Consider the following 71,811-nt stretch of genomic DNA (forward strand, 5'->3'; position numbering starts at 1 on the left):
TCCCAACCTTCGCCACTTTGCAACCACGTCTCTGTAATGGCTCTTCGATCAAACCTATTAATTTCTATCTGCGCCATTAATTTATCTATTTTATGGTGAATGCTTCGTGCATTCAGATGTAGTGCCTTTAGCTTTGACTTATTTATATTCTTCCCTGATGTCACCTTAGTCACTGATGCCGTATTACCGTTGTTACTTTCTCTGACTCTTCTTGACCCACTCTGCTTATTTTTACCCAAAACTCGACTCTGCTCCAGTGCCTTGACATTTCTCTTGCTGCTTTTAAATTTACTCTTTCCTGAAACCTCCCACCCACCCTTCATTAGTTTAACGCCCAATTCGAAAAATAATGGAGGTTTGAGAAATATTTCTATATTCAAGGACTTTCTATCTCCTGAGCACCATTTATATCAAGGCAAGATCTTTCTTTAAAGGATGTTGATGTTTGAGTCTAAGGCCCTTCCCCAGATGTTGCAGCAGCTGTGTCAGAGGCCTGGGAGGGAGTTACAAGCCCACCCTCACATCCAGTCAATGTTGGGCAGTGAGAGGGAGGGAAAAGGAAGATGGAATGGTTGTAACAATGAAGGAGGAAGAAGGGAGAAGTTTACAAATAAACATCAATACTGATAAAAAGGTCACTGGAAAGTGAATACAAAGAAACCCAAATATTTTCCACAGGCTCTCCCTGTCCCGTGTGCCCGGGCCTGAGATTTATATTTCAGCTGACTTCAGTCAGAAATAAGAAACACATCTTTGAATTATTGATCTTTTCGACCTGTTTATTTCAACTTCTTTTAACTCTCATTCGACATCCTGTCAAAAGAGGCAGTAAATATTTCATTGAGGAAGTCTGTTGGTATCATTGTCTGCTCAGGTTTCTGTCTGACAGTCGATGAGAAACAGGTTCGGAGAAATTTCAGAGATTTTTAAAGGAAAGTTGAACTTTAGGTATGAGCTGTGGTTCAGTGGGCAGCATTTTGCCTCTGAGTCAGAAGGTCATGGGTTCAAGTTGGCCCCTAAAGTCTTGAGCCCATAATCCAGGCAGATACTCTCAGTGCAGTACCGAAGGAGTGATGTCATCTCATCTATGCACTGTTAGAGGGGCAGTACTGAGGGAGTGCTGCTCTGTCAGAGGAGCAGTACTGAGGGAGGGCTGCACTTTCAGAGGGGCAGTACTGAGGGAGTGCTGCACTGTCAGAGGGGCAGTACTGAGGGAGGGCTGTACTGAGGAAGTGTTGCACTGTCAGAGGGGCTGCACTGCGGAACTGCTGCACTGTCAGAGGGGCTGTACTGAGGAAGTGCTGCACTGTCAGAGGGGCAGTACTGAGGGAGTGCTGCACTGTTGGAGGCGCAGTACTGAGGTAGTGCCGCACTGTCGGAGGTGCAGTACTGAGGGAGCGCCGCACTTTTGGAGGGGCAGTCCTGAGGGAGCGCCGCACTGTCGGAGGGGCAGTACTGAGGGAGTGTTGCACTGTCAAATAGAGTGAGGAAGGGAGGGAGTGGATGGACTGAGAGTGATAGCGTGTAACTGTTATATGTGCAGACTATAGATATACTCTCTGTGTAGTCACTGTATAGTTGCATAAGATGGAGACTTGTTACCTGATGTACTGTCAATAAGGTTTACACTGTGTATATATTATGCTGGCACCACTAGAGGGTGCAACTGGTGGAGACCGGGGTTTCCTGCCCCTGTGGCAGAGGATGTCCACCAGAGGGCACTGCGGTGGGAGACCTGAGGATCACCTGCATAGATCTGCAGGGCCCAGTATAAAAGACTGCCCACCAAGCTTGTGCCTGACTCTGGAGTTATGAATAAAGGAACAAGGTCACTACAGTTTGAGTACAACACATTGCCTCATGAAGTCATTCATAAGTGCATTACAGACATAACAGTAACAAGTGTGAGTGAGTGAGTGCTGCACTATCGGAGGTACCATCTTTCGGATGAGACATTAAACCGAGGCTCCGTCTGCCCGCTCAGGTGGGTGTAAAATATCCCATTTCACTATTTGGAAGAAGAGTGGGGGAGTTATCCCCAGTGTCCTGGCCAATATTTATCCCTTGACCAACATCAGTAAAACAGATTGTCTGGTCATTATCACATTGCTGTTTGTTGAGAAAGTCCTTCATTGTCTGTGAGGCGCTTTGGGCCGTCCTGAGGGGGTGAAAGGCGATGTAGAAATGCAAGTCCTTTCTTTCTTTCTTTGTCCCAAAGCTGGACATGGGCCGAGCGGCTAGCGATTACAGAATGAATATTAGCAGCTGCCTGGGCCCCGCGGGGAGTCCGAGAGTCCAGTCCCCACTGACTGCCCATTCCGTCCGGCCTCTCACGTCCAGTCGGGCTGGGTGGGCTCCGGCCTCGGTTCCACTTTGCCTTTCCCAGGGTTGGGGGCGGGGGAGGGGAGCGTGTTTTACCGGCGACGCAGTAAACGCTGGATACTCCTACGCTCTTCGCACCTTCCCGTGAGCGGCCATGGCGCTGGAAGCCGGTCAGAGCGGCGGGCGGCCATTAGCGGTGGTTAGCAGCGCAGTCAGCGACAGCAGCACCCGGTGTAAGGTGGGGTCCCGCGGGGATTGGGAGACACACCCTCCCACTTCCTCCCTACACTGGCCTTTCTCACACAGGAGCCCGGTGTAGGGAGCGGGGCACACACACCTCCCATTGTCCTCACACACTCCTCCGTTCTCACACCGCGTCAGAAAGTTATCGCACACGCCCGCTGCAAGAGGTCAGAGAAAAGAAAGGTCAGGTCATAGAAACTCTCCCACGTTACAGATTGTTCCAACTCTCTCTCACTTTTACAACAACTTGCATTTATATAGCGTCTTAAACGTAATAAAACGTCCCAAGGTGCTTCACAGGTTATCAGACAAAATTTAACACCGAGACACAAAAGGAGATATTAGGACAGGGGACCAAAAGCTTGGCCCAAAAAGTCGGGTTTAAGGATGGTCTTATAGGAGGAGCGAGAGGTGGAGAGGTTCAGGGAGTGAAATCCAGAGCTTCGGGCCCAGGCAGCTGAAGACACGGCCGCCAATGGTTGAGCGATTAGAGTCGGGAATATGCAAGAGGACAGAACTGGAAGAGCACAGAGTTTGTGGAGGGTTATTTGGCTGGAGGGGTTTACAGAGATAGGGAGGGTTATGAGGCTGGATGAGGTTACAGAGATAGGGAGGGGTGTAGGGCTGAAGCAGATTACAGAGATAGGGAGGGGTGTCGAGCTGCAGTAGGTTATAGGGAGGGATGTAGGGCTGGAGGGATTACAGAGATAGGGAGGGGTGTAGGGCTGGAGGAGGTTACAGAAATAGGGATGGATGTAGGGCTGGAGGGGATTACAGAGATAGGGAGGGGCGTAGGGCTGGAGGGGGTTACAGAGATAGGGAGGGGTTTAATGCTGGAGGGGGTTCCAGAGATAGGAAGGAGTGTAGGGCTGGAGGGGGTTACAGAGATAGCGAGGGGTGTAGGGCTGGAGGTGGGTACAGAGATAGGGAGGGGTGTAGGGCTGGAGAGGGTTGCAGAGATAGGGAGGGGTGTAGGGTGGGAGGAGGTTACAGAGATAGGGAGAAGTGTCGGGTGGAGGAGATTACAGAGATAGGGAGGGGTGTCGGGTGGAGGGGATTACAGAGATAGGGAGGGGTGTCGGGTGGAGGGGATTACAGAGATAGGGAGGTATGAGGCCATGGAGGGATTTGAACACAAACATGAGAATTTTAAATTCGAGGCATTGCCAGACTGGGAGCCAATGAGGATCAGCGAGCACAGGTGGGATGGGTGAACGGGACTTGGTGCAAGTTAGGATGGGATTAAATATTGAGGCAGAAACTGAGGATTAAATTCTGTGTCCAATTATTCTGTCTCATTCTGGGCACATTAGGAAGGATGTCAAGGCCTTGGAGACGGAGCAGAGAAGATTTACAGGAATGATACTGGGAATGTGGGACTTCAGTTATGAGGGAGACTGGAAAAGCTGGGATTCTTCTCCTTCGAGCAGAGAAGGTTAAAGGGAGATTTAATAGTGGTGTTCACAATTATGAAAGGTTTTTGATCGAGTAAATAAGTAGAAGCTGTTTCCAGGGGCAGGAGGGTCAGGGACCAGAGGTCACAGGTTGAAGGTAATTGGCAAAGGACCAGAGGGGAGATAGGGAGAATTTATTTACGCAGCGAGTTGTTGTGATCTGGAATGCGCTGCCTGAAAGGGCGGTGGGAGCAGATTCAATCGTAACTTTCAAAAGGGAATTGGTTAAATATTTGAAAAGGAAAGATGTGCAGGTCTATTGGGAAAGAGCAGGGAGTGGGAGTAATTGGATCGCTCTTTCAAAGAGCCAACACAGGCCCGATGGGCCGAATGGCCTCCTTCTGTGCTGTCTGATTCTATGACCCGCCCTCACTGAACTCCAGGCCTCCCTTTGCGAGGAGCTGTGCCACTAATTGTGTGGCAGGTGATGGGAGAGTCCAGGGGGATTCACTCACTAAAAGCCTCTGTGTTTCCCCCCACGGTACCTCTGCTATCGGATACTCTGCTGACCCTGATACCCAGAAGCCGGGGCGGAGTGAGGGGAGGGGCTGGTGCTGGAACGGTTACTTACCTCGACAGCCCCTGTGCCAGTAATATCTGGGCAGGCACCTATCACACTTGGGCCCGGTCGCCCCCTCCTTACAGTCACAATATCCCGTGGCATTACAGCGATGGTGGAGCGAGCCATCAGGGTGACACTCACAGTCTGCAGAAACAAGACAACACACACACTGCACACGGCTGTTCCCAATAAATACAGCGACACAATCTCAGCGACAGGAATGAGTGCGAGCCAGGACAAGGGAGCCTCAGACTGTGGGGGTGAAACAAGTCTCCAACACTTTACAAACAGCTTCAATCCTCCACACACTGACTGCACACGGCCCGTGTTCCACTCCCTGGGGCGACTGCATAGAATTAACGCAGGTTAACAAGGCCAGAAAAAACAAACCAGGTTCATCAATAGAGGATAGAATGCACAAGCACAGAAGTGATGTTAAACTTGTATCGAACCTTGGTTAGACCGCACTTGGAGCACTGGGCACAGTTCTGGTCTCCGTATTATAAAAAGGACATAGAGGCACTGGAGAAGGTACAAAGTAGATTTACAAGGATGATACCAGAACTGAGACATTGTACCTATCAGGAAAGGCTGACCAGGCTGGGGCTCTTTGCTGGGAAAGAGAAGACTGAGGGGTGACCTGATCGAGGTCTTTAAAATTGTGAAGAGGTTTGATAGGGTGGACGTAGAGAAGATGATTCCACTTGTGGGGAGTCAAAAACTAGGGTCAAAAATATAAGATCGTCACTAATAAATCCAATAGGGTATGGAGGAGAAACTTCTTTATCCAGAGAATGGAACTCACTACCACAGGGAGTGATTGAGGCGAATAGTATCGATGTATTTAAGGGGAAGCGAGATAAACACATGAGGGCGAAAGGAATAGAAGGATATGCTGATAGGGTGAGATGAAGAGGGGTGGGAGGAGGCTCGTGTGGAGCATAAACACCGGCATGGAGCGGTTGGGCCGAATGGCCTGTTTCAGTGCTGCACATTCTGTGTAATTGTGTGTGTGGAGAATGGGAGGAGATGAGGAAATGGAGAGAGAGGATTGTTGGTGGACACTGGGGGGGAGGGGTAACATTGAGCAGAGGAAAGCAACGCTGCTACGATGCAGGATGGTCGTTTAACGAGAATACAAACTGTCATGTATTCAACTGTCATTGTAACCCATGTATTAGCTGACCTAAGTTGTACATCTTGAGAACACTGACCACAGGGGGCGAACTTGTGGGAGACACTCCTAACCTGGACTCTCCGGTACAAAAGGGGAAGTTCCACCCACCGTCTGTCTCTTGAGGTCTTGGTAATAAAGGTAACTGGTCACAGAGTGACCTTCTCTCAAATATGGGCCTCGTGTGCATTTATACTGTGTAGTAAGGACATATTACAAACAACATACAAATTCCTGAAAAACAATGGAGACAGGGAGGCAACGATTATATCGTCAAAACACAGAGCTTTCAATTTACCTCAACACAGTAAAAATGCACACGAGGCCCATACTTGAGAGAAGGTCACTCTGTAAGTTCCCAGATGCATGCAGAGCGGAGATGCTGTGAGACTTTTTTGTTGAGGGCATCGGGCATGCTGGGGTTTTCAGGAAACTGATTGAGACCAAAGACTTGACCTTGGAAGTGGCGGCTCTGATAGCCCAGACAATTATCTCGGGGGAGGAAGAGACTAGAATGATTTTTGGCAAAAATCTTGGCTCAAATGCGTCAAATGACCAGGGAGTCAACATTGTTAACGCGGCACACAGTTCTCGAGGCAGACATGGGCAATCAGACATGCCCCAGCATGCAGTCGAACCCAAAGGGGGAATTCAACAGAGACAATGGCTAGCTGAACGGCGATTCAGGCCATCGCAATGGACAATGTGTGGCCAATAATGGGTTCATCAATATCTGTTAATGGTGCGCATAAGGACAGTTACAGCGATAGTCAGAGACGATCGACTGGTAAGGGATCTTTTGTTTCCAACAATGGAGCCTCCAGCTCATGCTGCAGGTGTGGAAGCAAACACCCAGCCAGAGCTTGCAGGTATCAGCAATATACCTGCAGAAACTGCAACATCAGCGGTCACTTGGCGCGTATGTGCAGGAATCCTGCAGCCAGGTTGATGTACGAGGAGGACGGGCCCGATGTAAGCCCTACGAAGCCAAATGAATACTGGGGGAAATCACTGGAAGCTGAAGTTCAGCGAGTTCAGGTGGAGCACATATACAGTTCATACACCAGGATGCCACCGATAATGATGAAAGTGCTCCTCAATGGCATCCCAGTATTAATGGAGCTAGACACGGGGGCCAGCCAGTTCCTGATGAGTATCAAACAGTTCGAAAGGTTGTGGGTGTCCAAGGCCAGGAGGCCAAAATTATTGCCGATTGACGCACTGCTACAGACATATACAAAGGAGATCATTCCGGTGCTAGGTAGCACCACGGTAGCCATGGCCCACAAAGATTCGGAGAACAGGTTGCCACTCTGGATTTTCCCGGGGGACGGTCCCGCACTACTGGGGAGGAGTTGGCTTGCTGTCATGAACTGGAAATGGGCGATGTCAATGCAATTTCTTCTGTGGAGCGAGTATCATTCTCACAGGTCCTGGACAAATTTGACTCAATATTTCAACCCAGCATCGGCACTTTCATGGGGACCAAGGTAGTGATTCACATAAACCCGGACGCCAGGCCAGTACACCACAAGGCCAGAGCGGTGCCGTACGTGATGCGGGAAAAGATAGAATGCGAATTGGACCGCCTGCTGAGGGAAGGCATCATCTCGCCAGTCGAATTCAGTGACTGGGCGAGCCCAATCGTGCCGATGCTCAAGGTGGATGGGTCGGTCAGGATATGTGGCGATTACAAGGCCACCATCAATCGGGTATCACTCCAAGATCAGTACCCGCTACCGAGAGTGGAGGACCTCTTTGCGACGCTATCCGGTGGCAAACTTTTTTCAAAATTGGACCTGACCTCAGCTTACATGACCCAGGAGCTGGCGAGTGAGTCAAAGAAGCTGACCACCATCACGACACACAAGGGGTTGTTTGAGTATAACAGATGTCCGTTCGGGATTCATTCGACCGCCGCGATCTTTCAGCGAAATATGGAAAGCCTCCTCAAGTCGATTCCAAGGACAGTGGTCTTTCAAGACAACATGCTCATCACGGGTCACGATATTGAAGAACACCTCCACTACTTGGAGGAGGTGCTATGCAGACTGGACCAGGTAGGGTTGCGACTGAAAAAGGCGAAGTGCGCCTTCTTAGCTCCAAAGGTCGAATTCCTCGGGAGGAGGGTAGCAGCAGACTGAATCAGACCTACTGCGTCCAAAACGGAAACGATCCAGAGAGCCATAACACGACAGAGCTGCGTTTGCTCCTGGGGCTCCTGAACTATTTTGGTAACTTTCTTCCCAAATTGAGCATGCTGTTAGAGCCGCTACACGTGCTCCTACGCAAAGGTCGTGATTGGGTCTGGGGGGACAGCCAGGAAAGGGCTTTTGATGGAGCACGCAATTTGTTGTGCTCTAACAAACTGTTAACGTTATATGACCCGTGTAAGAAACTAATTTTAACAGATGATGCGTCATCCTATGGGGTCGGGTGTGTGTTGCAGCATATGAATGCCAATGGTCAGTTACAGCCGGTAGCTTATGCCTCCATAAGTCTGTCCCAGGCAGAAAGGGGCTACGGGATGGTAGAAAAGGAAGCGCTAGCATGTGTATATGCAGTAAAAAAAATGCATCAGTATCTGTTTGGCAGGAAATTTGAGCTGGAGACAGATCACAAACCAATAACATCCCTTTTGGCCGACAACAAGGCCATAAATGCGAGTACATCGGCCCGCATACGGAGGTGGGCACTCACCTTAGCTGCCTATGACTACACAATTTGACACAGACCGGGCACTGAAAACTGCGCCGATGCACTCAGCAGGATCCAACTAGCCACCACTGAGGGGGCAGCTGAGCATGATGCTGAGATGGTCATGGCTGTTGAAGCTTTCGAAAGCGAAGGCTCACCTGTGACAGCCCATCAGATTAAGGTCTGGACAAATAAAGACCCGCTGCTGTCTTTAGTTAAGAAATGTGTCCTGAATGGGGACTGGGCAGCCATGTACGGGGCATGCCCTGAGGAGTTTAAACCGTTTCATAGGCGCAAGGATGAACTCTCGATTCAGGCTGATTGCCTACTGTGGGGAAACCGAGTAGACATGCACCGAAGGGCAGAGAGGTGTTTATCAGAGAACTTCACAATGAGCACCCGGGCATTGTCATGATGAAGGCAATTGCCAGGTCACATGTTTGGTAGCAAGGGATAGATGCAGACCTGGAACTTTGTGTTCGCAGATGCAACACATGTGCTCAGCTGGGCAACGCAGCCAGGGAAGCCCCCCATAGCCCTGGTCCTGGCCCGCCAAGCCATGTGGACTACGCAGGTCCTTTCATGGGAAAAATGCTTTTGGTTGTTGTAGACGCTTAATCCAAATGGATTGAGTGTGCCATTTGAAATTGAAGCACATCCTCTGCCACGGTAGAAAGTCTATGGGCAATATTTGCCGCCCATGGTCTACCGAACGTCTTGGTCAGCGACAATGGCCTGTACTTCACAAGTACTGAATTCCAGGACTTCATGGCAGGCAATGGAATCAACCATGTCAGAATGGCATCGTTCAAGCCGGCCTCAAATGGCGGAACGAGCAGTGCAGATAATCAAACAGGGGATGCTCAGAATCCAAGGGGGTTCCCTACAAAGCTGCTTGTCACGTCTCCTGTTGGCCAATAGATCCCGACCACACTCGCTCACAGGGGTTCCACCTGCAGAGCTGCTAATGAAAAGGACGCTCAAAACCAGGTTATCCTTATACACCCTACTACGAAATAAATTGTTGAGAGCAGGCGTCAGTCACAATGTGACTACCATGACAGGAATGCGAGGGCAAGGTGTATTGATGTCAATGACCCTGTTTTTGTCCTTAATTACGCTGCAGGGCCCAAATGGCTTGCAGGCACTGTGATTGCCAAAGAGGGAAATAGGGTTTTGGTAGTTAAACTTACCAATGAACAAATCTGCCGCAAACACGTGCATCAAACTAAAAGGAGGTTCAGCAACCCCATAGAAGAAGCAGAGGAAGAACACTACGTAGAGTTTACTCCACCACAGGTGACCGAACACCAGAACCAAGTGGAGGAGAGCCCAGTCACTGTGGGCAGTCCGGACACGCCTGAGGCACTGCAAACAGCAGACACTCAGGCCAGCGCCCAACAACCGGAGCCCCAACTCAGGCACTTTACAAGGGAACATCAACCACCAGAGAGACTTAACCTGTGATCCCAATAAGACTTTGGGGGGGTGGTGATGTATTCAACTGTCATTGTGACCCATGTTTAAGCTAACCTAAGTTGTACACCTTGAGAACACTGACCACAGGGGGCGAACTTGTGGGAGACACTCCTAACCTGGACTTCCTGGTACAAAAGGGGAAGCTCCACCCACCGTCTGTCTCTTGAGGTCTTGGCAATAAAGGTAACTGGTCACAGAGTGACCTTCTCCCAAATGTGGGCCTCGTGTGCATTTATACTGTATAGTAAGGACATATTACAAACAACATACAAATTCCTAAAAAACAATGGAGACAGGGAGGCAATGATTATATCGTCAAAACACAGAGCTTTCAATTTATCTCAACACAGCCTGGGCCAGGCCTCATCGCCAGAGAAAGGGTGGACCCAGGTCTCATCGCTAGGGAAAGCCTGGGCCAGGCCTCATCGCTAGGTAAAGCCTGGGCCAGGCCTCATCGCTGGGGAAAGCCTGGGCCAGGCCTCATCACTAGGGAAAGACTGGTTGGGGCAAACTCACTGGGGAAAGGTTGGGTCGGGGTTTAGTCACTGGAGAAAGGTTGGGTCGGAGTCTAGTCACTGGGGAAAGGTTGGGTCGGGGCCTAGTCACTGGGGAAAGGTTGGGTCGGGGCCTAGTTACTGGGGAAAGGTTGGGTCGGGGCCTAGTCACTGGGGAAAGGTTGGGTCGGGGCCCAGTCACTGGGGAAAGGTTGAGTCGGGGACCTGGTCACTGGGGAAAGGTTGGGTCGGGGCCTAGTCACTGGGGAAAGTTGGGTCGGGGCCTAGTTACTGGGGAAAGGTTGGGTCAGGGCCTAGTCACTGGGGAAAGGTTGGGTCGGGGCCTAGTCACTGGGGAAAGGTTGGGTCGGGGCCTAGTCACTGGGGAAAGGTTGGGTCGGGGCCTAGTCACTGGGGAAAGGTTGGGTCAGGGCCTAGTCACTGGGGAAAGGTTGGGTCGGGGCCTAGTCACTGGGGAAAGGTTGGGTCAGGGCCTAGTTACTGGGGAAAGGTTGGGTCGGGGCCTAGTCACTGGGGAAAGGTTGGGTCAGGGCCTAGTCACTGGGGAAAGGTTGGGTCGGGGTCTAGTCACTGGGGAAAGGTTGGGTCAGGGCCGAGTCACTGGGGAAAGGTTGAGTCGGGGTCTAGTCACTGGGGAAAGGTTGAGTCGGGGCCTAGTCACTGGGGAAAGGTTGGGTAGGGGTCTAGTCACTGGGGAAAGGTTGAGCCGGGGCCTAGTCACTGGGGAAAGGTTGGGTCAGGGCCTAGTCACTGGGGAAATGTTGAGTCGGGGTCTAGTCATTGGGGAAAGGTTGGGTCGATGTCTAGTCACTGGGGAAAGGTTGGGTTGGGGTCTAGTCACTGGGGAAAGGTTGAGTCGGGGCCTAGTCACTGGGGAAAGGTTGAGTCGGGGCCTAGTCATTGGGGAAAGGTTGGGTCGGGGCCTAGTCACTGGGGAAAGGTTGGGTTGGGGTCTAGTCACTGGGGAAAGGTTGGGTCAGGGTCTAGTCACTGGGGAAAGGTTAGGTCGGGGTCTAGTCACTGGGGAAAGGTTTGGTCGGGGTCTAGTCACTGGGGAAAGGTTGGGTCGGGGTCTAGTCACTGGGGAAAGGTTGGGTCGGGGTCTAGTCACTGGGGAAAGGTTGGGTCGGGGTCTAGTCACTGGGGAAAGGTTGGGTCGGGGTCTAGTCACTGGGGAAAGGTTGGGTCGGGGTCTAGTCACTGGGGAAAGGTTGGGTCGGGGTCTAGTCACTGGGGAAAGGTTGGGTCGGGGTCTAGTCACTGGGGAAAGGTTGGGTCGGGGTCTAGTCACTGGGGAAAGGTTGGGTCGGGGTCTAGTCACTGGGGAAAGGTTGGGTCGGGGTCTAGTCACTGGGGAAAGGTTGGGTCGGGGTCTAGTCACAGGAGAAAGGTTGGGTCGGGGTCTAGTCACTGGGGAAAGGTTGGGTCGGGGTCTAGTCACTGGAGAAAGGTTGGGTCGGGGTCTAGTCACTGGGGAAAGGTTGGGTCGGGGTCTAGTCACTGGGGAAAGGTTGGGTCGGGGTCTAGTCACTGGGGAAAGGTTGGGTCGGGGTCTAGTCACTGGAGAAAGGTTGGGTCGGGGTCTAGTCACTGGAGAAAGGTTGGGTCGGGGTCTAGTCACTGGGGAAAGGTTGGGTCGGGGTCGAGTCACTGGGGAAAGGTTGGGTCGGGGCCTAGTCACTGGGGAAAGGTTGGGTCGGGGTCTAGTTACTGGGGAAAGGTTGGGTCGAGGTCTAGTCACAGGAGAAAGGTTGGGTCGGGGTCTAGTCACTGGGGAAAGGTTGGGTCGGGGTCCAGTCACTGGGGAAAGGTTGGGTCGGGGCCTAGTCACTGGGGAAAGGTTGGGTCGGGGTCTAGTCACTGGGGAAAGGTTGTGTCGGGGTCTAGTCACTGGGGAAATGTTGGGTCGGGGGTCTAGTCACTGGGGAAAGGTTGGGTCGGGGTCTAGTCACTGGGGAAAGGTTGTGTCGGGGCCTAGTCACTGGGGAAAGGTTGGGTCAGGGCCTAGTCACTGGGGAAATGTTGAGTCGGGGTCTAGTCATTGGGGAAAGGTTGGGTCGATGTCTAGTCACTGGGGAAAGGTTGGGTTGGGGTCTAGTCACTGGGGAAAGGTTGAGTCGGGGCCTAGTCATTGGGGAAAGGTTGGGTCGGGGCCTAGTCACTGGGGAAAGGTTGGGTTGGGGTCTAGTCACTGGGGAAAGGTTGGGTCAGGGTCTAGTCACTGGGGAAAGGTTAGGTCGGGGTCTAGTCACTGGGGAAAGGTTTGGTCGGGGTCTAGTCACTGGGGAAAGGTTGGGTCGGGGTCTAGTCACTGGGGAAAGGTTGGGTCGGGGTCTAGTCACTGGGGAAAGGTTGGGTCGGGGTCTAGTCACTGGGGAAAGGTTGGGTCGGGGTCTAGTCACTGGGGAAAGGTTGGGTCGGGGTCTAGTCACTGGGGAAAGGTTGGGTCGGGGTCTAGTCACTGGGGAAAGGTTGGGTCGGGGTCTAGTCACTGGGGAAAGGTTGGGTCGGGGTCTAGTCACTGGGGAAAGGTTGGGTCGGGGTCTAGTCACTGGGGAAAGGTTGGGTCGGGGTCTAGTCACAGGAGAAAGGTTGGGTCGGGGTCTAGTCACTGGGGAAAGGTTGGGTCGGGGTCTAGTCACTGGAGAAAGGTTGGGTCGGGGTCTAGTCACTGGGGAAAGGTTGGGTCGGGGTCTAGTCACTGGGGAAAGGTTGGGTCGGGGTCTAGTCACTGGGGAAAGGTTGGGTCGGGGTCTAGTCACTGGAGAAAGGTTGGGTCGGGGTCTAGTCACTGGAGAAAGGTTGGGTCGGGGTCTAGTCACTGGGGAAAGGTTGGGTCGGGGTCGAGTCACTGGGGAAAGGTTGGGTTGGGGCCTAGTCACTGGGGAAAGGTTGGGTCGGGGTCTAGTTACTGGGGAAAGGTTGGGTCGAGGTCTAGTCACAGGAGAAAGGTTGGGTCGGGGTCTAGTCACTGGGGAAAGGTTGGGTCGGGGTCCAGTCACTGGGGAAAGGTTGGGTCGGGGCCTAGTCACTGGGGAAAGGTTGGGTCGGGGTCTAGTCACTGGGGAAAGGTTGGATTGAGGTCTGGTCACAGGGGAAAGGTTGGGTCGGGGTCTAGTCACTGGGAAAAGGTTGGGTCGGGGTCTAGTCACTGGGGAAAGGTTGGGTCGGGGTCTAGTCACTGGGGAAAGGTTGGGTCGGGGTCTAGTCACTGGGGAAAGGTTGGATTGAGGTCTGGTCACAGGGGAAAGGTTGGGTCGGGGTCTAGTCACTGGGGAAAGGTTGGATCGGGGTCTGGTCACAGGGGAAAGGTTGGGTCGGGGTCCAGTCACTGAGGAAAGGTTGGGTCGGGGTCTAGTCACTGGGGAAAGGTTGGGTCGGGGTCTAGTCACTGGGGAAAGGTTGGGTCGGGGTCTAGTCACTGGGGAAATGTTGGGTCGGGGTCTAGTCACTGGGGAAAGGTTGGATCGGGGTCTAGTCACTGGGGAAAGGTTGAGTCGAGGTCCAGTCACTGGGGAAAGGTTGGGTCGGGGTCTCGTCACTGGGGAAAGGTTGGGTCGGGGTCTAGTCACTGGGGAAAGGTTGGGTCATGGTCTAGTCACTGGGGAAAGGTTGGGTTGAGGCTGGTCACTGGGGAAAGAGGGGCTGATTTCCGACGTGCTTTGCTCAGCCCTATTGAAGGTATTTTCTTTGTTTCTTTATCTTGTTTTGGGCTGAAAGCAGAAGGGTGAAAGAAGGAGAGAGCAGAGATTGTAACAGGAACTGACCTAGGCAAACGTTGTGGTGGTCCAGCTGTGCTGAAGGGTTTCGGTGGTAGCCCAGCCGACATAACTGGCAGTGTCGGCCTCTAGTGTTGTGCTTACAGCTCACGCAAATGGCGGTGGTGAGCAGCTCGAGGTAACTGCACCGGTTCGAATGGCCGAAGCATTCGCAGGCTTGCAGGGAAAAGACAGAGAGTGTAGATGGGACACAGACAGTTTGCAGACTGTGAGAGGGTCACATGCTGCAGGAATGAGAGGTGGGGAGGAAATGGCTGGAATGGGAGGGAGGGAGGGAACACTGAGGCTTTTAGCAGTGAGGGGAAAACATCAGACTCCTGGCTAGTTACGGTTTGCATTGAATCAGGCAGATGGCAATGGATGGTCCCAATCCCAGGTTATAGATTCTGTGCCGGGTTTTACACAGCACTGCCAAGTTAGGGGCCTTTCAACTGTGGCTCAGTGGGCAGCACGTTCGCCTCGGAGTCAGAAGGTCATCGGTTCAAGTCCCATTCCAGAGATTTGAGCCCATAATCCAGACTGACGCTCCCAGTGCAGTACTGAGGGAGTGGTGCACTGTCGGAAGGGCGGTTCTGAGGGAGCACTGTGCTGTCGGAGGGACAGTACTGAGGGAGTGCTGCACTGTCGGAGGGGTAGTACTGAGAGAGCGCTGCACTGTCAGATGGACAGTACTGAGGGATTGCTGCATTGATGGAGGGGCAGTACTGAGGGAGTGCTGCACTGTGTGAGGGGGAGTACTGAGGGAGTGCTGCACTGTGTGATGGGGAGTACTGAGGGATTGCTTCACTGATGGAGGGGCAGTACTGAGGGAGTGCTGCACTGTGTGAGTGGCATTACTGAGGGATTGCTGCACTGCCGGAGTGGTCGTACTGAAAGACTGCTGCACTGCCAGAGGGACAGTACTGAGGGAGTGCGGCACTGTCGGAGGGACAGTACTGAGGGAACACTGCACTGTTTGAGGGGCAGTACTGAGGGATTGCTGCCCTGCCGGAGGGGCAGTCCTGAGGGAACAATATATAAATGCAAATCCTTGCTTTCTCATGTGCTCTGAGCCAGTCGCGGTGTTTGAGAGTTCCTACCTTGCTCTGGGGTCGTGACCGCTAGTGATGAGATTCTTGGCCGTGTGCGACCGAGCATTGGGTCAGCTGCATGTGTCAGGAGAAATCAGCAATTATTAATCCCAGCTGGAGAACAACGCGTTCTGAACAGAACATCAGTACTGTACGCACACACATCGAGTGGACACTGTCCGGGATGGCAGGAGTATCCGAGAGACAAGTAAACGGACATTTCCATCTCCGCTACACCGCCAATCAGACAGAAACTCACACCGAGACTCGGGAGGAGATATTAGGACAGGTGACGAAAAGCTCGGTCAAAGTGATAGGTTTTAAGGAAATTCTTAAAGGAGCAGAGCGAGGTGGTATGGAGAGGTTTAGGGAGGGAATTCCAAAGCTTTGGACCCAGGCAGCTGGAGGCTTGGGAAGGCGGTAGGAATGGAGAAGGTTACAGAGATAGGGAGGGTTGTAGGGTGGGAGGGGATTATAGAGATAGGGAGGGGTGTAGGGTGGGAGGGGTTATAGAGATAGGGAGGGCTGTAGGGTGTGAGGCTTTATTGATAGGGAGAGGTGGGGCCACGGAGGGATTTGAACGCGAGGATGAGAATTATAAATTGGAGGCGTTGCTGGACCGGGAACCAATGTCGGATCAATCAATCACTTCCCCGGGTCTACTCACTGCCCGGGCTGTCGCTCGAAGCGGATCGATGGATAATTAGTGGGAATCTGGTCCGCGGAGCGATGATTAAATGGGGTGAGGCCGTGACAGGCTGTTATTGTGGGATTACGGGGGTACATTCGAGTGGGTTGAGAGTTTGAAAGGCAAACTGTGTAATGCCAGATGTGACGGAGTCTCCCTGTTATTATTCAGTGTGACTGAATACAGCAACAACTCACTCAGTAATTCAGCAGAAAATGGAGATTCTTCGCCAGATATTAGAACTAGTTTGTCTTTCGTTCAGTTTGTGTCGGTGATGAAGGTTTTGAGTATCAGTTCTGGCTGTACCTGGGCAAGAAAGGAGCAGGTTTGGGGTCAAAGTGTAACGTTTCATTGACCCCCAGTCTCGGTCAGTGTGGTGGGTTATGGTCACTCCTGGTCAGTGTGGGGAGTTTTGGTCACTCCTGGTCAGTGTGGAGAGTTATGGTCGCTCCCGGTCAGTGTGGGGAGTTATGGTCACTCCCGGTCAGTGTGGGGAGTTATGGTCACTCCTGCTCAGTGTGGAGAGTTGAGGACACTCCCGGTCAGTGTGGGGAGTTATGGTCACTCCTGGTCAGTGTGGGAAGTTATGGTCACTCCTGGTCAGTGTGGAGAGTTGAGGACACTCCCGGTCAGTGTGGGGAGTTATGGTCACTCCTGGTCAGTGTGGGAAGTTGAGGACACTCCCGGTCAGTGTGGGGAGTTATGGTCGCTCCTGGTCAGTGTGGGGAGTTGAGGACACTCCCGGTCAGTGTGGAAAGTTATAGTCACTCCCGGTCAGTATGGGGAATTATGGTCACTCCTGGTCAGTGTGGGGAGTTATGGTCACTCCCGGTCGGTATGGGGAGTTATGGTCACTCCTGGTCAGTGTGAGAAATTATGGTCACTCTGCTCCTGGTCAGTCTGGGTGTTGGTTCAGGGTTGCGATATGGCGGATGGTTTGGAATGACATGGACAGCATGCGAAGGGTTAAATAAACGGGAACAAGTTGATGTAAGATCCAGGAACAAAGGGGAACAGATTGAGGCCGAGACACTCACCCAGTTCCCATTCCTGCATCTGGGATAACAACAGGTCCCCATTGATCTCGGCCTCAACCACCATATGGATTTCTACAAATCTTCCCTCCACTTCCCACTGAACGTTCTCACTGAGACACAGTTAAGAAGCATTTTCGTCTCAGCTAAGATGTGCGTCGTATATATTACATCTTCCCTGCTTTATATCTGCTGCACTGCTCGAGGAGATTATACTTTACTGCATAGATACACGGGCAAGCAGACTCCTGATCCCAGCCCTGTTCATACCTAATCTGCCTCACACCTTCATCTGTTCACAATCAGCCCCTGCTCACACTCAATCCCTGCTCACACCTACACCTGTTCCTCGCTCACTGAGCGACAAGGGAGGTTTGAGGGAAGCAGATCATTCCCGATACAGAAATGAGCTCTGGGTCAGCAAGTCACAGGTCAGAGAGCATACTTACGGCCACTCGCCACGGAGGGGTGAGGGAGGCCTGGAGAGGGAAACGGAAACAGAGTTAGAGAGACATCTGATTAACAATCTTTATCGATAAACACATTACCACAACCCATCACACGGAGTGTTCATCAGATCGACGTCACTCAAACTCACGAACAAGGAACTGATGGGGGATTGGCGTGCTGCATCCTCTGAGCGCTCACACCAGCCCTGTGTGAGACCAGGTAGAGTTGCTAAAGTGCTCCCGTAAGGTGAGTGTGAGAGTAATACGTGGGGACGCTCCCACTACGTGCGATTAGTGTGTAAGTACGCAGGGTTAATACGTAAGGGCATCAGTGGTCACACACACCCCTCCCCCACTGCCCAGTCAGCTCACTATCTGGATATTGATCTCTGGACATTCCACACACAGCAGGCCACAGATGTCCCTCACAACCTTCACTTCCTGATCTGCTTCAGATATTGATTACACAGAGGCTTATTCTCCTCTCACCCTCCCCAGCTGTTCCCCAGATGTTCATCCAGCTGTGAACATTCCATTCTCACATCAGTCTGCACCTCACTGCTGGCTCTGTATGTGTGGGTGTCCGGAGTGAGGTTTCAGCAAATTCAACCCCTGCGGCTATGACAACCTCACCCTCTACATAATGCCAGCGATCCCCCTCGCTCACTGACCCCGACATTATATTGACAGAGGGCTTCAAAATGAGGAAGGGTTTTGACGGAGTGAATAAGGAGAAACTGTTTGCAGGGGCAGGAGGGTGGGTAACCCAAGGACACAGATTGAAGGTGATTGGCCAAAGACCCAGAGGGAGATGAGGATTATTTTTACGCAGCGAGTTGTTGTGATCTGGAATGCGCTGCCTGAAAGGGCGGTGGGAGCAGATTCAATCGTAACTTTCAAAAGGGAGTAGGATAAATACTTGAAAAGGCAACATTTGCAGGTCCATGGGGAAAGAGCGGGGAGTGGGACTAATTGGATAATCTTTCTTTCATTTTTATTTCCTTTTCCAGATCTCTTCCATTCTCTTTCTCAATTTCCTTTTCTCTCTCTTTTCTTCTCCCTTACTTTCCATCTCTCATTCTCAGTTACTTACTCTGCTTCTCTCTCTCCCTCTTTCTCACATTCTCTATTTCACTGTTTCCCACTTTCTGTTTGTTCTCTTTCATTCTTTACTTCTCTCTTTCTCTCTCTACACACCCCTCTCTCTCTCCCTCCATCTCTCTTTCTCTCCCCCCTTTTTCGCTCCCTCCCTCTGCCCTTCTCTCTCTCTCCCCGCCCGCCCCTCTCAGTGTGGAGCTATGGACACGGACCCTATTTCTGTCCCTGGCTCTGTCCAATCTCCCTCACATTCCCTCTCTTCCTCACCCCCCTTTCCCTCTCCCCCGCCCCCCCCACACTCCCTCTCTCTCTCCCTCCCACTCCCCCTCTCTCTCTCCACCCCCCTCCCCCTATTCCCCCCCCACTCCGTCCCGCCTCCCTCAGCATGGAGCTGTGGGCACGGACCCTATCTCTGTCCCTGGCTCTGTCCAATTTCCCGCTGTGAGTCTCTGTTCCCACATGAACACAATGACAAAGATGGGTGGGTTGTATTTTGGAGTTGGCACGTTGCGGGAGTTGGGCTGAGAATGAAATGTGAAGGGAATCTGGTGCCGGCACTGGGCCGGGCCGGAGCAGCTCTGGTTACTCACAGACATTGGCCGTCCCTTTGGGGATTGGGAGGTACGAGCCTGCTCTCCACGCTCGGCCTTGAAAGCCTTTCTTGCATCTCCCGCAGTCCGGCCCCGTCGTGTTGTGCTCACACTCACAACTCAGCTTCCCCTTCTCCCAGATACAGTTGTTGGCGTGAAGGTTGCACTTACACCTGGCAAAAAACAACAGCAAGCTGGTTTAAAATAAGCTGAGCAGCCGGGTTAGACTGGGGACTGGCCGTTCCGCGAGTCCGCTCTCCCTTTCCCAGCTTCGCTCTGGAAACAGCAACATTTTTCTCCCACTTACTGCCTTTCAACCCAGGCGGCGGGTCAGTTTCTGGGTGTGTTTCCGCTGATTGACGATCAGATTCTGGGCAGCAATAAGAACACGTTAGGAGAGAGTTTCTGATCAGCTCCGGCCTTCCAGGCCCCTCAAAGGAAGAGCTTGCATTTATAGAGCGCCTCTCACAAGTTATTTCTTTACAACAACAACAACAACATCTACAACTGCAACAATAACTTGCATTTATATAGCGCCTATAGCTAGTAAAACGTACCAAGGTGCTTCACAGGAGCATAAATCAGATAAACTGACGCCGAGCCACATAAGGAGATATTAGGTCAGGTGACCAAAAGCTTAGTCTAAGAGGTCAGTTTTAAAGAGCGTCTTAAAGGAGAAAGAGGTGGAGAGGCGGCGATGTTTAGGGAGGGAATTCCAGAGCTTAGGGCCCAGGCAGCTGAAGGCACGGCCGCCAATGGTGGGGCGAAGGGAGTGGGGGATGGACAAGAGGCCTGTGTTGGAGGAGAGCAGAGATCTCGGAGGGCTGTTCCTGGTGCTGAAGGAGAGCAGCGATCTCGGAGGGCTGTTCCTGGTGTTGGAGGAGAGCAGAGATCTCGGAGGGCTGTAGGGTGGGAGGATGTTACACAGATAGGGAGTGGGAGAGGCCAAGGAGGGATTTTTAGACAAGGATGAGAAATTGTTGTTGTTGTTGCGATTTGGAAAGGCCCAAAGTGCTGTGACGGTCTCTGTGCCGTGAAGCGTGAGAACGCTGGTCTCGGTGACTCTGTGCTAACAGCATCGAGCCGCAGTTTAACTCACTGCGAGGGTGAAGCTTCACAATCCGCAGATTGTACGTTGCACATTCAGCAAATTGTCAGTTCTGGGCACTGTTTGCTGAACTAAGCAGATACCCAGACAGTTCCTTGGAGTCACATTAACGGCAGCGTAAACATTTTACTGCTCCTGTTCTCTAATTAGTGTCTGAAGATTGTCCTCGGCTAAAAGCTGGAACGAGCCTCCCAGAAGCTGAGTGTGGAATAATGAGGGAATGGCTCCGAGCCCCGGAGATTGTGTGATGGGAGAATGGGAACTCGCTGACCCAGACTGAATATAGATCCAACACGAAGGAAGCCTTCAGTCACAATCATTCCTCAAATCAGGGAGGGCTTGGAGCGAGTAAATAGGGAGCAACTGTTTCCAGTGGCAGGAGGGTCGGGGACCAGAGGTCACAGGTTGAAGGTAATTGGTAAAAGACCCAGAGGGGAGATGAGGAGAGTTTATTTACGCAGCGAGTTGTTGTGATCTGGAATGCGCTGCCTGAAAGGGCGGTGGGAGCAGATTAATTCGTAACTTTCAGAAGGGAATTGGATAAATACTTCAAGGGAAAGATTTGCAGGGCTATGGCGAAAGAGCGGGGAGTGGGACTAATTGGGTATCTCTTTCAAAGACCGGCACAGGCCCGATGGTCTGAATGGCCTCCCCCTGTGTTGTGTGATCCTCTCACTCTCTGAATCCTGATCAGACTGGAGCTCGGCAGTGTTGAGAGTAAAGGGACAGACTCTGCTCGCTCCGTGCTGCTCGATTGGTTGAACACTGAGCAGGAACTCGCTGACTCATCGCCAGTCAGCCAGCAGGACTGTGAAAGCTCGCTAATGGGCCCATCGACAGGGGCAGGGGGAGCTGGCACAGTGCTGGTCTGTGCCCACTGTCGCAGGGCCATTCAGGAAAGCTCAAACACCCGACACAGGGGCAGCTGGCGGTGCCCAGTGGGCCAGGGGAGAGATCCCCATCTATCGCTGTCAAACCTCCCCAGTTACCCAGCGTTCACACAGGAACAGGAGGAGGCCACTCAGCCCCTCGAGCCTGCTCCACCATTCAATGAGATCATGGCTGATCTGTGACCTAACTCCATTCACCCACCTTTGCCCCATACCATTGGCTAATAAAATCTATTAATCGCAGATTTAAGATTAACAATTGGTACAGCATCAACTGCCGTTTGTGGAAGAGAGTTCCAAACTTCTACCACCCTTTGTGTGTAGAAGTGTTTCCGAATTTGACACCTGAAAGGTCTGGCTCTAATTTTTAGACTATGCCCCTACTCCCAGAATCCCCAACCAGGGAAATAGTTTCTCTGTATCTACCCTTTCAGTTCCCCTTAATATCTTGAACACTTCAATCAAATCACCTTCTAAATTCTCGGGAACACAACCCTAGTTTGTGTAATCCCTCCTCGTAATTAGATGTTGGCCCTGATAGACTGCCCTTCAGATGTTCATTGAAATTGTGTGTCAGATGTTTATTCCGATATAGTGCCCTCCAGATGATAACTGATAGAGTGCCATGCCAGATGTTATCCCTGATAGAGTATCCCAGATGTTAGCTCTGATAGGGAACACCAGCTATTTGCCCTGATGGAGTATCACCAAGTTGATAGACTGAGAGTATCCCCCAGATGTTGGCCCTGATAGAGTTCCCCAGATGTTGCCTTGATACAGTGTCCCAGATTTCTCCTTGATAGTGCCCCCAGATGTTGGCCCCGTGGGTGCCCCCAGATGTGCACCCAGAAAGCGTGCTCCCGATGTTGGCCCCGATAGCGTGCCGCCAGATGTTGCCCTGTGAGTTCCCATCGGATGGTGACATTGGGTGCCCCAGATGTTGACCCTAAGCCCCGCCAGATGTTGACCCTGTGAATGCCCTCCCAGATGTTGGCCTGTGAGCCCCCAGATGTTGACCCTGAGTGTCCCAGATGTTAGCCCTGTGAGTGCCCCCCAGATGTTGTTCCTGTGAGTTAACCACAATGTTGTCCCTGTTACCACCAGATGTTGTCCCTATGAGTTACCCCTAGATGTTGCCCCTGTGAGTTACCACCAGATGTTGCCCCTGTGAGTTACCCCCAGATGTTGGCCCTGTGAGTGCCCCCAGATGTTGACCCTGAGTGCCCCAGATATTGACCCTGTGAGTTCCCCCCCAGGTGTCCCTGTGAATTACCCCCAGATGTTGGTCCTGTGAGTGCCCCAGAACGTGGCCGTGTGAGTGCCCCATATGTTGGCATGAGACACGACGCCTCCTGCGTGTGAAGTGTGGGGTCAGCGACTCTGGCCAGAAGGGGCGAGGAGCTCTCACCGGCCACGAATGTCCAGGTTGGAGATGGCGTAGAAGTATTTGGAGAGGTTGTGCTGGTCAACACTGGTGGCCCCAGTGGCCGGCCGGAGCAGCCTGACCCGCAGGTCGGTCAGGGTGAAGAAGTCCCTCAGGTCCTTGGTGGTGTCCAGCTGGCCGTACAGCGAGGCCATGTCCTGGAGACGGGGCCCCCCGAACAGGGCAAAACGCTCCTGGATCTCGAAGCGGACCATCTTGTCCACCTTCCACACGTAGCCCCTGGAGTACTGCTCCGTGCAGATGATATCCAGCACCGAGGCCGGGCTCAGATCCCGGGCGCTTCTCGGCTCCATCCCGAAGGAGGTGAGGCAGTCGGCCGCGTAGAACTGGTAGGGTTGCCACGTCCGGCCATGGTCCAGAGACTTCTCCAGGACCATCTGCTCCGGCCGGCCCGACTCAAAGGTGATGACTATGTCCTCGGTCAGCTCGATGGTCTTGCCCCAGGACAGAGTGATATTGATCAGGAGGGGCTCGGGGAAACTCCTCCAGGAGATGCTTTGCCAAAAGGTGTTGGGAATCCGCCCCTCATCATCCAGCATCAGCTCGGGCGGGTGTGCGAGCTCGGGCATGTGAGCATCACACTCGTTGTTGCACATGTACGGGTTCTCCTGGAAACAGAGACGGAACAACACGGGTTAGATACAGAGTGAAGCTCCCTCTACACTGTCCCATCAAACACTCCCAGGGCAGGTACAGCACGGGTTAGATACAGAACAAAGCTCCCTCTCACTGTCCCATGAAGCACTCCCAGGGCAGATACAGCACGGGTTAGATATAGAGTGAAGCTCCCTGTACACTGTCCCATCAAACACTCCCAGGGCAGGTACAGCATGGGTTAGATACAGAGTAATGCTCCATCTGTACTGTCCCATCAAACACTCCCAGGGCAGATACAGCACGGGTTAGATACAGAGTAAAACTCCCTCTACACTGTGCCATCAAACACTCCCATGGCAGGTACAGCTCGGGTTAGATACAGAGTAAAGCTCCCTCTATACTGTCCCTTGAAGCACTCCCAGGGCAGGTACAGCATGGGTTAGATACAGAGTAAAGCTCCCTCTAAGCTGTCCCATCAAACACTCCTAGGACTGGTACAGGACAGGTTAGATACAGAGTAAAGCTCGTTCTACACTGTCCCATCAAACACGCCCAGGGCAGGTACAGCACGGGTTAAATATAACCCCAGGTCTGGACGGAACACTTCTGTGCTTTAGAATTGAACCTGGGGAAAAAATAGCAGAGGCACATATTTAATAATTAGTTATAAAAAGGTGTCGTACCTGAGGATGGGAAGATAGGGAACGTAATATTTATATTTAAGAAGGGAGATAGAGCATGTCCAGGGAACTGAAAACCGGTCAACTTAATATCGGTGTTGAAGAAATAATGGCATCCTTACTAAAGGAGAATATAGAAGAACATTTAGAAAGCAAAAGTATAATAATGAATAGTCAGCATGGACTTCATAAGAACATAAGAATTAGGAACAGGAGTAGGCCGTCTAGCACCTCGAGCCTGCTCCGCCATTCAACAAGATCATGGCTGATCTGGCCGTGGACTCAGCTCCACTTACCCGCCCGCTCCCCATAACCCTTAATTCCCTTATTGGTTAAAAATCTATCTATTGTGATTTGAATACATTCAATGAGCTCGCCTCAACTGCTTTCTTGGGCATAGAATTCCACAGATTCACAACCCTCTGGGAAAAGAAATTCCTTCTCAACTCGGTTTTAAATTGGCTCCCCCATATTTTGTGGCTCTGCCCCCTAGTTCTAGTCTCCCCGACCAGTGGAAACAACCTCTCTGCCTCTATCTTGTCTCTCCCTTTCATTATTTTAAATGTTTCGAAAAGATCACCACTCATCCTTCTGAACTCCAATGAGTAAAGATCCAGTCTACTCAATCTATCATCATAAGGTAACCCCCTCATCTCCGGAATCAGCCTAGTGAATTGTCTCTGTACGCCCTCCAAGGCTAGTATATCCTTCCTTAAGTAAGGTGACCAAAACTGCATGCAGTACTCCAGGTGCGGCCTCACCAATACCCTGTACAGTTGCAGCATGACCTCCCTGCTTTTGTACTCCATCCCTCGCGCAATGAAGGCCAACACTCCATTCGCCTTCCTGATTACCTTCTGCACCTGCAAACTAACTTGCCATCTGCGTGGAGCCTTTCCTGCGCCTCTTGCGGACGAGGTTGACGGGATTGGCTCTGCAAGGGCCGGGCGTGGAGGTCGTCCTCTCGGCTTACGCCGATGACGTGCTCCTCGCGGTAGAGGATCCCGCTGACCTGCGGAGGATGCGTGAGTGCCAAGAGATTTACTCGGCCGCATCCTCCACCAGAATCAACTGGGAGAAATGTTCCGGACTCCTGGTGGGTCAGTGGCGGGTGGACTCCCTGCCGGAGGAGCTCAGGCCTTTTGCCTGGAGCATGACCCATCTCCTCTATCTGGGAGTCTACCTTAGCCCCGACGAGGGAGCCTGGCCGGCGAACTGGCAGGAGCTGGAGGCCAAGGTCGTCGCTCGCCTAGGGCGCTGGACAGGACTGCTCCGAGTGCTGTCCTTCAGGGGTCGAGCGCTAGTCATAAACCAGCTGGTGGCCGCAATGTTGTGGTACCGGCTGGTCACTTTGACCCCTCCCCCTGCGTTTGTCGCCAAAATACAGAAGAAGCTGGTGGACTTCTTCTGGAACAACAGGAAGCACTGGGTCTCTGCTGCGGTCTTGAGTCTCCCGCTTGAGGAAGGCGGTCAGTCGTTGGTGTGCGTCAGCGCCCAGCTCGCGACTTTCCGTCTTCAGACCCTGCAGAGATACCTTTACGTCGAGCCCCCTCCTAGGTGGTGCGCTCTGGCGACGTATTTCTTCCGCCAGCAGCGCGACCTCAACTACGACATGCAGCTCCTGTTTGTGAACTTGGGGGGTGTCAGGACCACCCTCCGGGACCTCATCAGGGTCTGGAACAAAGTCTCCACCAAGCGCAGCTCTCCGCCGGCTGGAGTGGCGGCTGTCCTGCAGGAGCCGCTGCTCGGGAATCCGTACCTCCACGAACGAGGTTTTATGTGGCGGTCGGAAGAGAGGGCTGTGGCTGGTGAGGTGACCAGGGTCAGGGACCTGCTCAATGGCGGAGGAGCGGGCTGGATGGCGCCTAAATTCAGCCGACGTCCACCACGCAGCCGAAGCCATCGAGTTGCTAAAAACAGCTTTGGGCCCTGACTCTGTTAGGTGCATCGAGGAGGCTCGAGCATGTGTGGAGATCCCGTCGGAACTGACCCCCGTCCGGACGGAATTCCTCATTGGCGCCAAATCCCGGAACCTCCCTCGGGGGCCGGCGCCTCACAACTTGAGCCGCCTCGGGGAAATCCCCTCCGTGCCTTTCAGTTCCGCGCGGAGGGGTTTCCTGTACGGGCTGCTCCTGTACACTCTCAACTTTGCCATCCTCGCCGACTGTCCGGACACGCCATGGCGTACCATCTTGCCGTCCGGAGGAGGCGGGGGTCCCCGATGGAGGGCACTCTATGCGGGAGTCCTCCCACTATTCATCGGGGACTTGGCCTGGAGGGTGGTGCATGGAGCAGTGCCGTGCAACAAATTTTTAAGCCGGTTCACGGACTCCCAGGCTGCCTGCAATTTCTGTGGTCTGGAAGAGTCCGTGTTCCATGTTTTTATGGAATGCACGAGGTTGCAGCCCCTGTTTTATTATTTGAAGGGGCTGCTCCTGAAATTCTGGCTGCACTTCAGTCCCACTCTCCTGATCTTTGGGCACCCTGTGCGGAGGGGAGCGGGTAGGTCCGAAGGCCTCCTCGTAGGACTGCTCCTGGGCATGGCCAAGGGTGCCATCAGCCGGTCCAGGCAGCGGGCGGTCGAGGGGGTCATTCAACCTGACTGCCTGCCTCTCTTACATCCGGTCCAGGGTGTCCTTGGAGATGGAGCACGCGGTGTCCACCGGTACGCTCGCGGCCTTCCGCGAGAGGTGGGCACCGGAGGGACTGGAGTGCATCATCACGTCCGGCAACCAAATTTTTATTTGATTTTACGTTTTAAAGTTTAATTTGTTTTAATTGCCGGTGCTTTTAGTGTCCCCCTCCCCTTTTATAGGGGGCACTGGAAAAAATGTGATTTTAGCGCCCAAAAAAAAACCAAAAAAAAAGAAAAAAAAAAGGGGCCTTGTAAATGTCTGCTGTGTCATCCACGGCAGGTGGCACGGTTTAATGTTTTTTGTTTTGCAGATAAACTCCAAAAAGAGTTTCATGCACAAGGACCTCCAGGTCCCTCTGCACTGCAGCATGTTGCACTTTCTCCCCATTCAAATAATATTCCCTTTTACTGATTTTTTTTCCAAGGTGGATGACCTCACATTTTCCAACATTGTATTCCATCTGCCAAACCTTAGCCCATTCGCTTAACCTATCTAAATCTCTTTGCAGCCTCTCTGTGTCCTCTACACAACCCGCTTTCCCACTAATCTTTGTGTCATCTGCAAATTTTGTTACAATACACTCTGTTCCCTCTTCCAGGTCATCTATGTATATTGTAAACAGTTGTGGTCCCAGCACCGATCCCTGTGGGACCCCACTAACCACCGATTTCCAACCAAAAAAGGACCCATTTATCCTGACTCTGCTTTCTGTTAGCCAGCCAATTCTCGATCCATGCTAATACATTTCCTCTGACTCCGCGTACCTTTATCTTCTGCAGTAACCTTCGTGTGGCACCTGATCGAATGCCTTTTGGAAATCTAAATACACCACATCCACCATGCTCGTTATATCCTCAAAGAATTCCAGTAAATTAGTTAAACATGATTTCCCCTTTATGAATCCATGTTGCGTCTGCTTGATTGTACTATTCCTATCTAGATGTCCCGCTATTTCTTCCTTAATGACAGCTTCAAGCATTTTCCCCACGACAGATGTTAAACAAACTGGCCTATAGTTACCTGCCTTTTGTCTGCCACCAGAGTCCAGAGAATTTTGGTAGATTATAACGAATGCATCTGCTATAACTTCCGCCATCTTTTTAATAACCTGGTATGCATTTCAAAAGGGAAAGTCTTGCTTGACCAACCTCATTGCATTCTCTGAAGAGGTAACAGAGAGAGCAGACAAGGGTAATACATTAGATATAATTTATCCAGATTTCCAAAAGAACTTCGATAAGGGACCACATAATAGACTAATGAATAAGGTCAGAGAATGCAGAGTCAGGGAGCCAGTAGCAGAATGGATAGCTAGCTGGCTTCAGGACATAAAGCAGAGAGTCGGGGTAAAGGGCAGCTATTCAGAGTGTCAGAAGGCAGAAAGTGGGGTCTCCTCATCTCCCCTCTGTACTTTCACCAATCACCTTCAATCTGTGCCCTCTGGTTACCGACCCTCCTGCCACTGGAAACAGTGTCTCCTTATTTACTCAATCAAAATCCCTTCATGATTTTGAACACCTGTATTAAATCTCCCCTTAACCTTCTCTGCTCTGAGGAGAAAATCCCAGCTTCTCCAGAGTCTCCACATAACTGAAGTCCCTCATCCCTGGGACCATTCCAGTAAATCTCGTCTGCTCCCTCTCCAAGGCCTTGACATCCTTCCTAAAGTGTGGTGCCCAGAATTCGACACAATTCTCCCGCTGGGCTCTGCCTCCACCACCCTTTCAGGCAGTGCATTCCAGATCCTAACCACTCACTGCGCAAAAACAATTTTCCTCATGTCGCCTTTGGTTCTTTTGTCAATCACCTTAAATATGTGTCCTCTGGTTCTCGAGCCTTCCGTCAATAGGAACAGTTTCTCTCTATCTACTCTGTCTAAACCCCTCATGACCATGAACACCTGTATTAAATCTCCCCTTAACCTTCTCTGCTGTAAGGAAAACAATCCCAGCTTCTCCAGTCTCTCTTTGTAACTGATGTCCCACATCCCTGGGATCAGGAACGAGCCCCAGCCTGTTCAGCCTTTCCCCATAGTTAGATCCTCTCAGTTCCCCAATTATCCTTGGGAATCGTTTTGAGCAAAATAAAATGGATTGTAAAGAGACCAGGGAGCTGATATTTGGACAGATTTCTGACATGACGACATTTTGGACGTTTTCTTTGTTGAGATTTTCCAAAGTTCATGTTCAGTGAAAGAATCTTCGACCTCTGACCTCTGGAGATAGGAAAATGAGTCTCACTGCAGCTGACTGTTTGGGTTAGAGAGAGAGAGAAAGGGCAAGAGTTTTGTGGGCGGAATGATTAACGGGAACTTGTCTTTTTATCGTCTGTTGTGAAAACAGTCCCTTATTTGTGCTCAAGCCATATCCCTGGGTCTGTGGGCCGAATGATGCTTCACCTCAGGCTGGTTTGTGAGGGAGCAGTCAGAGGTGGCAGGGCTCCCTCGTGGTCACTTCAGGTCATTGACCTTCCGCGGTAAAGCAGCGATGGACACAGCGGCAGCTCCACATGTTGTGATCTGGAATGCGCTGCCTGAAAGGGCGGTGGCAGCAGATTCAATCGGGAATTGGAGAAATACTTGAAGGGGAAAGATTTGCAGGGCTCCGGGAAAGAGCGGGGAGTGGGGTTAATTGGGTAACACTTTCAAAGAGCCAGCACAGGCACAATGGGCCGAATGGACTCCTTCTGTGCTGTATCATTCTATGATGCTGTGATTCTAAGTCGGGACACTGTGTGACTCGAGGGGAACTTGGAGGTGATGGTGTTCCCAGGCACCTGCTGCCCTCGTCCTTCTAGGTGCTGGAGGTGGCGGGTTTGGGAGGTGCTGCTGAAGAAGCCTTGGCGAGTTGCTGCAGTGCATCCTGTGGATCGGACACACTGGGACTCTGCCTGACATCGGCAACACAGAATCAGCCCGACATCCTTTTCCAAATGATCAGACAGCTCACCTGTAACATCCTCATCCCCAGCAAGTGGCTGTTGCAGCAATCAATAAAACTAATGTGTGTGATAAAGATGGAGAGCGCGGCAATATACAGAGATCATAGAGATTAATGAATCTACAATCGTCACAGCATCGACTAAAGGCAGTGACTAAAGCCGCATATTGGATTGGTTATTTTTAATACTCAATGTAGAAGGAATGGAGTAACATTAGTACCAGAATCCTAAAGCTGTGTAAAGTATGAATGAATAATGGAACGGTGCAGATGTGACGTGCTCCTGAAATGCCGTGTCCTCGGGACATAATTAACAGCACCATGCCCCAGCGCTACAACTGACCTCCGACTGCTCCATCACTGTGTGTCCCAGGCCGTGGTCTTTGTTGGTGAAGGCACCATAAATGTTCAGACTCAGGTCACCAGCCATGCCCGGCCCATCCAAACCTCGCTCACCTTCTGGTTCCCTACTCAGCCTCACCCCTCCTCACACTACCCTTTCTCAAGACTTCAGCCTCAACCCTAATCTGAGGCCCTTCTCACCTCATCCCACCGTTCACACATGCACTGTGAGCAGCCACGCAGATTCAAATGCACGTTTGCACACATCCACACAGCAGCAGCTATTCAACTATGGAAGACACATGTGGCACACGATGAGCTGCACACTCACTCACACCTTCTTGTGCTTCTTACTGCAGGTGAAACTAGCTCACAACAGGAGAGAGCAGCAGTGCACCGGTGGAGGGGAGCCTGACATACAAGCCCTCAGTGACGTGAAGGAGCGAGTGTCCATCCCCATGGGCACACCAGTTGGTGCGGTAGTGGCCGGAGAAGCAGCGCCCCCTGTGGACCGTGACGGTATGTGTATGCCCTTTGGCATTTCTGTGAGATCCTTGACCCTTGACAGCAAGCGCCGTGCACTTCGACTGACGGGGAAGATGATGAGGAAGGTGAGGAATGTGTGGTGTCTGTGTGGGACCCTCCATCAGTTGCATCGAGTGGGGTCACCACCTTGGTGGAAGAGCCAACATTCCTGGGCTTTGAAGAGCCTGAGGCTCCTGAATCCAGTGGCATGCAGCAGCGCCCAGAGCGAGGGGAAGCTCGGGGGCCATCGCCCCGGCGAGTGAGTCGGCCTATCAGTCCTGCTCAGAGACAGTCAGACGTGGACCTGGACTTGGAGGCTATGTTCAGAGAGTCCACGCAAATGCACCGCGAGCCAATGGGTGCATTGGAGAAGGTCCCGCAGAGCATGGATACACTTGCACTGAGGTTGGGGGAGACCGCCTCAAGCATTGTCCCTGCCTCTCAGCAGTTCAATGAACCCATCCTTGCCCATTTACAGAGGGAGATGGACTCAACCAGCGACAGTGGAGTCGCAGAGGGGAGAGCGCGTGCCATGGTTGATGTGGCAGCAGCTATCGCATCACAGACCCAAGCCACGCAAGGTCTTTGTGATGTGATACTGTCAATGATTGTGGCAACAACTCTCAGAACGCTGCGTTTGAGACTCAGGCTGTCCTGAGTCAGTCACAGAGTGATGCCATGCAAACACTGACTGCTGCCATCCTCTCTGTTCCCCACAGTCCAACGGGGAGGTAACGGTGCCGAAGCAGGCCAGTAATCCGCGCTCCCACATATTGCTCCGGATATTTGAGGCTCCGCCCTGGGGGAGGTGGCAGTGGGCCGTGGGAAATGGAACGTGTTGTCTTTGCTCAAGATGACAGCATTCTGGCTCCCACCATTGCCATTCTGCCTTTGCACCTGCCGCGGTCTACACACCAGCCAACCTAGACTGCTGCCGCCGATGCTGAGGTGGTGCAGTCCGCAGCCGGGCCTTCCAGGCCCAGAGCTGGTCCAATGTATCCTACTCGGCCATCTGTAGTGTCTGTTACACACACAGCAGCCCTCAAGCAGCCTTGCTGCAGGCACTGGGGCAACATTGAGGAGGAGCAGGAGGTGTGGGAGGAGGTTGAGGTAAGGGGTAGCAAATGCCAGAGCTAGTCTCAATAAAAACTTTAGCCACAATGGACAGAAGGCCTCACCCTGTAAATATCCATGGCATCACTCTGTATTTGTCACGATCTGGCCTGTTGACGCCTGCTATTGTTGTAAGTGTATGTGCCTAATATGGCACATGGATACTGTTGTGGAATGACAAATGGCAGGGGCCTGTGTACAGATATTGTTGATGTTAATTGTGTGTTATGGTGTTTCAAGGGGCTGTTGTTAAATGTTTATTAGTTGCTGGTCAGAGGTTGTGTTGTGTTGTTGGAGAACCGATGTATGATGAGCCGCTGACATGTGGCCCTTGTATCGGGAGCAGTGCCACGGTGTCTCCTCCGTGGCTGCTGCACCTCCTCCTCTGGCTGGCCAGTCGGGGCCTCGCCTGGCTCCTGTTCCTCTTTCTCCTCCTCCTGAGTTGGGGCTGCACTCCCCGCTGGTAAGGCCTGGGCCCTCATGATGGCCAAGTTGTGCAACATGCAGCACACCACAATGAATAGCGACACCTGTTGAGGGAAGTATTGAAGGCTGCCTCCAGAGTGGTCCAGGCTTCGGAAACGCTGCTTGAGCACCCCTATTGTCTGCTCGATGATGTTGTGAGTGGCCGCATCTTGGATCTTTGGATCAAGACCGCTCAAAATGGAGGAGAAGCATCCGAGAAGGCGACGAACACATCGAGTCTCTTTGCCGGGAGGATGTGGAAGCCAAGTACAAACATCAGAAGGTGCGTACGACAACCCAAGCACCCCACCCACCCGTCCCTCTAACCACCATCTACCCCACCTGTGACAGAGACTGTGGATCCCACATTGGTCTCATCAGTCACCTGACAACTCATTTCAATGTGGAAGCAATTCATCCTCGACTCTAGGGGACAGCCTAAGAAGAAGATAATAATTAAACCTCACCATACAGCCCAGGGAGAGAGAGACATAAGAGGCTCCTGCTGTGTGTGGCTGCATCAACGGGGGAAGGGAAGATATTTCAATATAAGGATCATGTATTACAGAAACTGCTCCTGCAACACTGGAGCATAAACGGAGCATCTTATAAATCATTGTTCCTTCTCAAATCCACTCATCCCTTGACATTTATTTCGGGGGTTTAAGTGTTGCTGTCTCGCATTTACACTGTGTGGTGTGACGAAGAGCCTGTCGTTATCACTAACTAAACCACTCGCTGTCAGCACGGTTCAGTCCCCTGGTTAATGATGTTAATTAGTGTATTATTGAGTGCAGAAGTTGGTGGCTCCATAAAGTACAATCCCACAGATTGCTGTCACTTCCCATCACCCAGTAATCAGGCCCTTTGTTGGAGTTAATGTTCGAGCAGAGTTGCTCAGTTAGCAGCATTTAGTGGGCCAGTGCTGAGCTGAAAGATTACATAGGATTACATTTAGGATTACATCGGATACACGGCACAGAAACAGGCCATTCGGCCCAACCAGTCCATGCCGGTGTTTATGCTCCACTCGAGCCTCCTCCCGTCTTTCCTCATCTAAATCTATTCCTGTCTCCCTCATACGCTTGTCAAGTTCACCTAAATGCATCTACACTATTTGCTTTAACCGCTCCCTGTGGTAGCGCGTTCCACATTCTCACCACTCTTTGGGTACAGACGTTTCTTCTGAATTCTCTATTGGATTTCTTGCTTCTCTCTGTATCCACTCAATCAAAACCTTTCATAATTTCAAAAACCTCAATTAGATCACCCCTCAGCATTCTCTTTTCTGTTCATCCTTTCCTGATATGTATACCCTCTCATTTCTGGTATCATCCATCTCCCCACGGCCCACAGTGGGTCAGGGAGAGAGTCCTCTCCCCACGGCCCACAGTGGTTCAGGGAGAGGGTCCTCTCCCCACGGCCCACAGTGGGTCAGGGAGAGGGTCCATCTCCCCACGGCCCACAGTGGGTCAGGGAGAGGGTCCTCTCCCCACGGCCCACAGTGGGTCAGGGAGAGGGTCCATCTCCCCACGGCCCACAGTGGGTCAGGGAGAGGGTCCATCTCCCCACGGCCCACAGTGGGTCAGGGAGAGGGTCCTCTCCCCACGGCCCACAGTGGGTCAGGGAGAGGGTCCATCTCCCCACGGCCCACAGTGGGTCAGGGAGAGGGTCCTCTCCCCACGGCCCACAGTGGGTTAGGGAGAGGGTCCATCTCCCCACGGCCCACAGTGGGTCAGGGAGAGGGTCCATCTCCCCACGGCCCACAGTGGGTCAGGGAGAGAGTCCTCTCCCCACGGCCCACAGTGGGTCAGGGAGAGGGTCCATCTCCCCACGGCCCACAGTGGGTCAGGGAGAGGGTCCTCTCCCCACGGCCCACAGTGGGTCAGGGAGAGAGTCCTCTCCCCACGGCCCACAGTGGGTCAGGGAGAGGGTCCTTTCCCCACGGCCCACAGCTCAGGGAGAGGGTCCATCTCCCCACGGCCCACAGTGGGTCAGGGAGAGGGTCCTTTCCCCACGGCCCACAGTGGGTCAGGGAGAGGGTCCTCTCCCCACGGCCCACAGTGGGTCAGGGAGAGGGTCCTCTCCCCACGGCCCACAGTGGGTCAGGGAGAGGGTCCATCTCCCCACGGCCCACAGTGGGTCAGGGAGAGGGTCCTCTCCCCACTGCCCACAGTGGGTCAGGGAGAGAGTCCTCTCCCCACGGCACACAGTGGGTCAGGGAGAGGGTCCATCTCCCCACGGCCCACAGCTCAGGGAGAGGGTCCATCTCCCCACGGCCCACAGCTCAGGGAGATTGCCGTGAAGCCCAACTGGTTCAGTAATGTCCTTTAGGGAAGGAAACCTGACTCCGTACCCTGCCCGGGCCTATATGTGACTCCAGGCCCACACCAACGTGGTTGACTATTAATGACCCTCTGAAGTGGCCGAGCGAGACACTCAGTTTGTATCAAACCTGCTCCCAGCGGATCAATAAGGCGGCCCACCCCCACCTTCTCAGGGCAACTGGGGATGGGCAATAAATGCCGGCCATGTCAGCGATGCCCACATCCCCAGAATTAATTTAATAAAGGAACGGCGGTTTTAAGTCAACATCTTGCCAGGGAGCTCGATGGGATTCTACACTTTGGAATTTAATTACAAAGAACATGAGCCGGCAGAAATGAATGTTTGTTCAAGTTAATGAAACCCAGAACTCTGCACCTGGTGTTTGTGTCTAAACATTTCAGCAATGAGAAGACCAGAGGGAGGTTTCAGAGAAAGAAACCAGACTGGGGAAAGATTGAGAATCCGCAGCAAATCTTCAACCAGCTGTGGTGTAATCCCACATTATTGACCGGCCTGTGTCGATCGGCCCTTATAGACCACAGCCATCGTTCATTAAACACCCAGCTTCCAATTTTAAACCATCCGTCCCCAATGGGTGACCTCCTTCTAATGAAAGGTCCCCAATAAAGGGCCTTCTCCCCAAACTAATGTCCCCAGTGCCCCAGCCTCACGGAGACTCAGGGCTGTGAGCAGGTGTTCAGGGAACCCACCGACTGTCTGTCAAACCAGGTTCAAACAAACACTTTAATCCCAGGCTCATTTCAGCTCCGTCAGTCAGCAGGTTCCTGGGGGTGGGAAATAAAACAGGAGCTCGCAGACATATACCGCCGTCCGCCCCGCTCCCCACGCACTTCCACCCCGCCGCAAACTGACTGCACCGCCCGCAACAAAAACAATCTACAAAGAGCTGGATTTTGCTCAACTCTCCACTCCATGGATTGGGGCGGGGAAAATCGGCTCGCTCAGTGAGTGCGCCCCCTTTCGGTCGTGGGGCAAATTCGGCAACAGGGTGTTTCTGGTGAATGAGCCCGTGTAATGTGGGAGGGGAGGAGGGAGCAAGAGGGAGAAAGAGAGAGGAGAAAAAGAGAGAGCAAAGACTGAATTCTAAAGCGCCATTCACCAGCTCAGGATGAGAGCAGTGCAGCACTCCCTCAGTACTGATCCTCCGACAGTGCAGCGCTCCCTCAGTACTGATCCTCCAACAGTGCAGCGCTCCCTCAGTACTGCCCCTCCGACAGTGGAGCACTCCCTCAGTACTGCCCCTCCAACAGTGCAGCGCTCCCTCAGTATTGCCCCTCCGACAGTGCAGCGCTCCCTCAGTATTGTCCCTCCGACAGTGCAGCACTCCCTCAGTACTGCACTGAGAGTCTCGGCCTGGGTTTTGTGCTCAAGTCTCTGGAGTGGGACATGAACCCTCGACCTTGCCTGTCTGCCTCTATCTGTGTTTATAATGAAATTTGCGCATGGCCAATACAGAAAATGGGGAACAGAGAATAACAGGAGATGGAACCGAGATTCCTCATCATTCAAACTGCCTGATAGAAAAATCCATCCACTGATGACAGTGTCAGGGATCAGTCAGTCAGTGCCACAACAACAGTAAATCATTCTTCAAATATTCTCCTGTCTGAGCTGCTAAAGTGAGTGGAACATTGTCAGACAGCAGCGCAGTGAGGGAGCTCTGATCCAGGAATCAAGAGACTGGGAAAGTTTAATGTGCAGCCGGTTTAATGGGGACAGTGGGCAGTGAGTGAGATATTGGGCAGGGGGAGGATTCATGGGGATAAAGTCTATGGCCTCAGGTTTAATCCACTTCCTGTAGGCCTCTCCCAAACCCTCGATTTCCCATCTGAGTATTAAAGTTTTAGTCCCAGACCCAATAGAACGGACTGCAATATTACAAAGAGAATGTTTGGTTCATTCATCTGAAATCTTATCTGCTGCTCGCATCTGCTGAAAATAAACTCCCTTAAAACAGGGGCAATATCACAGAATCTCACAGCACAGAAGGCCATTCGGCCCATCGTGCCTGTGCACGCTCTTTGAAGAGCTGTTTGAACCTGCTTCAACTAAACTCCCTGAAAACAGGGAAAAATATACTTGATAAATTTGGGAAAAAGAATAAATTTGCAAGGCTATGGGGAAAGAGCAGGGAGTGGGACTAATTGGATCGCTCTCTCAAAGAGCCGGCACAGGCACGATGGGTCGAATGGCCTCCTGCTGTGCTGTGAGATTGTGTGAACAGCTGGCGGGGGAATGGATACAGATGTTAACAATCCCGAGAGGATCAGACACAATCTCCAGGCACCAGTTTACAATCAGTTCAAACTCAGCTTACAGAAATTACCCAGAAACTCCACGTTAACATTCACCAGCTGTCACCACTCGCTGGGATTTCCAGAATTGGTGATCGGATTCAGAAATAATTGGCTGTCAGACTTTTACCCGAGCAAGGCACAGACTGTGTTTCTACAGAAGTGATCACGATCCTCCCTTTAATTCGACTGTTCGAGCTAACCTCATAACACAGTCCCTCACCCCCTCACCCGTGGTCACACTGTGTCACTGTGCCCCATGTCCCATCTCTCTCTCCCCTCACCCCCGGTCACACTGTGTCCCTGTGCCCCATGTCCCATCTCTCTCTCCCCTCACCCCCAGTCACACTGTGTCACTGTGCCCCATCTCTCTCTCCCCTCACCCTCTCACCCCTGGTCACACTGTGTCACTGTGCCCCATCTCTCTCTCCCCTCACCCCTGGTCACACTGTGTCACTGTGCCCCATCTCTTTCTCCCCTCACCCCCTTACCTCCGGTCACACTGTGTCCCTGTGCCCCATGTCCCATCTCGCCACTACAATGAGGAGCTCACTCTGCCCGCAGTATTCCAGATGTGCCTCTCCCTCGATTTGTGCTCAGACACTGTGACTTTTGCTTTGCAGCACGAGAAACACTCAAATCAATGAACAAATTGGCACTGAAGTGGAATTGGAGGCGAATACTTTGAGCTGGTGCCAGAGATTAATCAAATTGGGGATTACAGACCAGCGGGAGATTCTATTTCCAACACGGAGATCGATGAGCATTAACTGGTGCCTTTTGGTCGAGAAGAACTAAAACAAACAATCATATACGCTCCATCACCAAGACCACCTATTTCCACCTCGGTAACATTGCCCATCTCCACCCCTGCCTCAGCACATCTGCTGCTGAAAACCTCATCCAAACTTTGTTCCCTCCAGACTCGACCATTCCAATGTTCTCCTGGCCGGACACCCATCTTCCACTCTCCGTAAATTTCAGCTCATCCAAACCTGTGCTGCCCGTGTCCTAACACACACAAGTCCTGTTCCCCATCACCTCTGTGTTCACTCACTGATGTTGTTTCCCAGTCCGGCAACACCAAAGTGTCAAGTAACATTTGTGGTCCACAAGTGGAAGGCAATGGTCATCTCCAACAAGCCAGAGTCCAACTACCTCTCCATGACATTCAACGGCATTACCATTGTTGGACCCCCTACTATCAGCATCCTGAGGATCACCAACGCCCAGAAACTTAACTGGACCAGCCACATAAATACTGTGGTACAAGAGCAGGTCAGAGACGAGTATTCTGCGGCGAGTGTCTCAGCTCCTGACTCCCCGAAGCCTTTCCACCACCTACAAGGCCCAAGTCAGGCGGGTGATGGAATATTCTCCACTTGCCTGGATGAGTGCAGCTCCAACAATACGCAAGAAGCTTCACACCATCCCGGACAAAGCAGTCCAAACACCACCTTAAACATTCTCTCCCTCCACCACCGGTGTACCATGGCTGCAGTGTTTAACATCTACAAGAAGCACTGCAGCAACTCACCAAGACTTCTTCAGCAGCACCTCACAAACCCATGGTCTCCATGGGAACACCACCATCTCCACGTTCCCCTCCAAGTTACACTGCATCCTGATTGGGAAATATATTCAATGATCCTTCATTGTCACTGGGTCAAAATCCTGAACTCCCACCCTAACAGCACTGTGGGAGTACCTTCACCACACGGACTGCAGCGGTTCAAGAAGGCAGCTCATCACCATCTTCACAAGGGCAATTAGGGATGGGCAATAAATGCTGGCCTTGCCAGCGATGCCCACATCCCAGGAACAAATGAAAAACTAAAGGATGTGCCTGGGACTGAGTCTTCCAGCAGGACCGGCAGTGTCTCCCTCTGCCCAGTCTGACAGCCCATGAAGGGATTGGAAGTGCGGTTCTGTGGATTACTAGTCCAGTCACAGAAGCCCTGCACCACCGTGCCCCGGTACATTCGATCACAACAGCTTGTGACCAGGAATTCGTGTCTTTGCACCAAGGTTACAGCCACAGTCTGAATACATTCTCACCCAGGGGTCTTTCCGTCTCACTCACCCACTCACAGTCAACACACAATCAGGGAACACAAGTTCAGGAGTCGGGACACATCGGGAAAGAAGGAGCGAGTACACCTGTCAAAAACTGTTACATATTAAAAAATGCAAACTGTGAGATAAAGGCCGATAAATTCAGCCGCGTTTTTAATCGGTGAAAGAAAAATTATTGCGATTTCAAAAAGTCCTTCATTGGCTGTGAAGCACTTTGGGATGTCCTGAGATGTGAAACTGAGACAGTAACATCTAGTGTGGTCTCACTGGGTCCGCGCCCTGTTTCACACACAGCTCTCACAATGGGATATGGAACAGCTGGAAGATTTACCTCAAAGACTCGTATTATTTTTATAACAGATTACTAATTGAGCTGGAGAATAATTCCCTCTGATAAACTGCATGTTCTGCAATAAATTATACATTTTCAATTATTGCTGAAACATACGGCTGATTATTAAACCAGGCGTTTCCCCTCGAACAATGATGTAGGAACCAATTATCCTGAGGAGATGATTCACTCAACAAGAGCATCATTAATATTTAGAAACAGGCTTGAATTTACATCTCAAGGACATATTCCCTACTGGAGATATTGGGCAGGGTTCAGACACAATGGGACATATTCCCTACTGGGGATATTGGGCAGGGCTCAGACACAATGGGATATATTCCCCACTGGGGATATTGGTCAGGGCTCAGATACAATGGGACATATTCCCCACTGGGGATATTGGGCAGGGCTCAGACACAATGGGACATATTCCCCACTGGGGATATTGGGCAGGGCTCAGACACAATGGGACATATTCCCCACTGGAGATATTGGGCAGGGCTCAGACACAGGGGTCAGGAGCTCCAGTGAGTGTTTATAAACATTCTACCTCCCTCCTCACATCTATTACTGTGTCTAATTTTACAAACACTGCCACCCCTTACGGTGCGACACTGGGAAGCAGCGAGTTTTGTGGTTTACGTGTCCTGACCTTTCCTGTTCAGTCCAGCAGTTTTACATCTCCTCACAGTTCCACGAAATGCAACTTATCAGACTGTTATTCCATCCCCATATCTCCTCCTTCACCAAGCCCGCCCACTTTCACCTCCGTGATATCATCTGTCTCTGCCACTGGCTCAGAGCTGTCCAGTTAGTCCCACTCTCCTGCTCCTTCCCCATAGCCCTGTACATTTCTCCTTTCCCAGTATTTATCCAATTCCCTTTTGAATGTTATTATTGAATCTGCTTCCACCTCCCTTTCAGGCAGCACATTCCAGATCATAAAAACTCGCTGCATTAAAACATTCTCCTCATCTCCCCCCCCTTGGCTTTTTTGCCAATTATCTGAAATCTGTGTCCTCTGGTTACCGGCACTCCTGCCACTGGAAACAGTGTCTCCTTATTTACTCTTTCAAAACCCTGCATGGTTTTAAACACCTCATCAAATCTCCCCTTAACCTTCTCTGCTCTGAGGAGAACAATCCCAGCTTCTCCAGTCTCTTCACATAACTGAAGTCCCTCATCACTGGAAACATTCCAGTAAATCTTCTCTGCATCCTCTCCAAGGCCTTGTCATCCTTCCTAAAGTGTGGTGCCCAGAATTGGACACAATACTCCAGCTGGGGCCTAACCAATGATGTATAAAGGTTCACCATGACTCCCTTGCTTTTGCACTCAATGCCTCTGTTAATGAAGCAAATGTAGGAGTTTGGATGGAATTCACTTTGATAAAGGCCGTTCAGTGAGCGTCCATTCACAGCGCGACACACAACAGAGGCTGTCTCAGAAAGGCTTCTACTCACCAGTGTGCAGTACATCTCGGGGATCTCTCCACACGTACTGTCGGAGGGATCTAAGCTGACCTTCAGTGACCTGGTGAGCAGGGCGGCCTCGGGATGGCAGGCCATGTAATCCCAACTCATGGCCTGGTCCCAGTGAAGCTGGGCCTTACACAGGTCGTAGTGACCCCAGGATTGGAAATGCTGCACGGCGAAAGACAGGGCCACCCAAAGGGCCTGAAGGGGCAACAAACCGGACAGACACATCGCTCCGACTGGACCCGCTCAGAGAGGGGCCATCTCGGTCCGTCTGGGGGTGATTCAGGGGGGCCCTGCACTGACTGGACCCGCTCAGAGAGGGGCAAACTTAGTCCGTCTGGGGGTGATTCAGGGGGGCACTGCACTGACTGGACCCGCTCAGAGAGGGGCGATCTCTATGCTTGCAGACGTTCCAGGTGTTGGGATTCCAGCTGTTTTCCCAGCATTGCTAGATGTTCTGGACGTTGGGATTCCAGCTGTTTCCCCAGTTGGTGCAGATGTTCTCGATGTTAACATTCCAGCTGTTTTCCCACTGTTGCCGCAAATGTTCCAGGTGTTGGGATTCCAGCTGCTTTTCCAGTGTTGGTGCAGATGTTACAGATGTTGGGATTCCAGTTGTTTTCTCAGTGTTGGTGCAGATGTTCCAGGTGTTGGGATCCCAGCTGTTTTCCCCCCAGCTGCCCGCTGTGTCAGACAGATGCTCTGATTGGCTGATCATTCAGTACTGGGAGCCAACGTGATGACTATCTCCTGACCAGAGTCTGTTTCCCATCGATCATCTCTTCCTTCTGCCATCAGTTCCCTGTGAGGAGAGAAATATAATCAATGCATTTCGGAACAGATGCTGCTCCTGACCTTCGACCCCACCCTCCAACTCCGCCTCCCATTAGCTGTAGCGTTACACAGAAATAATCACCAGTTGGGAATCACTGCAACCAATAGGAGGTGGCTAAATCACTCTCGTTAATATACCAAATGAAACAAATGAACAATTATGTTATTTTAGTGATGTTGGTTGAGGGATAAATATTGCTCAGGATACTGGGGAGTACTCCCCTGCTCTTCTTTGAAATAAAGCCGAGAGATCTTTGATGTGAAGCAGAGAGGGCAGACGGGGCCTCGGTTTACCGCCTTGTCCAAAAGATGGAGTGTTTAACAGTGCAGCACTCCCTCAGTACTGCCCCTCCGACAGTGCAGCATTCCCTCAGAACTGCCCCTCCGACAGTGCAGCATTCCCTCAGTACTGCTCCTCTGACATTACTGCAGTCGCTCAGTACTGCCCCTTCAACAGTGCAGCACTCCCTCAGTACTGCCCCTCCGACAGTGCTGCACTCCGACATTGCAGCACCCCCTCAGTACTGCCCCTCCGCCAGTACTGCACTCCCGCAGTACTGCCCCTCCGATAGTGCAGCACACACTCAGTACTGCCCCTCTGACAGTGCAGCACACCCTCAGTACTGCCCCTCTGACAGTGCAGCGCTCTCTCAGTATTGCACTGGGAGTGTCAGCCTGGATGCTGGGCTCGAGTCTCCGGAGTGGGAGTGAGTCAGCTCTTTCAGCAACATCTATTCTCCTTACTCCATCATCTCACCTCAAGCTCAGAGCTCACACTGGAAAGGCAAAATTATTCTACTGCCTACTTTAAAAAGTCGCCCCTTTAAACACTGACAGATTCTGTGTTTGGTGACCCTCCCACAGCCTGTTTTATGACACAAGGTGTTACTCTGGGCTGTGACTGATCTACAGACTAGTAACGGGGATATTTATAATCTATTTTCTATAATGAATTCAATGAGCTTTTACAAACTGCTGCACTGCGAGCAGGAATAGTCTCTGAATGTCTCACTTCCTCCCCCGTAATGCTGTTCCCCTTCAGCTCGAGCATCACAATCCACAGTCACCTTCTGGGACTGACGTCACTCCTCCTGCTCAAACCCCAACACACACTCACCATCTCCAGTCACACCCCAACACACACTCACCATCTCCAGTCACACCCCCAACACACACTCACCATCTCCAGTCACACCCACAACACACACTCACCATCTCCAGTCACACCCCCAGCACACGCTAACCATCTCCAGTCACACCCCAACACACACTCACCATCTCCAGTCACACCCACAACACACACTCACCATCTCCAGTCACACCCCAACACACCCTCACCATCTCCAGTCACACCCCAACACACACTCACCATCTCCAGTCACACCCACAACACACCCTCACCATCTCCAGTCACACCCCCAACACACACTCACCATCTCCAGTCACACCCCCAACACACACTCACCGTCTCCAGTCACACCCCCAACACACACTCACCATCTCCAGTCACACCCCCAGCACACGTCAACCATCTCCAGTCACACCCCAACACACACTCACCGTCTCCAGTCACACCCCCAACGTCTCCAGTCACACCCACAACACACACTCACCATCTCCAGTCACACCTGATTTACGCTCCTGTGAAGCGCCTTGGGATATTTTACTGGGTTGAGGCGCTCTATAAATGCAAATTGTTGTATAATGTGTTCCTTCATCGTACAGATTGCTGCAGCGCTCCGATACAATGCACAGCTCTCCTGTACAATGCCTGCAATCCTCAGATACAATGCACTCTTATCCAATGGAAGATTGCTGTTCTAGAATGCACACAGAATCGTCCTCTCCAATTCTCCAGCCCTCCGATACAATCCACACAGGAACCTGCCTGATCCCCGCGCCAAGCCGCCAATCGCTGCTGCAAACAGCAAGGCGATCCCGGGACAGAGTCTGACTCACTCTGGGGGAGATCAGCGAGCTCCGGGCGCGGCGAGATCCCGGAGACAGCTCCGCATTGCTCAGCAACAAGTCCAAGAGCCTCCTCAATGGACCGGAGGAGTTTAGCACAGAATCTGCCCTCAAGGGGAAGGAAGGAGGGAGAGGGAGAGGGAGAATGAGGGAGAGAGGGGGGGAGGGAGAGGGGGGGAGGGGGAGGGAGAGAGGGGGGGAGGGGGAGGGAGAGAGGGGGGGAGGGGGAGGGAGAGAGGGGGGGAGGGGGAGGGAGAGAGGGGGGGAGGGGGAGGGAGAGAGGGGGGGAGGGGGAGGGAGAGAGGGGGGGAGGGGGAGGGAGAGAGGGGGGGAGGGGGAGGGAGAGAGGGGGGGAGGGGGAGGGAGAGAGGGGGGGAGAGAGGGGGGGAGGGGGAGGGAGAGAGAGGGGGAGGGAGAGAGGGGGGGAGAGGGAGAGGGAGGGGGAGAGGGGGGGAGAGGGAGGGGGAGGAGAGAGGGAGGGGGAGGGAGAGAGAGAGTGAGGGAGAGAGGGAGTGAGGAAGAGGGAGGGGGAGGGAGAGAGAGGGTGGGAGGGAGGGAGAGAGAGGGTGGGAGGGAGGGAGAGAGAGTGAGGGAGAGGGAAAGAGGAAGAGAGAGGGAGAGTGAGAGAGAGGGGGAGAGAGGGAGGGAGAGGGAGGGAAACAGAAAGAGAGTGAAAAAGGGAGAGGAGAGAGATTGAGGGAGAGAAAGAGAGGAAGAGAGGGAGGGGAGAGAGAGGGAAGGGAACAAAAGAGAAAGAGACAGAAGTGAGGAAAGGGAGTGAGAAACAGAAAGAGAAAATTTGATTGAGAGAGAGAGAAATAGAGAAAGAGAAAAGGGAAAAAAAAACGAGAGAGAGAGATCGCGATCACGAGACTCAGAGAGAGAAAACTGAAATCTCAATCCAGGGGCTCAGACTGGGAACGTCGCCCCAGCTCAGCATTCCGCGCGGTCCTAAAGCCCGCCAAGTTATCTACCCAAATCCTTTAACACTCGTCTGTCCCAATCAAAACGAATCGGATATTCAGCACGGTTGTGAACTGTGAAAAGTATTCTGCTGTTACTTATGTAAAAAATTCCACATGAAATGCGGTACTGACAGATTTAATAATATGAGGGAGGGGAGCTGACAGTCAGGGTGGAGGTCAGATGTCTTCACTGCTTTAGGGATCTGTCCTGTTGCTGTTTACAATGTTCCCGGGAGAGCTGAATAATATTCCATCTGCACAGGTCTCTGGGGAAAGAGCAGGGAGTGGGACTGATTGGATCGCTCTTTCAAAGAGCCGGTACAGGCCCAATGGGCTGAATGACCCCCTCCTGTGCTGTCTGATTGAATGGAAGGATTAAACACATAAACCTTGGGGTGGGGGGTTCATGGACACATCGGCCTGCAGCATTTAACTCGAGAAATGAAGGCAATCCAGCCCATTCCCCATCCCATAATATCCCCCTGCCTCTGTCCAGTCCATTCCCCATCCCATAATGTCCCTGTGCCGGGCCCTTGGACCTTCTGAACCATTACCCACCCCTCCTGATTTGGGACCATCCGCAGATTTCCCGCTCCGAAGCCTCAGTGACCAACACGCCCAGTGCCCGGATCGCAGAGACTCGCCGAATAAACTTCTGTCCTTCAGGCATCTCAATTGTTGCAGCAGCAACTCCTCAGCCCGTCAATCCGGATCAGAGCGTCGCCACACACCCAGGTCGAGTTGCTTCGGATCGCTGGCTGGACCATCGACTCGATCAAACTCTCGGCCGTGCGGTTAGATACGGTGAAAGGAATTCTCTCCCAAACTCTGCTCCACACTGTTCCCCCAAGGAACACTGTACAACAATCAACGTGTCCGTTTGATAAACCCCAGAACAACACAAGCAATAGCTCGCCATTTATTTATATTTAGAGAGACTTCTGTAAACTGATCCTGAGATTAGATTTAAAAGATATCTGAGGACAAAGAAATCGATCCAAATATAAACAGACCTTCAAAATTCCACACTCTGCTGTCACTGAAATAAAACTGGGATCTCTGCAACGCCTCGATTTTCAAATTCTCATCTTTGTTTTCAAATCCTTCCAGGGCCACGCCCCTCCCTCTCTCGGAAACCCATCAAGCCCTGCACCCCTCCCGATCTCTGTAACCTCCTCCAGCCTTACACCTCTCCCTATTTCTGTCACCTCCTCCAGCCCTACACCCCTCCTTATCTCTGTAACCTCCTCCAGCCTTACATCTCTCCCTATTTCTGCAACCTCCTCCAGCCCTACACCCCTCCTTATCTCTGTAACCTCCTCCAGCCCTACACCCCTCCCTACTTTTGACAAGGTCCGGCAAAAGAGATTGGTGTGCAAAATCAAAGCGCATGGTATTGGGGGTGACGTGGATAGAGAACTGGTTTGCAGACAGGAAGCAGAGAGTCGCGATAAACGGGTCCTTTTCAGAATGGCAGGCAGTGACTAGTGGAGTGCCGCAGGGCTCAGTGCTGGGACCCCAGCTCTTTACAATATATATTAATGATCTGGATGATGGAATTGAGTGTAATATCTCCAAGTTTGCGGATGACACTAAACTGGGTGACGGTGTGAGCAGTGAGGAGGACGCTTATAGGTTGCAGGGTGATTTGGACGGTTAGGTGAGTGGGCAAATGCATGGCAGATGCAGTATAATGTGGATAAATGTGAAGTTATATATTTTGGGGGCAAAAACACGAAGGCAGAATATTATCAGTGGTGGCAGATAGGAAAAGGGGAGGTGCAACGAGACCTGGGTGTCATGGTTAAACAGTCACTGAAAGTGGGCATGCAGGTACAGCAGGCGATGAAGAAGTCAAATGGTATGTTGGCCTTCATAGCTACGGGATTTGAGTACAGGAGCAGAGAGGTCTTACTGCAGTTGTACAGGGCCTAAGTGAGGCCTCAGCTGGAATATTGTGTTCAGTTTTGGTCTCCTAATCTGAGGAAGGACCTTCTTGCTATTGAGGGAATGCAGCGAAGGTTCACCAGACTGATTCCAGGGATGGCTGGACTGTCGTATGAGGAGAGACTGGATCAACTGCGCCTTTATTCACTGGAATTTAGAAGGATGAGAGGGGATCTCATAGAAACGTATAAGATTCTGACGGGACTGGACAGGTTAGATGCGGGAAGAATGTTCCCAATGTTGGGGAAGTCCAGAAACAGGGAACATAGTATTAGGATAAGGGGTCGACCATTTAGGACTGAGATGAGGGGAATCTTCTTCACTCAGAGAGTTGTTAACCTGTGGAATTCCCTGCCACAGAGAGTTGTTGATGCCAGTTCATTGGATATATTCAAGAGGGAGTTACATATGGCCCTTACATTAAGGGGATCCAGGGGTAGGGAGAGAAAGTAGGAAAGGGGTACTGATGGAATGATCAGTCATGATATTATTGAAAGGTGGTGCAGGTTCGAAGGGCCGAATGGCCTACTCCTGCACCTATTTTCTATGTTTGTATTTTTCTACCTCTGTTACCCCTTCCAGCCCGACACTTCTTCCTATGTCTGTAACCTCCTCCAGCCATACACCACTTCCTATCTCTGTAACTTCCTCCAGCCCTGCACCCCTCCATATCTCATAACCTCCTCCAGCCCTACACCCTTCCCTACCTCTATAACCTCCAGCCCTATACCCCTCCCTATCTCTGTAAGCGCCTCCCCCCCAGCCCTATACCCCTCCCGATCTCTGCAACCTCCTACAGCCCCAGACCCCTCCCTATCTGTAACCTGCTCCAGCCCGACACTCCTCCCTATCTGTAACCCCCCTCCAGCCCAGCATCCCTCCCTATCTCTGTAACCTCCTCCAGCCCTACAACCCTCCCTATGCCTGTAACCTCCTCAGCCCTTCAACCCTCCCTATCTCTGTAACCTCCTCCAGCCCTATACCCTCCCTATCTCTGTAACCTCTTCCAGCCCTACACCCTCCCTATCTCTGTAACCCCCTTCCGCCCTACACCCCTCCCTATCTCTGTAACTTCCTCCAGCCTTACAAACCTCCCTATCTCTGTAACCTCCTCCAGCTCTACACCCCTCCCTATCTCTGTAACCTCCTCCAGCCCTACACACTCCCTATCTCTGTAACACCCTTCTGCCCTACACCCCTCCCTATCTCTGTAACCCCCTCCAGCCCTACATCCTCCCTATCTCTGTAACCTCCTTCCACCCTAAAACTATTGTTGCCCATAAAAAAAATTCCGGGCCGCGCGACCTTTTCAAGATACCATGCATGTGCAGCCGTGCACCTTCCAGGGGAGTGGGGGACTGTGCTGGGATACTGGGCTGTGTCCCACAGGGGAATGGGGGACTGTGCTGGGATACTGTGTCCCACAGGGGAATAGAAACATAGAAAATAGGTGCAGGAGTAGGCCATTTGGCCCTTCGAGCCTGCACCACCATTCATTAAGATCATCGCTGATCATTCACCTCAGTACCCCTTTCCTGCTTTCTCTCCATACCCCTTGATCCCTTTAGCCGTTAGGGCCATATCTAACTCCCTCTTGAATATATCTAAGGAACTGGCATCAACAACTCTCTGCGGTAGAGAATTGCACAGGTTAACAACTCTCTGAATGAAGAAGATTCTCCTCATCTCGGTCCGAAATGGCTTACCCCTTAACCTCAGACTGTGTCCCCTGGTTCTGGACTTCCCCAACATCAGGAACATTCTTCCTGCATCTAACCTGTCCAATCCCGTCAGAATTTTATATGTTTCTATGAGATCCCCTCTCATTCTTCTAAATTCCAGTGAATTTTAACCTAGTCGATCCAATCTTTCTTCACATGTCAGTCCAGCCATACCTGGAATCAGTCTGGTGAACATTCGCTGCACTCCCTCAATAACAAGAATGCCATTCCTCAGATTCGGAGATCAAAACTGGACACAATATTCAATGTGTGGACTCACCAAGGCCCTGTACAACTGCAGTAAGACCTCCCTGCACCTATACTCAAATCCCCTCGCTATGAAGGCCAATATGCCATTTGCCTTCGACATCGCCTGCTGTACCTGCCTGCCAACTTTCAATGACTGATGTACCATGACACCCAAGTCTCATTGCACCTCCCCTTTTCCTAATCTGCCGCCATTCAGATAATATTCTACCTTCATGTTTTTGCCACCAAAGTGGATAACCTCACATTTATCCACATTAGACTGCCATGCATTTGCCCACTCACCTAACCTATCCAAATCACCCTGCAGCTTCTTAGCATCCTCCTCACAGCTCACACCGCCACCAAGCTTAGTGTCATCTGCAAACTTGGAGATATTACTCTCAATTCCTTCATCTAAATCATTAATGTATATCGTAAATAGCTGGGGTCCCAGTACTGAGCCCTGCGGCACCCCACTAGTCACTGCCTGCCATTCTGAAAAGGATCCATTTATCCCGACTCTCTGCTTCCTGTCTGCCAACCAGTTCTCTATCCACATCAATACATTACCCCCAATACCATGTGCTTTAATTTTGCATACCAATCTCTTGTGTGGGATCGTGTCAAAAGCCTTTCGAAAGTCTAAATATACACATTCACTGGTTCTCCCTTGTCCACTCTGCAAGTTACATCCTCAAAAAATTCTAGAAGATTTCTCAAGCATGATTTCCCTTTCATAAATCCATGCTGACTTGGACCAAGTCACTGGTCCTGCTTTCCATCTTTCATCTTTAATAATTGATTCCAACATTTCCCCACTACTGATGTCAGGCTAACTGGTCTATAATTTCCCGTTTTCTCTCTCTCTCCTTTTTTAAAAAGTCGTGTTACATTAGCTGCCTTCCAGTCGATAGGAATTGATCCAGAGTCGATAGACTGTTGGAAAATGATCACCAATGCATCCACAATTTCTAGGGCCACTTCCTTAAGTACTCTGCGATGCAGACTATCAAGCCCCGGGGATTTATCGGCCTTCAATCCCACGAAGTGCAGTGAGAGAGGATTAAACACTCATAGTGACAATTCCATTCTCATGTAAATTTTGGGATTAATTCAATCTGCAGTCAGTGATAGAGAGTAACCAGGTTACCATCAATCTGCAGTCAGTGATCGAGAGTAACCAGGTTACCATCAATCTGCAGTCAGCGATCGAGAGGAACCAGGTTACCATCAATCTGCAGTCAGCGATCGAGAGTAACCAGGTTACCATCAATATGCAGAGCTCCAGTCACAAGCCGAGCTCTCAAGCAATGAATATTTGCTGTTAAGGAATGAATTATTTATGGTCTGGAACTCTGAGTATAGTCACATTGCATTTTTATCACATGAGAATCTGGAGTTTTTTTCATTCCTCTTGTGCTCCTGAAGGTGAAGGATGTTGGTGCTGAGACAGAAACACATCCCCATTTCAACACCCAGTGTCGGCATCAAACATTCCCAAGGCAGGTACAGCAGGGTTAGAGACAGAGTAAAGATCCCGCTATACTGTCCCATTAAACACTCGCAAGGCAGGTACAGCACGGGTTAGAGACAGAGTAAAGCTCCCTTTTTCGTGTTCCATCAAACATTCCCAGGGCAGGTACAGCACGGGTTAGGGACAGAGTAAAGCTCCCTCCAAACTGTCCCATCAAACACTCCCAGGGCAGGTACAGCACGGGTTAGATACAAAGTAAATTTTCCTCTCCACTGTCTCATCAGACACTCCTAGGGCAGGAACAGAATGGTTTAGATACAGAGTAAAACACCCTCTACACTGCCTCATCAAACACTACCAGGGCAGGTACATAATGGGGTTAGATATAGAGTAAATCTCCCTCTCCACTCTCCCATCAAACACACCCAGGGAGGGTACAGCAGCGGTTAGGTACAAAGTAAAACTCCCTCTACACTGTCCCATCAAACACTCCCAGGGCAGGTAAAGCAAGGGTTACATGGAGAGTAAGGTGAAACAGGCTCAAGGGGCACAATAGCCTCCTCCTGTTGCTATGTAGCCAGGGATGGGCAATAAATGCCAGCCTTGCCAGCGACGCCCACATCCTAAGAATGAATTAACGATGATTGCCTGTTGATTTCCCGCTACACACACCGTGATTTCCCTGAATCACTCCGTGTTATATTAGTCCCAATCCCCCAACTCCCAGCTCTGCTCAATTCACAGGATTTACAGCGACAATAAGACAGTAGGCCATTTGGCCCCTCGAGCCTGCTCCTCCATTTAATAAGATCATGGCTGATCTGATCATGGACTCAGCTCACTTACCTGCCCGCTCCCCATAACCCTTTATTCCTTTATCGCTCAAAAATCTGTCTATCTCCACCTTAAATATATTCAATGATTCAGCCTCCACTGCTATCTGGGGCAGAGAATTCCACAGATTTACAACCCTCTGAGAGAAGAAATTTCTCCTCATCTCAGTTCTAAGACTATGTCCCCTAGTTTTAGTTTCCCCTATGAGTGGAAATATCCTCTCTGCATCTGCCTTGTCAAGCCCTCTGATTATCATATATGTTTCATAAAAATCACCTCTCATTCTTCTGAACTCCAATTTATATCGGTCCAACCTACTCAATACTTCCTCATAATTCAAACTCCTCATCTCCGGAATCTAGTGAACGTTCTCTGAACAGCCTCCAATGCAAGTATATCCTCCCTTAAATACGGAGACCAAAACTGTACGCAGTACTCCAGGTGTAGCCGCACCAATACCCTGTACAGTTGTAGCAGGATTTCTCTGCTTTTATATTCCATCCCCCTTGCAATGAAGACCAATCTGTAAACAGGGCGAGATAAATGAGCAAAGCTCGATGGAATTCGATCCTCGATGGACAGCCCGATCTATCAAAATAAGAACTTGGAGAATTGAGAAACGCAACGGGAAACATCAGCTGAGGCTGAGACCCGGGGGCAGAGCGGAATCTGAAATCTGCCGTCAATTATTGTCCGTCCCCAGGGAACAAAGGCAGTCGTTTCACTCTGAGCGAGAACCAGGTCTGAAACCCCCCCAGCTCTGAGCCGCAAACAGTAAAGAAAGAAAGGACTTGCATTTCTATAGCGCCTTTCACCTCCTCAGAATTTCCCAAAGCGCCTCACAGACAATGAAGTATTTTTGAAGTGTAGTCACTATTGTAATGTAGGAAACGTGGCAGCCAATCTGCACACTTTAAGATCTTCATCAAGAATGCAGTGGGATCTTATACATTTAACTGAAAAGACAGGTGGGACCTCGGTTTAACATCTCATCTCAATAATGGCACCTCTCAGCACTCCCTCAGTACTGCTCCTCCAACAGTGCAGCACTCACTCAGTACTAAGCCTATGACAGCGCAGCGCTCCCTCAGTTCTGAGCCTCCGACAATACAGCTCTCCCTCAGTACTGCCCCTCTGACAGTGCAGAACTCTCTCAGTACTGCCTCTCTGACAGTGCAGCACTCTCTCAGTACTGCCACTCCTACAGTGCAGCGCTCTCTTAATACTGCCCCTCTGAATCCAACATTCCCTCAGTATTGCCCCTCCTACAGTACAGCTGGGTGTATTGCACTGGGAGTGTCAGCATTAATTATGGGATTAAGTGTCTGGAGTGGCTCTTGAACCCACGACCTTCTGATTCAGAGGTGAGTGTGCTGCCCACTGAGCCATGGCTGACACCTAATTAATGCCAAACTCACTCTTTCCACCACCGACGCACTGTGTACCATCTACAAACGCACTGCAGCAACTCGCCAAGGCTTCTTCCTTTCAAACATTCCCTCCCTCACAGCACTGTGGGAGAACCTTCACCACACGGATTGTGTCAAAAGTCTAAATACATACATTCACTGGTTCTCCCTTGTCCACTCTGCTAGTTACATCCTCAAAAAATTCTAGAAGATTTCTCAAGCATGATTTCCCTTTCATAAATCCATGCTGACTTGGACCAAGTCACTGGTCCTGCTTTCCAAATGTGCCGCTATTTCATCTTTAATAATTGATTCCAACATTTTCCCCACTACTGATGTCAGGCAAACCGGTCTATAATTCCCCGTTTTCTCTCTCCCTCCTTTTTTAAAAAGTAGTGTAACATTAGCTACCTTCCAGTCCATAGGAACTGATCCAGAGTCGATAGACTGTTGGAAAATGATCACCAATGCATCCACAATTTCTAGGGCCACTTCCTTAAGTACTCTGGGATGCAGACTATCAAGCCCCGGGGATTTATCGGCCTTCAATCCCATGAAGTGCAGTGAGAGAGGATTAAACACTCACAGTGACAATTCCATTCTCCCGGGTAGTGTGGGATTAATTCAATCTGCAGTCAGTGATCGAGAGTAACCAGGTTACCATCAATCTGCAGTCAGCGATCGAGAGTAACCAGGTTACCATCAATCTGCAGTCAGCGATCGAGAGTAACCAGGTTACCATCAATCTGCAGTCAGCGATCGAGAGTAACCAGGTTACCATCAATCTGCAGTCAGCGATCGAGAGTAACCAGGTTACCATCAATCTGTAGCCCGTGATCGAGAGTAACCAGGTTACCATCAATCAGCGATCGAGAGTAACCAGGTTACCATCAATCTGCAGTCAGTGATCGAGAGTAACCAGGTTACCATCAATCTGCAGTCAGTGATCGAGAGTAACCAGGTTACCATCAATCTGCAGTCAGTGATCGAGAGTAACCAGATTACCATCAATCTGTAGTCAGAGATCGAGAGTAACCAGGTTACCATCAATCTGCAGTCAGCGATCGAGAGTAACCAGGTTACCATCAATCTGCAGTCAGTGATCGAGAGTAACCAGGTTACCATCAATCTGCAGTCAGTGATCGAGAGTAACCAGGTTACCATCAATCTGCAGAGCTCCAGTCACAAGCCGAGCTCTCAAGCAATGAATATTTGCTGTTAAGGAATGAATTATTTATGGTCTAGGAATCTGAGTAAAGTCACATTGCATTTTTATCACATGAGAATCTGGAGTTTTTTTCATTCCTCTTGTGCTCCTGAAGGTGAAGGATGTTGGTGCTGAGACAGAAACACATCCCCATTTCATCACCCAGTGTCGGCATCAAACATTCCCAGGGCAGGTACAGCAGGGTTAGAGACAAAGTAAAGATCCCGCTATACTGTCCCATTAAACACTCACAGGGCAGGAACAGAATGGTTTAGATACAGAGTAAAATTCCCTCTACACTGTCCCATCAAACACTCCCAGGGCAGGTATAGCAAGGGTTATATGGAGAGTAAAGTGAAACAGGCTCGAGGGGCACAATAGCCTCCTCCTGTTGCTATGTAGCCAGGGATGGGCAATAAATGCCAGCGTTGCCAGCGACGCCCACATCCTGAGAATGAATTAACGATGATTGCCTGTTGATTTCCCGCTACACACACCATGATTTCCCTGAATCACTCCGTGTGATATTAGTCCCAATCCCCCAACTCCCAGCTCCGCTCATTTCACAGGATTTACAGTGACAATAAGAACATAAGAACTCGGAGCAGGAGTAGGCCATTTGGCCCCTCGAGCCTGCTCCTCCATTTAATAAGATCATGGCTGATCTGATCATGGACTCAGCTCACTTACCTGCCCGCTCCCCATAACCCTTTATTCCTTTATCGCTGAAAATTCTGTCTATCTCCACCTTAAATATATTCAATGATTCAGCCTCCACTGCTATCTGGGGCAGAGAATTCCAAAGATTTACAACCCTCTGAGAGAAGAAATTTCTCCTCATCTCAGTTCTAAGACTATGTCCCCTAGTTTTAGTTTCCCCTATGAGTGGAAATATCCTCTCTGCATCTGCCTTGTCAAGCCCTCTGATTATCATATATGTTTCATAAAGATCACCTCTCATTCTTCTGAACTCCAATATATATCGGTCCAACCTACTCAATATTTCCTCATAATTCAAACCCCTCATCTCCGGAATCAAGCTAGTGAACGTTCTCTGAACAGCCTCCAATGCAAGTATATCCTCCCTTAAATACAGAGACCAAAACTGTATGCAGTACTCCAGGTGTGGCCTCACCAATACCCTGTACAGTTGTAGCAGAATTTCTCTGCTTTTATACTCCATCCCCCTTGCAATAAAGGCCAATCTGTAAACAGGGCGAGATAAATGAGCAAAGCTCGATGGAATTCGATCCTCGATGGACAGCCCGATCTATCAAAATAAGAACTTGGAGAATTGAGAAACGTAATGGGAAACATCAGCTGAGGCTGAGACCCGGGGGGCAGAGTGGAATCTGAAATCTGCCATCATTTATTGTCCGTCCCCAGGGAACAAAGGCAGTCGTTTCACTCTGAGCGAGAACCAGGTCTGAAACCCCCCAGCTCTGAGCCGCAGACAGTAAAGAAAGAATGGACTTGCATTTCTATAGCGCCTTTCACCTCCTCAGGATTTCCCAAAGCGCCTCACAGACAATGAAGTATTTTTGAAGTGTAGTCACTGTTGTAATGCAGGAAACGTGGCAGCCAATCTGCACACATTAAGATCTTCATCAAGAATGCAGTGGGATCTTATACATTTAACTGAAAAGACAGATGGGACCTCGGTTTAACATCTCATCTCAATAATGGCACCTCTCAGCACTCCCTCAGTACTGCCCCTCCAACAGTGCAGCACTCACTCAGTACTAAGCCTATGACAGCGCAGCGCTCCCTCAGTTCTGAGCCTCCGACAATACAGCTCTCCCTCAGTACTGCCCCTCTGACAGTGCAGCACTCTCTCAGTACTGCCTCTCTGACAGTGCAGCACTCTCTCAGTACTGCCCCTCCTACAGTGCAGCACTCTCTTAATACTGCCTCTCTGACTCCAACATTCCCTCAGTACTGCCCCTCTGACAGTGCAGCACTCTCTCAGTATTGCCCCTCATACAGTACAGCTGGGAGTATTGCACTTGGAGTGTCAGCATTAATTATGGGATTAAGTGTCTGGAGTGGCTCTTGAACTCACGACCTTCTGACTCAGAGGCAGGAGTGCTGCCCACTGAGCCATAGCTGACATCTAATTAGTGCCAAACTCACTCTTTCCACCACCGACGCACCGTGGCTGCAGAGTGTACCATCTACAAACGCACTTAAGCAACTCGCCAAGGCTTCTTCCCTTCAAACATTCACTCCCTCACAGCACTGTGGGAGAACCTTCACCACACGCACCGCAGTGGTTCAAGAAGGCAGTGCACCACCACCTTCTCAAGGCCGGCTAGAGATGGGTAATAAATGCCGGCCTTGCCAGCAATGCCAACATGCGGAGAATGAATGAAGTGATTCTCCCTCCTGCCTGCCCTCTGTCTGTCCTGCTGTGGGTGTCAGGAACAAACCATCGATTTTCTCCACATTCACAGAGAATGTTAATGAATGAAATGACTGCCCTGATATCGGCATCCCAGTAACATCAGTCACTGCTCCTACAGTGCAGTTTACATTGAATTAAAAGGCTGGTGTTTAATTATAAATATGTCAGTAACACATGAGTAGAGAAATAGCAGGATAGAGCAGATGAATACATGGCTTGGTGCAGGAGGGAGGGCTTCAGACCCTTGGGACATTGGGATCGGTTCTGGGGGAGGGGGGACCTGTACAGGCCGGACGGGTTACACCTCAACAGAGCTGGGACTAATTTCCTTGTGGGTGACCTGGGGGGGGGGCGGGGGATGGTGGATGGAGGGGCGAAGTGGGGGAGTTTGCTCGCGCTGTTGGGGAGGGTTTAAACTAATTTAGCTGCGATGGCCACCAGGATGTGTCATTAGTCATGGAGGCCGGGTCATTGAATATATTGAAGGTGGAGAGACACAGATTTTGAACGATAAGGGAGTGAAGGGTTATGGGGAGTGGGCGGGGAAGTGGAGCTAAGCCCAAGATCAGATAAGCCATGATCTTATTAAATGGCAGAGCAGGCAAGAGGGGCCTGCTCCTATTTCTTATATTAGAAAGGAGAAACAAGGTGCACAAAGGATTGGGGAGACAGATAGCACTGGAGTAAGAAATATTACGGTATTCGGTAGGGTCAGACTAAGAGAGAACACAAGAAGGTGTAAGAGCGGTTTACAGTGCATGTGTGTGAATGCATGAAGTGTGGTAAATGAGGTTGGTGAGCTGCAGGCACAAATGGACAGATGGGAATATGATGTTGTGGCGATAACGGAGACCTGGATCAATAAAGGGCTGGATTGGGTATTAAATATTCCTGGATATAAGGTGTTCAGGAAAGATAGGGAAGGAAAGAAAGGAGGTGGGGTGGCAGTATTGATTAAGGAGATTATTACAGTGCTGGAGAGAGAGGATGTCCTGAAGGGGTCAAGGACAGAATCTATTTGGTTCGAGTTGAGAAACACTAGAGGTGCCATTACACTACTTGGTGTATTCTATAGGTCACCAACTAGTGGGAAGGATATAGAGGAGCAAATTTGCAGGGAAATTACAGAGAGGGGCAAGAACTATAGAGTAGTGATAATGGGGGACTTCAACTATCCTAATATAGACTGGGATAGTAATAGTGTAAAGGGCAGAGAGGGCAAAGATTTTCTGAAGTGCGTTCATGAGAACTTTCTTGAACAGTATGTTTCTGGCCCAATGAGGAAGGAGGCATTGCTGGATCTGGTTCTGGGAATGAGGTGGGTCAAGTAGAGCAAGTGGCAGTCGGGGAGCCTTTAGGGAACAGTGAGCATAGTATTATAAGGTTTAGACAGGGAGCAATCTAGAGTAAAAATACTTAATTGGAAGAAAGCCAATTTCAGTGGGTTGAGACTGGATCTTGTTATGTTCAGAATAGAGTAATGTGATTGAGTACTGTAGACGTGAGTAAGTGTGACCTTAGTCTCTTTATTCTAACTCCAGAGTGTTGGAACAGCATGGGAGGCCTGCTTATATACAGTGCTCCTAAGGGATGCTGGGATTCCTTGGGACTCCAACAGACATGCTCTCTGGTGGCGGTAGAATGCTGGTTACATAGGGTTGCATATATAACATCACTCCCTCCCAAAGTCAATCGTACACTTATTTACAGGGTGAGACGATCTGGGGCTTTTCGTTCCCTCGTTAATCACCTCGGTACAAATGCAGGTGCAGGTGAGTTGGTTGGTTCTTCACTGGGTTGCTGCGCAGCTGGTCTTGCTGGGCTGCAGAGGGTGATGAGTTCAGCTTCATGGTCAACCGTGATATCGGTTGCCACTTGTGTGTGTGTCGTAGGATCGAAATTGGTGGTGTCCTCTTCAGGTTGCTTATTGGTTTCTGTGAATCGCAGTTTGTTTTAGTCCAAGTGCTTTCTGCAAGTTTGTCCATTTGCAAGTTTGACCTGAAACACCCTACTCCCTTCTTTGGCTACGAGAGTGCCAGCAAGCCATTTTGGACCATGTCCATAGTTGAGTACAAATACAAGGTCATTGACCTCAATATGGCGTGACAAACTTGCGCGATCATGGTACATGCTTTGTTGATGCCGCCTGCCCTCGACATGATCATGGAGATCAGGGTGGACTAGAGAGAGCCTTGTGTTCAGTGCCCTTTTCATGAGCAGTTCGGCAGGGGGAACCCCAGTGAGAGAGTGGCTTCTGGTAGCTGAGCAGGACTCGGGACAGGCGGGTCTGCAGGAAGCCTTCCGACACGCGTTTCAAGCTTTGCTTGATGATTTGGACTGCCTGTTCTGGCTGGTGATTGGATGTAGGCTTGAACGGGGCAGATGTGACAAGCTTGATCCCATTGCAGGTCATGAATTCCTTGAATTTAGCGCTGGTGAAGCACGGCCCATTGTCGCTGACAAGGACATCAGGCAGGCTGTGTGTGGCAAACATGGCTCGTAGGTTTTCGATGGTGGCAGTGAATGTGCTTACAGACATTATTACACACTCAATCCACTTTGAATAAGCATCCACAACAACCAAGAACATTTTGCCTAGAAACAGGCCAGCAAAGTCAACGTGGATTCTAGACCACGGTTTGGAGGGCCGTGACCACAAACTTAGCGGTGCCTCCCTGGGTGCATTGTTCAGTTGAGAGCAAGTGTTGCATTGGCGCATGCAACACTCCAAATCTGAGTTGATGCCGGGCCACCACACATGGGATCTGGCTATTGTTTTCATCATTACTATGCCTGGGCGAGTACTGTGTAGGTTGCATATGAATGTTTCCCTGCCTTTCTTGGGCAAAACCACGTGATTACCCCACAAAAGACAGTCCGCCTGTATGGACATTTCGTCTTTACTCCGCTGGAACGGCTTGATCTCTTCATGCATCTCCACTGGGACGCCGGACCAGCTCCCATGGACAAGGGACAGTAAAGGATCCTGGCTGGCCCAGTCCTGATCTGGTGGGCCGTAACGGGTGACTATTCATTTTCAAATGCATCGATCACCAAGAGCGAGTCTGCAGGCTGTGCCATTTCCACACCGGTGATGGGCAATGGTAGCCGACTGAGGGCGTCAGCGCAGTTCTCTGTGCCTGGCCTGTGACGAATTATATAGCTACATGCAGACAGCTTGAGTGCCCATCTTTGGATGCTAGCAGAGGCATTGGTATTGATACCTTTGCTCTCTGAGCATAGCGATATGAGCGGCTTATGGTCAGTTTTTAACTCGAACTTAAGCCCAAACAGATAGTGATGCATTTTTTTCACCCCGTAAACACATGCCAGAGCTTCTTTTTCAATCATGCTGTCGGCCCTTTCGGTCTTCGCATAAGCGACCGATTGCAATGTTCCCAATTCGTTTGCTTGTAACACACACCCCACCCCATACGAAGACGCATCTCAAGCTAGCATTAACGTTTACAAGGATCATACAGGACAAGCAGTTTGTTTGAACATAACAGATTTCGGGCTTACTCAAAGGCAGTCTCTTGTGATTTCCCCCATAAACAGCCATGTCCCTTGCGTAGCAACATGTGTCGAGGTTCTAGCAAGATGCTAAAACTGGTTAGGAAATTACCAAAATAATTGAGGAGTCCCAGGAACGACTGCAACTCCGTCACATTCTGTGGTCTCGGCGTGTTCTTGATGGCCTCCATCTTGGCGTCAGTGTGTATGATGCCACATGCCACGATTCTTCTCCCTAAGAACTCAACCTCTGTCGCCAGGAAAACATACTTCGAGCGTTTAAACGATCTAGCCAAATTAGAACCTCTTCCAGTTTCTGCAAGTGCTCGATGGTGTCCCAACCTGTGACCAGTATGTCATCCTGGAAAACCACAGTGCGCGGAACCGACTTTAGCAGATTCTCCATGTTCCTTTAAAAATTGCCGCGGCCAATCGAATTCCAAACGGGCGTCTATTGTAGATGAACAGACCGTCGTGCGTGTTGATGCAGATGAGGCCTTTCGAAGATTCCGCCAGTTCCTGCATCATGTAGGCCGAGGTCAGGTCCAACTTGGTGAACACCTTTCCTCCTGCCAGCGCCGCAAATATGTCATCTGCCTTGGGTAGCGGGTACTGGTCCTGCGGCAAAAAACAGTTAATCGTTTCTTTATAGTCCCCGCAAATTCTGACCGTGCCATCGCCCTTGAGAACCGGAACAATCGGACTGACCCACTCGCTGAACTCCACCGGCGCGATGATGCCCTCTCGTTGCAGCCTGTCTAGCTCGATCTCCACTTTCTCTCACTTCACATACGGCACTGTCCGTGCCTTGTGGTGGATGGGTCGTGTACCGGGAATCAAGTGGATCTGCACCTTCGCCCCGAGAAACTTCCGATTCCTGGCTCAAACAACGACGAAAACTTGCTCAGAACCTGGGCACATGAGGTGTTGTCGATGGACGGAAGCGTTCAGATGTCATTCCAGTTCCAGCGGATTTTTCCCAGCCAGCTTCTGCCGAATAGTGTGGGGCCAGCTCCTGGTACTATCCAGAGTGGTAGTTCGTGCACTGCTCCATCATAGGAGACTTTTACTGCTGCACTGCCAATTACAGCGATCAGCTCTTTAGTGTAAGTTCTCAGCTTGGTGTGAATGGGACTCAGCTTGGGCCTGTGTGCCTTGTTGCACCACACCTGTCGAAGGCCTTTTTGCTCATGGTGGACTGACGAGCACCCATGTCCATTTCCATGGAAACTGGAATTCCATTTTGTTCAACTTTTAACATGATCGGTGGACATTTCGTGGTGAAGGTATGTACACCATACACTTCTGCCTCCTCGCTTTGAGTTTCTAGTTCAGTTTGATCCGCCATGGATCAGTCTTCCTCTGCAACGTGATGGCTTGCAGAGTTTGCAGCTCGTCTGCACATTCGCTGGAGGTGTCCCATTGTTCCACAGCCTTTGCACGCATAGTGTTTGAAGCAGCATTGATGGGTTCGATGATCACCTCCGCAACGCCAACAAGGTGTTAACTGCCTCGCATTAACACTTGATGGTGGTCTATGAGTCATCTGAGGTCGTGCAGCTGCAGGCATGTACGTTCTGCCATATGCATTCCTGCCCGAAAACGACATTACTTTGTGTGCCGTACTTGCCGAAACATCTTTATGCTGCGAAATTTGTTTGATGTTATCGCTGGTGGACATAAATGCCTGGGCTATTGTTATGGCTTTGCTCAGGTTCGGTGTTTCAACAGTCAATAGTTTGCGAAGGATAACCTCATGGCCAATGCCAAGCACAAAAAAGTCTCTTAGCATTTGCTCCAGGAATCCATCAAATTCACAATGTCCCGCAAGGCGCCTTAGTTCGGCAACGTAGCTCACCACTTCCTGGCCTTCAGACCGTTGACATGCGTAAAATCGATACCTTGCCATCAGAATGCTCACCTTCGGATTTACTTGCTCCCGGACCAGTGTACACAGTTCTTCATACAATTTGGTTGTTGGTTTCACCGGAGCAAGATGATTCTTCATGAGGCCATAGATTGTTGCCCCGCAGACAGTGAGGAGTATCGCCCTTCGTTTGGCAGCATTCTCATTCTCTTCCAGCTCATTGGCCATGAAGTATTGGTCGAATCGCTCCAGGAAGGCCTCCCAATTGTCATTTTCTGAGAATTTCTCCAGGATACCAAAAGTTCTCCGCATTTTCGCATGATGGTTCGTTATCTCGTCTCCAGTTGTTATGTTCAGAATAGAGTAATGTGATTGAATACTGTAGACATGAGTAAGTGTGACCTTAGTCTCTTTATTCTAATCCCAGAATGTTGGTACAGCATGGGAGGCCTGCTTATATACAGTGCTCCCAAGGGATGATGGAATCCCTTAGGACTCCAACAGATACGCCCTTTGGTGGCGGTAGAATGCTGGTTACATAGGGTTGCATACATAACAGATACAGTCCGTGTAAATTGCAATGTGCGGACACATGGCAGATGACATTTAATGCATAAAAGTGCGGAGTGATACATTTTGGCAGGAAGAACGAGGAGAGGCAATATAAACTATAGGGTACAATTCTAAATGGGAGAGACCTGGGGTATATATCGACAAACCATTGAAGGTGGCAGGGCAGGTTGAGAAAGCCGTTGAAAAAGCATAAGGGATCCTGGGCTTCATCAATAGATGCAGAGAGTACAAAACCAAGGAAGTGATGATGGATATTCCAGGATACTTAAATTGGGAACTAAATATTCCAGGATACTTAATTTTTAGAAGGGATAGGAAAAATGGAAAAGAAGGAGGGCTAGACTTATAATACATAGAAACATACATTGAAACATACAGAGAAAATAGGTACAGGAGTAGGCCATTCAGCCCTTCGAGCCTGCACCACCACTCAATAAGAACTCAGCTGATCATTCCCTCAGTACCCCTTTCCTGCTTTCTCTCCATACCCCTTGATCCCTTCAGCCGTAAGTGCCATATCTAACTCCCTCTTGAATTTATCCAATGAACTGGCATCAACAACTCTCTGCGGCAGGGAATTCCACAGGTTAACAACTCTCTGAGTGAAGAGGTTTCTCCTCATCTCAGTCCTAAATGGCCTACCCCTTATCCTTAGACTATGTCCCCTGGTTCTGGACTTCACCAACATCGGGAACATTCTTCCTGCATCTAAGCTGTCCAGTCCCGTTAGAACGTTATATGTTTCTATGAGATCCCCTCTCACCCTTCTAACCCCCAGTGAATAAAGGTCCAGTCGATCCAGTCTCTCCTCATATGTCAGCCCTGCCATCCCGGGAATCAGTCTTGTGAACCTTCGCTGCACTTCCTCAATAGCAAGAAGGTCTTTCCTCAGATTAGGAGACCAAAACTGAACACAATATTCGAGGTGAGGCCTCACTAAGGTCCTGTACAACTGCAGTAAGACATCCCTGCTCCTATACTCAAATCCCCTAGCTATGAAGGCCAACATACCATTTGCCTTCTTCACCGCCTGCTGTACCTGCATGCCAACTTTCAATGACTGATTTACTCTGACACCCAGGTTTCATTGCACTCCCCTTTTCCTAATCGGCCGCCATTCAGAAAATATTCTGTCTTCATGTTTTTGCCACCAAAGTGGATAACCTCACATTTATGCACATTATACTGCATTTGCCATGCGTTTGCCCACTCACCTAACCTGTCCAAGTCACCCTGCCGCCTCTTAGCTTCCTCCTCAGAGCTCATACCACCACCCAGCTTAGTGTCATCTGCAAACTTGGAGATATAACACTCAATTCCGTCATCTAAATCATTAATGTATATTGTAAATAGCTGGGGTCCCAGCACTGAGCCCTGCGGCACCCCATTCGTCACTGCCTGACATTCTGAAAAGGACCCGTTTATCCTGACTCTCTGCTTCCTGTCTGCGAACCAGTTCTCTATCCACGTCAGAACATTACCCCCAATACCATGTGCTTTAATTTTGCACACCAATCTTTTGTGTGGGAGCTTGTCAAAAGCCTTTTGAAAGTCCAAATACACCACATCCACTGGTTCTCCCTTGTCCACTCTATCAGTTGCATCCTTAAAAAATTCTCGAAGATAATAAAGGATAATAAAGGAAGATAATAAAGGACAGTCGAGTGAAAGAATCTTAGCTCGGAAAATCAAGAAGTAGAATCAGTTTGGGTGGAGCTAAGAAACAGCAAGGGGCAGAAAATATTGTTGGGAGTTGTTTATAGGCCCCCACACTGTAGTTGTAATGTAGGGCAGAGTATAAATCAGGAAATTAGAGGGGCATGTAACAAGGGTAATACAGTAATTAAGGGGACTTCAATCTACATATAAACTGAGCAAACCACATTTGTGGTCATAATGTGGAGGACGAATACATGGAATGTGTACAAGATAGTTTTCTAGATCAGTATCTTGAGGAACCAATTAGGGAACAGGCTATTGTGCACTGAGAAATTGTTTATTAATAACCTTGTATTAATGGGGCTCTTCGGGAAGAGTGACCATAATATGATAGAATTTCATATAAGTTTGAAAGTGATGTTGTTAAATCTAAAACTAGGCTCTTCAATCTAAACAAAGCAAACACAAAAACCCCACAGGAAAAGTTCCAACCGTGCCTAACGAGAGAAATTAAATATAGTATTAGCTCAAAGGAGGAGGCTTATAATGTTGCCAAAAAGAGTAGTCAGCCTGATGATTGGGCGAATTTTAGGATTCAGCAAAGGATGACAAAGGAATTGATAAAGAAAGGGAAAATAGAATATGAGAGTAAACTGGCAAGAGACATAAAAACAGACTGTAAAAGCTTCTATAGGTATGTAAAAAGTCAAAGATTCGCAAAGGTTAATGTGGGTCCCTTGCAGGCTGAGACAGGAGAAATTATAATGGGGAATAAGGAAATGGCAGAGAAATTAAACAAATACTTTGTTTCTGTCTTCACGGAAGAAGACGCAAGAAAGCTCCCGGAAACGGTGGAGAGTTGGTAACCATTGGATATAGATTGAAGGTGAATGGCCTCCTCCTGAGCTGTATCATTCTATGATTCTATTACATTATAATTATATTACATTACAATTATATTAAATTACAATTATATGACATTACAATTATATTCAATTACAATTATATTATATTGCAATTATATTACATTAAAATTCTATTACATCACAATTTTATTACGAGACTTCTCACCAACTAGCGAATCTAACGGCCACAAAGGAGATAAGAGTCGATGTTGACTATACGGAGAATCTTAAATGACAGATTCTCGGTTCCGCAGGTGACTGAATCCAACCATTAGAAGGAAATCCGAGATCTTACTCGCTCTCAGAAAATGCGACTGGCCGAGTAATTTCATATTTCTCAATGTTGTTGACATTTCAGTGAATGAAATCTCAGTGTGGCCGCCTTTATCTGTGGGCCTGGTCTCCAGCTCGCTCCAACCAGCTCCTATTGAGGGTCAGTTGTTGTTTTGCACAGGCCCAAAGCCTGTGATTGAGGCCCATCGATTTAACACAAAGGGGACGAAATTGCCCCTTTCCTTAAAGCCTGTTACCACCGCAAATCAGCGGCCAGGCTGCGGAGTGGAATGTCCGCTGACTTTTGGTGGAATGGCCGCTGATAGCCCAATTGCCCTCCCGAGTTTTCCCGGCGGTGCCACGATCCCCCCCCACCCCCCTTACCACTCCGCTGCTGCCGAACAGTCTTAAGCGGTCATCACGGTGTGCATCGCCGATCTAACCCCCTGATAGTGACATTCCCCTCGGAAAACGTTCGGCCCGACCGGCGGTGCCAAAACAAGCTTTTTCCCGATGGTCCAGTGAGGCTGTGGCCTTCTGCAGCGGCGGTGCGGCTTCTGTTAAAGGGGAGGGCCCACTGCTGCTGCCAACATGTTTGTTTTCGGCCGACTAACATGTCGGCCTGACAATGATGCCCCCGGGTTCGGCCAGGACACCAACAGGCAGCCTGGCTCCGTCTCTTGGCTGTCAGGCTGTGGCCCGGCTGAAACCCTCCCTGCTGGCCCGGTGGGTCGAAGTTTTGAAATCGTGGTGGTGCAGCGCCATAATAATGTCATCGCGGTGGTGACTCCGCACCGCCCCCAACTTCCGCCCCTCAGTTGCTTCACCGCCACGTTTCTGCCCCTCAGGTGTAGTCACCACCGCCATTTACACCGACTTCTGGATCAGAACAAAAATAAACTGCCGAATGTCGCTCAACAGACGAACTGAATCGCAGCTGCGGTAAAAACCACAGAATCGGGGTTCTGGGCGGGGGGCAATTTCTACCCCTAAGATTCTGGACAGAAAACGGAGCAGGAAATGATGGGCCTCCCCCAGCCTTTGGGCCTGGGCTACGGGTGAACTGAGATCAGGGACACAAGCCTCCTATTGGCCCAGTCACTGTGGCTCTGAGTCCCCTTACTGAGCGAGTCAGGGAGTGCAGTTTCAAAAGCTGTTTTTATCCATTAAAATAAACCGTGTCATAAAGTAATAACACTGACAGGATAATGTTACCGCGCTGAGCACTGATTATGGGCTGTTGAGTGTGTCTGGAGTTTGTAATGAACACACTTCGTGCAATCTCTCTTTCACCAGCTGACGATTATTCCACATTCCCCAGTGAATATATTTCCATGTTCAGTCGCTGTTTGTGTGAACTGATCACATTCTCCAGTCAGCTTTGTGAATAAATCCACTTCCAATCATCCTCCGCCGCTGATCGGAGGCACCTTAGGGAATGAGTCGTGTGTTGGAATCAATCAAATATACGTAGAATGTACAGCACTGAAACAGGCCATGTCGGTGTTTATGTTCCACTCGAGCCTCCTCCCACCCCTCTTCATCTCACCCGATCAGCATATCCTTCTATTCCTTTCTCCCTCATGTGTTTATCTGGCTTCTGTGTGTTGTGTGATTGCACTGTGATAGTAAGGGTTAATATCCAGGGATAATATCCAGGGGTTAATATCCAGGGTTAATATCCAGTGGTTAATATCCAGGGTTAATATCCACAGATTAATATCCAGGTTAATATCCAGGATTAATATCCAGGGTTAATATCCACTGCCTTTTTGTTACACGCCATTAATCAGTGGTTGGGCCCGAGCTGGAGTATTGTGTCCAATTCTGGGAACCACACTTTAGGGAGGATGTGAAGAATATGGAGAGGGTTCAGAGGAGATTTACTGGAATGGTACCAGGGATGAGAGACTTCAGTTATGTTCTCCTGAGAGCAGAAAAGGGTGATTTAATTGAGGTTTTCCAAATCATGGGTTTTCATAAGGAGAATAATTTTTACGCAGCGAGTTGTTGTGATTAGAATGCGCTGTCTGAAAGGGCGGTGGGAGCAGATTCTATAGTCATTTTCAAAAGGGAATTTGATAAATAGTCGAAAAGGAAACATTTCCAGGCTATGGGGAAAGAGCAGGAGAGTGGGACTAATTGGATAGATCTTTCAAAGAGCCGGCACAGGCCCGATGGGCCGAAAGGCCTCCTTCTGTTCTGTGAGATTTTGTGATTCTCTGAACACTACGACACCGGAATAGAGGCATTCCACACTTCCTGCTCCTCCCGTGTTCCCAATCATCTTCCTGAGGTATTGGGGTTTACGGACCAGCTGAGGGACACGGGAACATCTAAAGGGGGCGATTTTTACCCCGGGACATCTCAAACTCACCACAACCCAACATCAGCAAAATCAAAGCAGCAGCAATATTGAGACAAACAGATTGATGGGAGTGACATTTCAATCTGCACATCACAGAAGGAAAGTTGTTCACAGAGGATATTGGAAGTGAGAATCAATCCCGCCTGATGTGGACTTTCTGGAACCCAACCTGATCCTCATGAATATTTCCTGGGATGGATGAGCTGCTTCGGGGAGTTTACAGAAAGTTCAGAGAGCGACAAATCATCTTTATTCATGAAATACTAAGCCTGATTCTCTGGTAGTTTATTGTGTCTGCGAGCGTATCTGTGTCGATTTGTGGATAGCTGTGTGTGTGTGTGTGTGTTTGTGTCTTTGTGCGTTTGTATAAGTGTGTGATTCGTTGTGAGTGGACGTGAGTGTGTGTGTAAGTGTGTGTGAGTGTGTGTGTCTGAGTGTGAGTGTGTGTGAATTTGTGTGTCAGAATGTGAGTGTGTGAGTGTGGGTGTGTGTGAATGTATGAGTGTGTCAGACGGGGCAGCGTCTTTGTGTGTTTGTAGAAGTGTGAGTCTTGTGCATGTGAGTCTGAGTGTGAGTGTGCAGTCCCTCAGTACTGCCCCTCCGACAGTACAGCACTCCCTCAGTACTGCCCCTCTGAAAGTGCAGCACTCCCTCAGTACTGCCTCACCGACAGTGCAGCACTCCCTCAGTCATCATCATCGTAGGCAGTCCCTCGAACGAGGAAGACTTGCTTCCACGAATTCACAGGTGTTTCGATGAAGGATCCGATATTCCAGTCTTGAACTCCAATTGAGGGTGTGGAAGATGCCTGCGTGTGAATTTTTTTTAACGTGTTGTGACCTTTGCACTCCAGCCACCACACGGGCTTGACAGAGCTATATCTTGGTCCAGTGGCAAGAGTTAACCGAGACGACTGGAGACCTGCTCTCCTGCACGGACCTAGTGCGCACATATCACAGTGTGGGCTGGCCCGTGCTGCCCCTGAGCCCTCGGCTCTTCTGGGCCCCGTACCATCATCTGTCGCACCTCCGCCACAATCTCTCGCTGGTCCTCCGCCATAAACATAAGCACTCGCCGCACATGTGCCCCGGCCTTCCCACCCCTCTGTACCTGCCGAGGTTCCTGCCCACGCTCCAAAACGGAGACCAGGGTTTTGATGACGTCACCAAGTCGCCCATCTCAAAATCCTTGGAGCAACTCGCGCTGGAGGTTGAATTGGTATGTCGCTCCAGCTCTTTTGTATCCCGACCTGTGGAGCTTTTCTCTCGCAGGTCTTCCCTTAGTACTGCTCCACCAACAATGCAACAGTCCCTCAGTTCTGCCGCTCTGACAGTGCAGCATTCCCTCAGTACTGCCGCTCTGACAGTGCAGCATTCCCTCAGTACTGCCCCTCTGACAGTGCAGCACTCTCTCAGTTACATACTCAGAATGTCAGCCTGTGGGAAAGGATTTGTTGAGCAACTATTAGAGTATCGAGTGTCTCTGTAGTGAGCAGAGAGATCTGTCCAGGGACGTGAATACCTGGGATCCTAGAATGATGTAATGCCCTGGGATGGGAGATGATTGTCGAAACAACCTTGTCTTCTCACAAGGTTCATTTTTATGTCAGAAAGATTTTAACTAGAATAAGCTGTGAGTGATCAGCAGCACTTTCCCAAAGCCCGGAGCCTCTGGGAATGGGCCTTCATTCCCTGTAATTGATTCTCAGCCGGTTGGTTCCCGTGAGGAGAATTATAGCAGAGAATGCGAGGTTCGGAAGGAGCATTAAACAATCAGAGGCATTCAGCACAATCCTGCACCAAGAAAGCTATTTCTAGTCAACAAATATCTCCTTTGAGCAGAGAAGGTTCAGGGGAGATTTAATCGAGGTGTTCACAATTATCAGTGGTTTTGATCGAGTAAATAAGGAGGAACTGTTTCCAGTGGCAGGACGATCGGTAACCAGAGGACACAGATCTAAGGTCTTTAGCTAAAGACCCAGAGGGGAGATGAGGAGAAATGTTTTTACGCTGCGGGTTGTTGTGATCTGGAATGCGCTGCCTGAAAGGGCGGTGGGAGCAGATTCAATCGTAACTTTCAAAGGGAATTGGATAAATACTTGAAGGGGAGAGATTTGCAGGGCTCTGGGGAAAGAGCGGGGAGTGGGACTAATATGAAGCTCTTTCAAAGAGCCGGCACAGGCCCGATGGGCCGAATGGCACCCCCTGTGCTGTCTGATTCTGTGATTCTATGAAACTGTGACAGGCTCTGACAGCAGCTCTGCGCAGATTGTTAGGCGACTCACAGATGATTCATTTCCTCCTGCGATCTGCCTTTTACATTTCTCACTGAGTGAGCTCACGATCTTTTATTTTATTGCTTCGATTGTCCGTTTAATCATTGGGGGAAATTATTGCTGCTTTTTCCTGATTTCCCAGTTTGTGATGAACCTTTACATTATTTAACAACCAGTGTCAGGCGAAGGTTTATTTAGGAGAGGCTGTGCTCACAGACTGGTATTATGGTCTGTGTGACCATTACCTGCTCAGAGACTGTGTCAGCACAGGTTCAATAGCTTCACACATTCCAGTCAGTCCCTTAGGTTTCTCAACACAAGAGTCGCTGCACACAAATACTGCAATAAATGTGGCAACGAGCAAGATGGCATTTTCACCAAAGATACATTTCAATTCACAGAAGTGTTATAAAGTGAAGGGTTTGATGTGAGAATGGCAGACTGGGGAATTTGCTGAGGTTTGTGGATTTAAGGCAATCTTCTCTAATTAAACACTTACCTTTCACAACCTCAGGACATCCCAGTCAATGCAGAATATTTTGAAGTGTAGTCACTGTTGTAATGTAGGAAACACGGCAATCAATTTGGGCACAGCAAGCTCCCACAAACATAGGAACAGGAGGAGGGCATTCAGCTTTTAATCATCTAAAGCACCTCAATTAGTTCACCCATTAATCTTCTACATTTCAGGGAATACAAACCTAGACTATAATTTAAGCTTTTAGCCCCGGTATAATTCTGGTGAATCTGCGCTGCCCCCCGTCCAAGGCCAATATATCCTTCCTGAGGGGCCGTGCCCAGAACTGATCGCAGGATCCAGGTACTGTCTATCCAGAGCTCTGTACAGCTGTAACTTCCATCCCTTTGTATTCCAGCCCTCGAGATAAAGACCAACATTCCATCAGCCTTGTTAAATATTTCTGTACCTGTCCACTTGCTTTGAGCGATATCTGGACCTGGATCCCAAATCTCTCTGCTCCTTCACAGTTCCGAGCTTCTCACCATTTAGGAAATATTCTGATCGATCTTTCTTCGGCCCAAAGTGGATGAGCTCACACTTCTCCACATTGAACTCCCCCTGCCACAGTTTCCCCCTCATCAATCCATCAATGTCCCTGCTGCTCACTTGAGGCCAGGTGGACAACCATTGGATACTCATGAACTGGCCGAACCAATCAAAACCCTTGGATTGTAGGAACAGAATGCGACCAACACCAGGCTACGTTCTAATTGGAGCATTTAGATGACCAATCACTGAGCTTTACTCTCAAGATCCATGATGCCATCTGAAGCCTGTGATCCAGTTGCAAACCTTGAAGCGATCAACTGATCAGCGATTGTAAGAAGCTAAATATCAAATAATCAAATCTCGCTGTGTCGGTGAGGCAATGTTCACCTGTTCGAGAGAACGGCATCTTATCATCGCCCTCGGCAACATAACCACCACCAGAACAACAACTGGCATTGATAACAACAACAACTGGTACTGATAACAACAACAAATGGTACTGATAACAACAACAACTGGCACTGATAACAACAACTGGCACTGATAACAACAACAACTGGCATTGATAACAACAACAACTGGTACTGATAACAACAACAAATGGTACTGATAACAACAACTGGCATTGATAACAACAACTGGCATTGATAACAACAACAACTGGTACTGATAACAACAACAAATGGTACTGATAACAACAACTGGCATTGATAACAACAACTGGCACTGATAACAACAACAACTGGCACTGATAACAACAACAAATGGTACTGATAACAACAACAACTGGCACTGATAACAACAACTGGCACTGATAACAACAATAACTGGTACTGATAACAAATGGTACTGATAACAACAACAACTGGCACTGATAACAACAACTGGCACTGATAACAACAATTGGTACTGATAACAACAACAACTGGCATTGATAACAACAACAACTGGCATTGATCACAACAACAACCTGCATTTATACAGCGCCTTTAACGCAGTAAAATGTTCCGAGATGCTTCACAGGAGCGTAAATCAGACAACGACATGACACCAATACACATCAGGAGATCTTAGGGCAGGTGAAGGAGGTAGGTTTTAAGGAGCATCTTAAAGGAGGAGAGAGAGGTGGAGATGTGGAGAGGTTTAAGGAGGAAATTCCAGAGCTTACGGCCCGGGCAGCTGAAGACACGACCGCCAATGGTGGAGCAAAGGGAGTGGGGGTGGACAAGAGGCCAGAATTGGAGGCACACAGAGATCTTGGGGGGGGGGGGGGCGGTGTTAAAGCTGGAGGAGATTACAGAGATAGGGAGGGGTGAAGAGCTGGAGGAGGTTACAGGGATAGGGAGGGATTTAAGGTGGGAGGAGCTTAGAGGGATAGGGAGGGGTGTAAGGCTGGGGGAGGTTACAGGGATAGGGAGGGGTGTAGGGTGGGAGGAGTTTACAGGGATAGGGAGGGGTGCAGGGTGGGAGGGGGTTACAGGGATAGGGAGGGGTTTAGGGTGGGAGGAGGTTACAGGGATAGGGAGGGGTGTAGGGTGGGAGGTGGTTACAGGGATAGGGAGGGTTATAGGGTGGGTGGAGGTTACAGGGATAGGGATTACACTACTGTACCTGCGTTAATAACAGACAGTGTCCCTCAGTTTCATACCTCGGGCAGTGACTGGGGAACGAGAGTGCTGAGGGTCATGGGGACGTCTCTCTACTTAATCCCATCACCTTGTCTGTTATTCCATTAATCACTGGCAGCAATTAACCGGACATTCAATTGCTGACTAGTTGCCCCAACTTGTCATGTAGCAGTCCCGCTGAATCTATGAGATTCAGCATAACGGGTGTTAAACGGTTGATTCCTTCATCTTCCAGCCCTCACCAGCTACTTTATTCCCTCTTAAGGTGACTGATTTAATTTGCGATTATAATAGCCTTGGGTTGA

General features: G+C 50.3%; 1 protein-coding gene across 1 annotated transcript; it reads right to left on the reverse strand.

The window, feature by feature from the left end:
- Positions 1 to 2,493: 2,493 nt before the first annotated feature.
- On the reverse strand, positions 2,494 to 43,313 carry LOC139266963 (netrin-G1-like). The gene is made up of 8 exons (XM_070884602.1): positions 43,218 to 43,313; positions 40,410 to 41,226; positions 22,561 to 23,204; positions 19,151 to 19,327; positions 17,896 to 17,915; positions 14,214 to 14,381; positions 4,591 to 4,725; positions 2,494 to 2,723 (listed from the first exon to the last, which is right to left on the reverse strand). Exons 2-8 carry the CDS (start codon positions 40,650 to 40,652, stop codon positions 2,494 to 2,496), a joined length of 1,617 nt encoding a protein of 538 aa, XP_070740703.1. The 5' UTR covers positions 40,653 to 41,226; positions 43,218 to 43,313.
- Positions 43,314 to 71,811: the final 28,498 nt, after the last annotated feature.

This window comes from Pristiophorus japonicus, chromosome 7 (genome assembly GCF_044704955.1).
Source record: "Pristiophorus japonicus isolate sPriJap1 chromosome 7, sPriJap1.hap1, whole genome shotgun sequence".
NCBI lineage: Eukaryota > Metazoa > Chordata > Chondrichthyes > Pristiophoridae > Pristiophorus > Pristiophorus japonicus.

What these genes read in the sequence shown, in the direction of transcription:
- LOC139266963 (XM_070884602.1), bottom strand. Translation starts at nt 40,652, where the DNA reads ATGTGTCTGTCCGGTTTGTTGCCCCTTCAGGCCCTTTGGGTGGCCCTG. An exon ending in GGGACGGCCAATGTCTGTGA is followed by an intron (nt 17,916 to 19,150) that starts GTAACCAGAGCT and finishes CAATATCTGAAG; the next exon opens with CAGATCAGGAAGTGAAGGTT. An exon ending in CAGATCAGGAAGTGAAGGTT is followed by an intron (nt 14,382 to 17,895) that starts GTGAGGGACATC and finishes TTTCCCTGCAAG; the next exon opens with CCTGCGAATGCTTCGGCCAT.